General features: G+C 49.8%; 2 protein-coding genes across 3 annotated transcripts; both read right to left on the bottom strand.

The window, feature by feature from the left end:
• Positions 1-27200: 27200 nt before the first annotated feature.
• Positions 27201-27797, bottom strand: GP1BB (glycoprotein Ib platelet subunit beta; the record flags this gene model as incomplete). The annotated part of the gene is made up of 1 exon (XM_079543971.1): positions 27201-27797. One exon carries the CDS (start codon positions 27795-27797, stop codon positions 27201-27203), a length of 597 nt encoding a protein of 198 aa, XP_079400097.1.
• Positions 27798-34169: 6372 nt separating this feature from the next.
• On the bottom strand, positions 34170-66498 carry SEPTIN5 (septin 5; the record flags this gene model as incomplete). 2 transcript variants are annotated; one of them, XM_079543776.1, is made up of 11 exons in its annotated part: positions 34170-34226; positions 34376-34478; positions 35864-35999; positions 37254-37350; positions 37846-37947; positions 38274-38391; positions 39055-39189; positions 39341-39464; positions 40031-40117; positions 40471-40567; positions 66445-66498. In XM_079543776.1, the coding sequence occupies 11 exons, from the start codon at positions 66496-66498 to the stop codon at positions 34170-34172; spliced, it is 1110 nt and encodes a 369-aa protein (XP_079399902.1). The 2 variants fall into 2 exon arrangements, with proteins under 2 accessions (XP_079399902.1, XP_079399901.1); XM_079543775.1 differs by lacking the exon at positions 66445-66498 and adding an exon at positions 43588-43677.
• Between the last annotated feature and the right edge of the window lie 5051 nt (positions 66499-71549).

Below are 71549 nucleotides of genomic sequence, written 5' to 3'. Positions count from 1 at the left end.
TTTTCCACACTTAAAGCACAGTGGGCAGAAATACCCACTTGAGTGTTTGGTTTTTCTGATCTCTGTATTAGGGGAGGGACTTTATAAGGGCATGTAGCAACAAGGTGAAGGGAAGTGGCTTTAAGCTGGAAGAGGGGAGATTTAGACTAGATATTAGGAAGAAATTCTTTACTATGAGGGTGGTGAGACACTGCAACAGGTTGTCCAGAGAGGTTGTGGATGTGCCCTGCCTAGAAGCACTCAAGGCCATGCTGGATGGGGCTGTGAGCAACCTGGGCTGAAGGGAGGCATCCCTGCCTATAGCAGAGAGTTGGAACTGGATCATCTTGAAGGTCCCTTCCAACAAACCATTCTATGATAATATGATTCTATAACAGTTCAAGTAAAGCAGAAGAATCCTCAGTGTTCTAGTCTGCTTGACATTGTTCATGGTGAACACTTTCATGGCAAATCCTGCATACCTGAACTTCTCCAGACAGTGTGCATGCTCACACCTGACGGCAGTCCTGCTGTATTTGCTGCATTGAGGTTGCTTGGGAAACATCAGAGTTCCAGCAACAAACTGCGCTACCATCTTGTCACAAAGAATCTAAATTTGTAAGTTTTTCTTTAAGCTAACGTAAAAATTATTCAAGTGTTCATCCTTTCCCCATTCTGCTACTGATTAAAGGTTATTAAAAGCCTCACAATTTTCCCATTCCTTCCTTAGAGAAAAGCCAATTGTCCAGTGCAGTGGTGCAAGTGGTGCAGCCATTTGTGCCATCCTGAGGCACAGACAACAAATTTGTTTTGACATATAATGAAGGCCCTCTGAAGACCACATCAAAGCTAAGTACTGGTCCAAGCGCACTGCTGAACTGGTTGGACTGGTGGATCAAGATTTTCAGCTGCTAGGCTTTGAATGAAGATCTTGATGCAACAGACAAATCTGCCTCAGAGTTTGGTGACTGCTGTGCTTTGATCTACCGGTAACTCCTAGGGCTGGGCAGTACACTGAAAGCAGGCACTAGGGCAGAACAGTACTGATGAGCATAAAAGAGTAACATAAGCATTCAAGGATGAAACTCAGCAGTACTGAAGCCACGGCATGAGATGTACATAGCAAGAGATGTCACAGCCAACAGGAGATGTTTTGAAAGCTTGAGCATCAAGGCAGAGAGGAAAGAAAGTGCTGCTGGGCTGCTCACCTGGAAGCAGGGTTGTGATCTCTGGGCTCAGAAAGCAAGAAGTGATGTCAGCAGGGAATAACTGATCCAGGGCTCACATCCAGGTGAGACTGTCTTGTTCTCTCACAGGCAAGCTGGCATGGCACAAAGGTGCAGTGGAGTGCAATTTGGAGGCAGTGCTGCATTCACTGCCAGGGGTTTAGCCCATCACACAGGAGGGCTGTTCATATACTGTGCTGCCAACCAGGGAGCTCCGATTGCCCTGCCTGGGATTTGAACTGTGCAGTCTCTGGGACTCACATGTAATTCACTTTGTGTTCAGGAGGCAAATCTTAGGAAAGCATATATTTGCAAACATCCTTTTCAAGCAGCAAACAGAACAGGAAAGCAGACCTTCAACAGAGAGTAAAAAAACCTCCTGACCGTTAACCTGTGACTGAAGACAAAGCTATCTGTCATCCAAAACCAACCTAACTGTCCTTCATTTTGATATTTACCAGGAATTATTAGCACCTCTTCAGGAGAAAATCCACCTCCTGTATTCTGTTTCCATCTGGCTCCAACTCATTCATGTTCTAAATGTCCCACTGGATTCTTTTAACATTTTATAACATGGCAGCTTAAATCCCTGTGATCTGTGACCCCAACAATGGTTGTTGGAAGACAGTACGAAAAACAATATTTGGGGACAGTGGAGCCAAACTGTAAAAAGCAGCCTCTAAATATGACTGCAGCTTGAGAAATAAGTCTTCAAATGTCCAGGGATGGAGCTGCTCCCATGTAAACCAGGTTTCTTAGACACCAGGTCTCCAGGTCTGATCACATCTGCTGAAGCTTGAAACAGGCAGGGAGAAAGAAATATGCAAATTTTCCATTTGCAAAACTGGCAATGTACATTTATCTTGCAAATGTCTCAAATGGAAAACAGTCTGCAAAATGTTTGCCCCTATTTGCTCTGCTTGGGAAATAGTCAAAAGGGGAACAATTTCTCTGTGTAAATCCAGGCAAAGAAGGCTTTTGTCCCAGAAGAATGGAGAAATTCCTGCTGTCTCAATGCTGGTCTCTATTAGTAAGTGGTCAGCTAAAAGACAGGGGACGAATTGATGCAACAACCAATTGATGGCATCTATTGCACTTTTTTAGGCTGCAGGAGGGCACGATGGCCAGCTGACTGGTGACTTGCTTCTCTCCCTAAGCATCTTGACAAGGGGGGCTTTTAAACATCTCCAGGTTAGCAAGTGAACCAGAAACAAACACTGTCTCTATTGTCTCTACTGTCTCTACTGTCCCTTCTAGGCAGGGGGGTTGGAACTACATGATCCTTGAGGTCCCTTCTAACCCGAGTGATTCTGTGATTCTGTGATTCTATTAGTCTCTCCAAAACGGAGGGGAGGGAGTGGGAGAGGGGGAAAGCTAAACTCTGTATGAAGATCTGAGTGTTACATACTGAATGTAATTCACGGCTGAGTGAAGAACTAATAATGAACTAATGATTAATAATGAATCTGTCATATCCTAACCAACAACGTAACGTCTTCCAGCAACATGCCAGTTTTAAATGCCATTTATAAAAACTCCTGCAGCCTATTAGATTTTGATTTCTTCACTTACTGTCACATTGGAACAGAGTTGACCCTGGCACCATCTTTTCCCAACAGAACCCACAGTTTTAGAGTGCAAGCCATGAATATCCTTATGGATATAGTGATTCTCAGCAGCATGTGGCATTACATCCAAGGTCATTTTTTCTCTAGCTTGTAAGGGATCCTTAGTGACCTGCAAGTGCAAGTCTTTTAGAAACATGTAGGTCTTAAGGGAGCTAACAGCACGTACAGTGTCCAGCCATTTAGGGTAAGTGTGAAGATGCCTCTTAGATCAGATCCTAGAGATAGCCTACAGATACCAACACACTCAGCTGTGAAATTCATGTCGGGTGAAAATGCTGTGAAAAGTTCTGTCCCATAATATCTAGCTGAGAAATGAAAGTGCCAAAATCATCTGCGTTATTTTGCTAGAATCACAGCTTTTAGAAAGGCTTGTTTAAAGGGTGCATGTGGGATTCTTGTAAAGAAGTACTGTCAGTTATCAAACAGTAGAGAATTGGCAAGTGCTTCATGTAAGATGAACCTGAGCAGTGAGCATCTCTCTCTTTTTTTTTCTTTTTTTTTGTTGGCAGTAACATGACACAGAGGTCTTAAGGGACACATTTCCCATAAGAATCCTGGATTGCACCTTCATACTGTGGTGCATGGTGATTGCTTGAGCAGTATTGCATGTTTAGCTCTACCTGTCTGGGTGCAAAATCTGCACTTGCTATAAATGGAGGCAGAGTAGAAAGCCAGTTGGCATTTCCTCCTCTTCTACCTGCAAGATACCTCTTCATAAACAGCAGTCTCCAAATACTCCACCACACCGGTCACTCATCCTGACTCAAGTATTTGTAGGGTCCATTTTCTTGTGATTCACACCTCCAGCATTTGAGCACTCAATTCAACTGAACCGAGGAGGAGTTAAAGCGTTACAGATCAGCTCAGGCTACTTTATATTTAGAAATCAGCCTCGAGCTACAACAGTTCTTGAGACTTCTAGCTGCCTTCCAGCCCAAGGACATACTGTATTCCCTGCAAATCACTTCAATTACAAATTTATATTGCACAATCAAAAGTCACAGAGAAGAATGTGACTTCCACTGAGTCAGGAGAAATGCCAGGAGATGGAACACATGGCCCTGAGCACATATGAAATGTAATCCAAGCGTTTCTCTGGTCAGTGGAAATCTGTTTTTAGAAACAATTAGATCAGCCCCCTTAAGTTTTATAATTAGTTGCTTGCCTTTATTTCACAAATACTTTCCTCAAGCCGTGGCTGAAAGGTTACCTCACTCTGGTCCAGCATGAGCTGGCAAATGATAAACATGAGCTGCCTACAAGATAAATCCAAAGAGGCTTGCACTCCATAGCACAATTTTCCATTGCATCTGTTCACTTAATATGAACTGCTGTAATCTGGTGTTTCTGCTCCAACATATTAATGTGTTTCATACATCAGCAGTAAGCAATTAGGCAGAGCAGCCCTAGCCTGCACGCAGCTCACCAGCTGAATGGTATGTGTGGGACGATCAGCTGCCAGTGTGAACCCACATGGATTCAGTTACCTGTTGCTCCTGTGCAACACAATAATCAATACTGAGGGATTACACTCTAAGAACATAAGTGGGGTTCGGTTTTCTCTGAGTGACCCAAGCATATGCTCAATGTGTCTGCACGGGGAGATCAAGTGAAAGATCCATTAGACAATAAGGCAGCACAAGCCCACGTTCTCGTGGGCTGAAATCAAGGGCATATTTCCAAGCTCTGAGCAGGCTAAAGAAACCCGATGCCATCTGAAACAGCCCTCTTCCAGTAAGAAGTGGCTGGGTAGAAAATGCTCATTATCTGCTTATTTTGCTTTGTACCTTGAAGGGTTGCTGGAGTGTCTCAGTAATTGAAAAAAAAGAGCTAAGCAGCATCCCAGAAGGGGAAACTGAAGTGTCGCAGTGTTCTCTTGATGAAGTGGTGCATGTATTTGCCTGCAGTAACTTTCACGGAAGCTCAGGATAGTAACAGGGAGGAGGCACAGCAGAATCTGTGTGTGTGGAAAAGTTGCTCTGCTCCTCACTTGTTGTAACCTGAAGCCATTGATTTTTTTTTTTTTTTTTTTTTTGAATCTGATATATATTTGAGATCTGAGCCAAAATAATATCAGAAGGAATCCTTTGGCTTTGCTGGGTCTTTGAACAGGCTCACTGACAGCAATAAACACCCATGCTGATAGCAGAGCATAAGCCAGTTTCAAGTCAGGCCATAAAAGAGCAAAGCCAGACGAATGTTGAAAAAAAAAATTACTGGATTGCATTTGGTGATCTACTATTGCAGTGCAATGCCAGACACTCTGATCATTCCTGCTGGTCCAGGAGCTGAGTGCTTCAAAAATACTCATGAGCTAAACACCACAGCATCCCATGGCAGCAGGGAGGTACTCTGTGCTCCACGGCGCAGCCTGGCAGCTCTGATCCCAGCAGGACCTCAGCAAGGCCTGACAGCTCTGAACTCACCACTGCCAGCCTGCCTTCCCAGTGCTGTCCTTCCTCCAACAAGCAAGCACAAAATAGAAATCTTTGCTGATGGGCTGATCCTAGGACAAACACTGCCTCAGCAGGCAGTGGTGATAAAGCTAATAATTTGAATACTGAATGTTCAGGAAGCTTAATAGCTCTTGATTTCTGAGCCCTGAGTTCTGTTTTCCAGATCTTTTTTTTTCTTTCCTGAGATGAGAAGGGCTAGAAACTGCCTTGATTCTTGAAAGCCGATTTTCTCCCTTAATTACATGCATGGGTTTAGGAAATACACCACATAACTTGGCATTCCTACTGTGTTTCATGTCCAAAGCACTTTGCAAACCTCAGCTAACAAATCCTGCAAGCACTGATGCATTTGAAGGCAGTCGAAAGTGATTGCACAGGGCAGGACCTGGGACACAGGCAGGGCTCGCTGGAGGATCAGGCCCTAAGCAAGCTGTGTCAGGGTCAGAGGAGGATTCATGACTGGGATTACTGCTTTGGATTCCTCCTGTCCTGAAAGCACACTTCGCTCATTAAAGATATTAGCACTCAGCCAGAGCCTGATCCACTCTGGGGCACCTGTTTACATGGCCTAGTAATTTTTACTTTTTCATGTTACTGCCTATCCTTGTAGCCAACCCATAACAAAACATCATGCAAGAGCAATTAAAAAAATGGTACAAATTTTTTTTTAATTGAAATGCCACACACCTCTAAGACTTGGGCAGCAGCACAGCACAAAATGGCAGCTCATGTCCCCACACCTGCCTGTCTTCCTCATCCACCTCCCAAAATTTTAACAGGAGTATTTATTTGAAGAAAGACAAATTAAAAGCTAATGGATAAGAGATGCACACTGGGGATTCAGAGGGCCCTAGTCTAAAGACAGAGAAGGTCTCTTAGACCTGGAGTGCCCTTTTTCCTTTCACTGCTAAATCCCACTCTCGGGCAACCTTTCTGGAAGGCTTTCTGAGGTTGGCTGTGTTTGCGTTGCTTTGAAATGCAAGTCTCCCTCGCTTTGTTTGTTTTTGAAATGGTTTGAAAGGGAGGAACAGACATCCTTGGCTACTAAGGCTGAGCTTTCCCAAAACACAAGCTGCTGCTCTTTGTTTGCTTCTCGTTAATTAGCTGTGTGTCTAATTAGTGACAGGTTCCCTTTGGATTTCCTGAAACCAAAGCCGCTCCATGTCAGTGGAGGTCCATCAGGGGACTTGTCAGTGCCCGAATGGTTTCCAGCTGCTCTGCAGCCCTCCGCACAAGCACACGTGCACACAGAGACACATCGACTCAGCTGAGCCCCTGGCAATAGCCAGGCCAGCAGGGAAACAAGTTGCTGTGCCTGCACTCAGTTCAGTCAGATCTGCTCTGCTGTGTCCCATTTCATCCCATCACTTCCTAATTTACTGTAGATACAGATCCACGGCAGGAACAGAATCCAGGGTCTTGCTTTCTGGCCCTTTGCTTTAACTCGCTTTTATCCCCAGTGTTCTCCAACGCTCTGGTCCAGGTTCATCTCTCAGTTACTCCAGTCCAACAATACCCAAGGGTGAAAACAGCTTTCCAGCTGCACAGAGCATCGCTAAGTTTTCAGGGCACTCACCATAGGATACTGTTATTGAAGTTTATTTATTTAAGCAGAGGTGAGCTCGGCCTGTTACCAGCTTTAAATTCACCTTTTTGCGGAATCACTGAAAAATCCCTTTGGCTTGGTGTGAGAAAGAGGAAAGACCCGGACTTGCAGCATCCCAGGGGACCGCCGAGACTGTTCCTCCCCCATGCACACACTTCCTGCTCTCCTCTGCTCACTTCCCCCCTACAGGTTTCCATCAGCAGGTCCCTAAAGAGAGAAGAGTTTATTTAATTCCCCACTGATGTCAGATCCTGTTGGTGCCAGAATGATTGATGGGCAATCCCCATGACCGACGGGAAGATGCGCTTTCAATTAGCGGGCAGCTTCCTTCCCTCTCTCTGCCCTCACTCCGCAGTCTCTCTGGGGCACTGCCCTCATTGCAGGGCTTCTCTCTGGGCCGCTGTTCTGTATTCCCTACCCTCTGCTATATCAGCAGCAACATTTTAAACAAACATGGCTTGTTTTAAGCTGGGTAAAACAGAACCTAGAGTTCTCTGCCTCAGGCATAAAACAACTCCAAATTCATCAACCCTAGGTCTTCTCAGCTGGCCTTTCTCCCAATAAATACATTATTGGAAGCCACTGGGTTCTCAGCACGATTCAAAACATCTCTGAAGCCCTGAATCTGTAGTGGCTGGCAGATCACAACTCCAGGGAGTCAGACACAGAATCAGGAGAAGCAGCATAATCCTTACATAGTCTCAACTCCTCTTCCGCAATACCTGTAGGATTGCAGTGACCACACACACTGGAATTACTCCTAGGAAATTCTACCAAGTGCAAAGGAGATGAGAATTCACCCTTTCTGATGTCCTGTTTCTGCTGAACATATAATATCTGCTCTTGTTCTCACTCCTGTGTAACAAACCCATTCCCTAGCAGAGCCACTTGTGAAAACAGCACAGCATGAAGACGTCAAGAGAGCGTTTTCACTACCTCCCCATGGCATTCAGCTGAGGCTGCCAGACTAAAACACCTAAACCAAACTTCTGCAACTGTAATAAAATCAAGACAACGATCAGCATTTAAAATGATGATGGTTAAACCAAAGAATCCTTTGAGTTTTCAACATGGTCTTGCGTTAAACTGTGATTAAAAAATTTCACCCAAAGGATCCTGATGTACACAGCACAGAATCTTGTATTAATAAATCCAGGAAGCGTGTTTCACGGCAAGAAGCCAAAGAACCCAAAGGCTTTCACACTATCATGTCCTGGAAAGCATTTACCTTGCAAAAGGCACTTTATATCGTACAGCCTGACTCTCACTTGGGAGGCAAGCACAATTTTCACAGAGGTAATATGCTACCATTTCTTTCCAGGTTGCACTAGAAACAGTTTCCTGGAAATCTTTTCCTACATCAAGATTTTCCATGAAGAAGAAACAGAAAAGTCCAAACACTGACTCCAACCTAGAAGACTGAAACCACTTTCCTATGTCAGAGTTTTAGCAATAACCAGATGTGAATGAGTAGCAGGTGCCAACAGAAAATATCAGCTCTGAGCTCACATGCTTCTGCTGCCAAAGACAAAGAATAAAGCTAGATTATTTCACTTCCCACAGTACAGGCGATCTATTCAGCAACAACTGCATGGAGATCAAAGAAATCAGGGCAGCAATGAAGAAAGAACTTATGCTGTCCTCAGACAATGGATCCCAGAAACAAAACTGGCAAGTTAAGAGTTGAAGAGAGGTGTAGACATTTCGCTGGGGTCGTACTGAAGATATGAACGTCAGCCTTCTCACCTGATCAAACAAAGCTGTTCTGAGGAACTTACATGAAATTAAATCATGGCCAGAGAAACTTACCTTAACCAAAACCACCTGTGATTTGTTCTCTGTGTTCCATCCTGCCATCCACAAACACATTCCTGGTCAGATCTACATCCAGTTCATATCTACTGACCCCGTTACAAAGCTCTCTGCTCCCAGCCCACTGGCTCCACCATTTTCCAGAAGCACTCTTGTCTTCTGCAGCTTACAGAAGCATCTTTTATTCACTTCTGGAAAACCACATCTGGAAATATCCAGCATTTGTATCTAATCAATGAACTTGGGATAAGCAGCTCTATACTGGCTGGTACCAAGATTCCTTACTTATTCAAATTAAATAGCGTGACGGCGTCAATAGCAATTAAATACAGCTACAAACTTGTCTGCCTTTAGGAACACCGAGCCAGATTTTCCTTGTTTTATTCAGCCTCTCAGTCTCATGGCCAGTTACACTGTGTTTGCACTGCTTGAGGAAGAATTCTCCAGAAGACTGCAAGGAAATAACTTGTAACAAGGATCATTTTCCACATCTCCACATGGGAGAAGAAACCTCCAAGGAATGTCTTTATCGTAGTTTTCCAGCCTCTGTTCCTTTCCTAGTTCACGCTAGAAAATGCCATTTAACACACACATGAATGAAGAAGAAATCAAGCACCCGACAGATTTGATCTGGGATTTAGATGTCGTGCATGAACAGATGCATAAGAAACAGCAAGAGACTTTCCTGTTTGATTCATTGCTTATCCCTTATCAACTACAATTAGAAAAGCAATAAATGGAATTAAAATAGGGCAGAAAGGCACAAAGGAACAAAAGCTGAGACATCAGTCAGCCTGACCTCAACTTCAGCACAGAGACCTGGAATAAGGCTGATACAAACAGTGCTGGGCTTCTAGATTCACATACACGAACCGGAGATTAGGAGACCATTCTGACAATAAACCAGGAGGCAAGCAGCATCACCACTAGTTCCACTGCAGCTGGTATATGGAAACACGTGCCTCTCTGACAGGGAGATGCTCTTAACAACCCAAGCCCAACGATCAGAACTGGTTTAACTCTGAAGGCCACACTGCTTCATCTGGAGCACAGCACTGGGGGAAGGCAAGGATGTCTACACACAGTCAACTGTGCATTTCAAAATGAAAAGGGAATCTGGCTTTACCAGCTTTGTCTGTTGGAGAAGCAGTCGGTAGGAAAAAAAAAGAAAAAACAATTTCTTTTTTTAGCTATCAACTTCCCCCACAATTACACGTGGTTTACATTTAGTGCAAAGGAGGGACCAGGAGAAAGGTCTGTGCAGAAGCTTAATTATGTGTAGTGTAGCCAGATCCTACATTAATAAAAGCCTCACAAGGCATTTGCCAGGCCGTAAGGGAAATAAGAGTTTGAGATGTAACAAAACCAAGGAAAAAGAATTTTTTTTTCCTAAATACCACATGATTTCAAAACCAGGGCAGAAAGGCCAGAAGCAATGCCATTAGTTCCAGTCAATGCAGCACGCCTGGCTCCAAAGCCACCCTTGCAGCACAGTACGTATTTTTTCACCTGTGTTTGTAGGAAAGAGCAGTAACTAACGAATTTCTGATGGCCAAGTTTGAAAAAGCCAAGGGTAGTTTTAGCAAGAAACTAAAATATTCAGCGCCAACGCTTAAACTGCCTTTCTCTTGATCACACGGGATAGAATGCAGAAGAGCCACACACAGGTCCAGAGGTGCATTCGCTGGAAAACCTCTCTGACGACCTGAGCTGTGTAGCAAAGGCAGGGCAGACGGCGCAGTCTCTCTCCACGCACCTGTTGCATCTGATTCAGCCACTGACCGTGCCCACATTTGTTTCATCTTCTGGCAGCAGAGGAGCAGGGACAGCCGTCTGTGTGGATGAGCCAGGTGGGCAGGCAATGGGATCCTGTGGCTCTTTTTGCAGAACAGCCCATACCGCCACCATTCCCTCAGCCCAGCGGGAGAAAGCAACTCCCAGCCGGGAATTCTTCCCAGACGGCAGAGAAATTCACCCCAAAGCAGGAGTTCCGTCCCCTTTTCCGCCCCTGCTCGCTAGTGGAAACTGCAGAGCAAGTGCGAGCCCGGGACTCTGCAGGTTGTGGGTGCCCTCTGCCGATCAGAGGAGGAGGATGGGCCCGGGGGAGTAACGAGCAAGGAGACCCCAGGTCTCTGCCGGACTGCCGTGTCCAGCTCATCCCTCAGCAAAGGAAACTTCCTCCCATTCCCAACTTTGACCAGGTATCCCGTGCAGCAAAGCAACAACACGTGCTGTAAAATCATGCCTGAGAAATGACTGAGTGCCATCCTGAACTTCAGCATCCCTGCTACTCCCAGCCCCTCTCCAGTCAGCAAGGGAAGGGCTGAGCCAAAGTTACTTCACAAGTCCCTGACACCTGTGGGTTTGCTTTCAGGGAACAGTCTCCTCAGCAAATACTGAAGTGCCCCAACCTCCCTATGGCGGCACTACAACAGGACAAGGAGGAGCAGAGCGGCATGGGAGCAATCTATTTGTGCAGAGGGAAAGAGGGGATTATGTGACTGGGGCTAAAAAAGTGCCCTGAAAGTTCAAGCTATGTCCAGAAACAGATGAAAACAAGCTGTACTATGGCCATTCTGATGGCAAAGATAAAGGGGCTGATGGCTTAAAGAAAAAGGCTCATTGCACAAGAGAAATGAAGGGTAAATTGCTCTTTTTATTTCCTGTTCATGTCAGCTGGTGATGAATTAGAAACACAGATCCCTGCCGCAGAGCTCCAGTGAGCCGACTGAACGAGAATTTAGGAGGTTCAGCTCCGCAGGGACCCATCGACTGCCTTGCCCAGCAGCAGCCTCCTGCAGCTGCCTGTAAGCTCTGCTTTTCATTGCAAGCTGGGAGAAGCTGCCAGGAGGTGCCTGGGGACAGCTGCTGCTCCTGGAAGGGCACCTTCAGCTGTGGGACTGATGGAGGGGTTGAGGAGAGAAGAAGAGGAAGAGGAAGAGGGGTCTTTGTTACAGCTGTGCTAACCTTGGAGCTCTGGGGTAAGGAGAGGGCCAGTGCAGCAATATGCCGAGATCAACACGCTCTGCACGTGCTGACCTGGTTGATCTCGACATTTCTTTCCACCATTCAGACAAATTCTAAGTTACAAAATCCATTCTCATTTCCAGCAAGACTGCTTTCTAAGGGCACTCATTGGTAAAGCAACCTAAATGAGTTTAAAACAAACAGGCAGACAAACAAACAAGACACAACATTATCTAAGCTCTGCAGTGCAAATGCAACTACGGCCCAAAGAACACGGGGTGCTCACGAGATGCATCCTCCTTCAGGGAAGGAAAGGCTTCTTGAAGCAATGGGGATTTCATATGTGCAGAACAAAGAAAGCAATTCCCAAATTCTTCCTCCAAGGCCCAGAAATGAGATCACACATCCCACAGACGGAAAAGCTTACTGACATTGTGCTCAGATTTTAAGAAGGGTTCACGCATTCAAAGCTTTCCTGCTTTTTCTGTCTGTATCAGCCCATCAGAAAAAGGATACTGACTCTCCCCAGAAACTCTGCCTATCTTGCCAAGCTTTTAGGTAGCAGTATGTGGAAGGAGAGATGGGCTAGCTGATCCCTATTTTGCAAGGACACAGGGATATTCATCACTCAACAAGCTAACCTTTTCATTTCTGTAGCTTCAGCATACAGTTGCTCCATCACATTCACTTGGGATTTATAGAACAAGGAGTGACTGGGCAGCAGCAATGGCACCTGTCCACACAAGCCTGGAAAGGGTCGGGATCTGGCAGTATCTTTACGTCCTCCTTTTGCCCTCCCTGGCATAAGCCAGATCTGGATCTAGAAAGGGTCTCCTTAGGAAGGAAATAGTGGCTGCACAGTACTGTTCGTTACATAGACATGGTAGCAAATAGCTGAAAGGAAACAGAGGGGCATATACAATTGTGGCAGAGCCACCCTAGCAAGAGAAGCAGTTGGAATTTTCTTAGGGCTTTTTACAGAATACAAACACTCATCTTTTAGGGAAAGGTTATTTAACAAGAGGTCAGGCATGGAACAAACTCTCCAGGGCAGTAGCCATGGCACCAAGCCTGCCAGAGTACAAGAAACATTTGAACAGTGCACTCAGAATTATAGTTTGGTTTTTTTGGTTTAGTCTTGTGTGAAGCCAGGAGTTGGACTTGATGACAATTGTGAGTCTCCTCCAACTCAGGATGTTCTGTAATTCTCTTTAAGCACAGTTTTAGTGGGGACAGACACAGATTTCAGGCCCTACCAGCTTAGATGATAAACAGAATGTGGAAGCCTTCAGCTCCAGCCTGTCCTCACACCCAGGTGCTCAGGAGCAGCTACAGCTGATTCAGAGCACCTGAACAAGCAGTTCTGCAAAAGCCCTTTTCCAGATCTGTCTTGGAGCCAGCTGACATGGCTAGAAGCCCTGCTTCACCACACACTCTGCATATGAATATGCATCATCTGCACCTAAAGTGTGAGATGCAGCAAAAGGCAAGAGCTGGCCTTGGCATCTGCTCTGCAGGCGCAGGTGCTGGGTACTGAAAGGCAACTGTTTTCAGGCTATGGGAACGACTCTATCAAGTCTCCATTAAAGAAGGCGATGACAGTCCCACTTGTTCAGCTGACTAGGTTTCACCCATAAGAGGCAGGCAGAAGATGCTTTAATGAAGGGCACACCAAGAAAATCATCTTCTTTGGGGGGTTAACCTCTGCTCCCAGTCCTTGCCACCCACAGTGAACTAGGAATGTTCCCCGAGCCCAGATAGCCACTTCTGGTCCAAAATCAGGGCTTGCTGTCCCAGAGCAAGGGCCACAGCTCACAATAAATTGTGCTCTATAAAAGCATTTTCTTGTATGTTTGGTGGCACAAGCAGCACCTCCCCTTTCCAGGTGCCCTCTCCTGGACCAGACCTCAATTAACTCACAACCTCAGGCTATAAATCAAGTCAATAAAAGGGGCTGTAAAATAAACATGAACAGGTCTTCCTCTTTCCATTCAAATGTACTGAAGTGGCAAAGGCTTTTTCCAAGCAGAGCGTACATACCCTGTGCTTCACTGGCCTCACAAGAGGAAATCCAGTGTCCTCAGATATTAATACAGGTGACCTGGTCACTGAGATGCAGGTAACGCTAAGAAGTGCCCCGTGGCGTGGAGGTCAGCTTCAGGTCACTCCTCCAGAGTTTCCATGGGGTGGACAGGTCTAATTTACAGCTCACAAGAGCTGGAAATGAGGTTTTTAGAGATGGAGGTTAAATAAGCAACACTGTTGTTTTTTATTATAAGGTTTGGCCTAGCAGAATGTAAAGACATAAATTGCATCTAACAGACTTACCTGACACCTCAAATAAGGAAGAAAAGTAGATTTTCAGTCTCTGAGCCAAAACCTGCTCCAAGGGATGCCCACAGGGTCAGCAAAGTTGGCTGCATGACATCAACAACACAAAGGACTAAATTCTGTCAAAGCAGCAGCCATGAGAACTGTGATCTTTTCTAAAAATTTGCCGAGGAGGAGAAAAAATGATTTATAAACCATTATTATTTGTAGTGCTGTAGTGCCTAAAACTTCCAGCTCAAATACAGGGCCACAGCATGCCAAGTGCTGTAAGCCAAAGTGAGAGAAACACCCTGAGGAGCTGAAATCCCACATGCAGACCTGAGAGGAAGAATGGAAAAACAGAAAGGGCGGCATGAGCAGACTTTCTACACAGTTCTCTGACCCATGTCCCTCTATTCTCTCACTGGGCAATGGAACAGGATACCTTCTGCCATAGGCTGAGAGCCCGAAGTAGGTTGACTCGATTTAGGGAAGGTTTTGGTTAACCCTTTTGCCTTCACCTCCTGCACAGCTCAACCAACTCACCACAATGCCCAGCAGTCTCATTCACCTGCTTCACAGAAAAAACCAAGCTGCACTACCCCAAATCACTGTCAGCTCCCTCCTCGCTCCAAAGCCCACATCTAACTTTTTCCTAACCTTGAGAGCCATATGAAACCTCGAAACATGTTATCTGCCTTCCTGGGTCAATAACTCCAAAGCATCATTAACCCCCCCAGTCCTTGCATTGTCATAGAGTGGAAGTCTCTGCCTCTGAACTGAGCTGCTCCTAGCTTAGGGAAACGCGTTGATCACGCGCACACATCTGTAGCAGAGCAAGAGGAGTTAAAATCCTTGTGTCTGTTCTGTGGCTACTCCTGGGTTGACTGTAGGTTTGCAAATAAGTGCTCATTCAGATATGCAGGTGAGACATCCTGGGAGTCATGAGATGGATCAAAAGATAGAGAAAAAAAGATTTCAAGAGAGGAGGAAAAAAAGCTGAAAGGAACTGAAATCTTCCTTCAAGTCTTTGTCCCTTCTCTATAAATGCAGAGCTGTGACAATACTCCTGTAGTTTGTCCAGTTAATTATGGAACAATACGAAGAAGAGGGCTGTGATGGATTGGTGATTTACAAGATAGGGATGTGAGAGTCAGAGAATGATAATTACGCAAGTGCTTCCACACTGCCTATACAACCTGACTGTTTGACTAATGAAAAGAGCCCTTCCTATCTGCCTTCCCCTCCACGATAAGAGCTGAATGCCACACAGGCTCAGGTAAACAGCACAGCTTGGCTTCACTCAGTCTCAAGGGGATGCTCATTGCCCTTCCACCCAACCTGATCCTGGGGAGGCACCCAGGGAGAAGGCACAACACTGGCAAGCGCTCACCTCCTCTGCAGGGAGTGGATACCCAGGGCAGAGATAAGCATCAATGAAGCAAGGCCACAGGCGAGTGGACAATGGCGAGGCTTGGGCCACAAGGCCATCCATCACATGGGAAACAAAGGTGTTGTCAGCAGGGACAGACGCATCCTCCAGGCATGTCAGCTGCTGAGTGAGTTGGATGACAGGGCTGACAAGGCCTCCAGGGAGACTCCAAGCAAAGAAGAAAAGCCATACAGCAACCTGCGATTCCACAGTGGTGCCAGGAAAGGCCAGACAGCTCCACAGATTCCTCCCAGGTGAAGGCAGCTAACTGCTGTGGTACCAGGGTCAGTTTCTCTTAGCGGAGAGTCTTGGCCGGCAGCTGAGGATGCAGGACTTCTCCTTAGCACAAGGGATTATTTCAGCTACACAAATCACAAAGCCCTTTCCATATTCTAATCAAAAATCCAGGATCAAAATATTCAGGGAAGAACTAAATGGGATATTTTTCCCCCTCTTTTCTCAATAAGGTGAGCTTTTCCCTGCTTAGACCTTAAGTATACATATAAGAAACCCCATAGACCTTACAGCCTAGTTTGGATCCTAGAGCTCCATACCAGCAGCTAAGCAATGTAAGCTTTGCCCCAGTTACTTCAGGACACAGAAGGAACATGGTGGGGAGGTCCGCTCCAGTAGGAGACATGCAGTGGAAGGGAGCTGTAATGTGGAACACGCATCGGTCTTCACTTTCCTTCACAGGAACGGCTTTTGTGATGAGACCCTTCAGCTGGATGTTCTTATTTCACACTAACATAGGTCATTTCGACTTCGCAAAGCATTCAAGCCTAATCACACTGTGTAGACAAGCCCTCGCATGAGCTTCTTATATGCATAGTTACACCGAATCGTCCACCTTGAAGGAAAAAAAGCAAATTTCCAGCAGGTCTGGCCTCCACATGAAAGTAACACAAGAACAGCCTTTCCAAGCTCAGTACTGGCCAGAAAACAGGAACAAAACACATGTTTCTGATCATTTCAGAAGCTCCAAAAGATGTTTAATACAGAGAATGGGCAAGAGTTTGAAGGCAAAGAAGGACAACACATGTCCTGTTTGAAGTGTAAGGACTGGGTTTTTTTTAAGTCATTTTAGCCCTTCTTAACACGTGTGCTTGAAGTGTCAGCCCAGGGCAATGTGCAGAGTGGTTCACGATACAGATATTAGAAGTTCAGACACCCCCAGTCTGGGAATTGCTGAGTCCAGCAACACGTTCTGAGCTCATTTTAAAGAAAGGTTAATGTGGGGGTGAGGGTCTGAACTCAGACTCACAAATACCCAGGCTTACACTGAAGTACATCTTGAATTATAAGCAGTTCTCCCTCCTTTCTTTCTTCTTGTTGCAGCTCTTGGAACTTTCCTCCTCTGTGTCATGTTTGGTGACTTTTTGCTTATTTTTCTGCAGTCGGGAGAGATGCCACGAACCTGGAGCTGGGCCCTTCCACCCATTAATCAAAAGCTACAAGTGCTCTGTAGGGAGACAAAAACGCTGTGTGTTTTCTCTGATATTTCTGGAGCAAGGCATGGAGGACGAGGGGTGGGGGGGGCAAGGACCCCTAGTTAGATTAACATGTTATTCAGAGACCTATTAATCAAAGTCAGAAGTAGTGTGAAGCAGCACTAAGGGGAAAAAATGGCTGGACAACTAAGGTCCTTTCAAAAAAAAAAAAAGTACTAGCTGAGAGGGAGGGAGATTTGCAGCCTCTAATCAAACAAGAACAGACCCTGCAGGTAAATTCTGTTTTTTTCCCTCCCCACATTAAGCAAATAGCTCTGTATCCAGCCCCCATCACAAGTCAAAAAGGTCCCTATCTGTCTTTCTGCAGAGCACTATACGCTTTCATGCAAGCTTTTGATTTTTAATTATTATTTTTGGAAGACAGCGCTATTCAGCTCCCTTTTCTTAAAAGGAAAGATAGGCTCGGTTAACAGAAATGGGTCTGGCCAGCATCCTGCTTGATTCGGGCCTTTTGGAAGGAGCAGTTTGCCCCCCAGAGGAAGGTCAGTGGCCTCATGCAGCATGACACCAGCAGCAGTCAGGCACGGATGTGTCGGAAGACAGAACAATCTTGTGCTTGTTTCTTGTGGCCGCAGCGCTACCCCACTGTGAGACAAAGCACAGCAATGCAGGTGAGCCTGAAAACACACAAATGCTGGGCACAGTGGAAAAGGGCTGTTTTGTTTTAAGACAAAAGTCCACCAAGGAACTGCTGAGCACATCTCCACAGCTTGGGCTGGGCCTGCCTTAAGAGCACAGCGGGACCCAGCATATTTCAGCGCGAATTCCTGACCCCTGTTTCCATATGCCATTCAGAATATTTTATCTCAAGGTACAGAAGGGAACTGGGCTCTGTGGCCTGTAAGGGCAGTGATGTTAAGAACATTACTATCCAGAGGTCAAATGGATAAAAGAAATGGAGACGAGAAGAAAACCTTGCGTTGTTTTTTTTCCCCCTCAGAAAGCAGCGGAAGCCTGCTAGAAGAGAGGGGACAAGGGATAAACTGGAGAGCAGCGTTATGTCAACCACGCCAAGCAGTCCTAGGAAGCTATGGCAGCTGCCCTGTGCAAAGACAGCTCTGCTGCAAGGAAGGAAGACTTGCCTCCTCAGAGGAGGTGGGGAAAACTGCATGCGTGCATCCCCAGACAAAGCCTCTGTGCCCACCCAGGCACAGCCAAGCCATCTCCAGCAGCACGTGGTTGGTTTTTGCCTATGGTGAGCTCCTGGCAGCTGCTGACAGGAGGGAGACTTGGGGAACTTGATCTCTTCTCTTTTCCCCAAGCGCCTGCCCTCTCCAATCCCAAAACACAAGTATATGGACTTTTCCCGTACAGATATGCAAGACGCCAGGGAAAGAGAGGCCTGTGGAATGCACAGCCCAGTGGATCTGGTTTCCCAGAAAGACTGGCCTGGCCTTAGCAGAAGATTAATTAAATCTGGCAGCTCAGGGCTGGAAAACGTTCCCTCCATGCACTGGAGTGCCTATCCATGGATGGAGAGGGGGCTATGCAAACCAGAGGGGCAAAAGTCCATCTGCAAACATGTACAAAAAGCTTGGCTGGGTTCATGCTTGGGTCCTGTGGGGGAATGCAAGATTTAGCCAATCAATATGGCCATAGAGAGGTGCAAGGGGAGGACAAGAGAACCACAAAAGAGCTAGAAAAACACAGCTATGCCAGGCGTGGGTGGAGAAGCATTATTTATGGGGTGGGCGCGTACTCTGCCCTCCCTTCTCTGAGCACCACAAGCGCCTTTGCATCCAAGCCTCTAGGAGAAGTGGCTGAGAGGAGCCACAAACACAGAGGCTTGAAGACACCCTTCACAGGTTCTGTAGTTTAGCAGTAGAGCTGAGTGCACTGTTGACACACAGCAGAGAGAAATGAAACAAATGCATGGCCAAACAGATGTGCAGGGAAAAGAATTTGGCTTTCCTCGCACACTGAAAAAGGACACTGTCCCATCTCTGCTCCTCTGCCAGTTCTGCACCTTGCCAGACCGCAGCATACATTTCATGCTCAACAAGACCCAAGTCACAGAGATCTCGCCCCAGTGCAGCAGCTCCCAGCTGCACCGCATGTTGAAAGACTGCCTCTGTCCCCATCATTCCTGTAACATCCAGGGTATGAATATTTTGAGAAGACTCACGGCAGCACTTTGTGAAACCTCCGTGAGGTGGCAGCTGCTACTCATCCGAGCCCTGAACTTAATCAGGCAGTGCCCCCCGAGACTCAGGTGTCAGCCAGCAGCACCAGCTCATTTAGTTCAAGTTGTGCTGAAACCTGGAGGTAGCTGACTTAACCTCAGGTGCTGAGGTCTGGAGAAGAGAAAACCTATCAAAAAACAGGGAGATGTGGTTGATCTTCTGCAGCACGCAAGATATTGAGAAGAAATCAAGGAAGAGCACCCAGGGCAACCACGCAGGGCTGCACATCCTTCCCTCCTGCTTCCCAGGAAGTGAGTGTGAGATGCTGTGCTGTTCAAGCCCAGCTGTGCTGCTGAGGCACTCAGTGAGGACGGGCACATCCTCACTCCCCCTGCTTCAGTTTCTTTTTCTTTGTAACAGCTGTGATGACCGGTGTCCCACTGGGCAAAGTCCTCTGAGATCAGCTGATGAGAAGGATCTTTATTTTTATTTTAATAAGCTTGTTCCACACACTCCCAAGACTGTGTTCATCACAAGGCGGATGAATGGATGAACAGTGCCTGTGCTATTTTGAAGTGTCCCAGCACCCAAAAGATAACCCAGAATAACTCCTTTATGCTGAGTCAGGATGCAATAAGCAGCAGCTGGGGAGCTTACAGATCTGCTTAGGGAAGCCTTTGTGCAGCAAAAGAAGGGTGAGACATCAACAGAATTTCTGTGATTCCTTGGCTCGCTGCTCGAGATAAGTATCAGTCTTAAATATTTGAGGGAAATATTAAACCTAAACAAAGTAAAGCAAGGTTCAAATTGAATTATTTGCAAAGAATAAGGGAAGGAAGAGAGGCCAGGAGACACTGGACAAGCCAAGGAAAACATTTGGAGAACACTGTGCCACTTAGAGCAGTCAGATGTATTTTAAAAGCAACGAAATAGTTTTTCTGAAGTTCCCGCACAGCCGGGCTGTGGACAGGACGTACACCCTTGTTCCTGCTTTGAACCACAGATACACCCTCTCCCTCTGCTCAGCATTTTTCACTCACCAATCTCAAAGCGCTTACAGATGTTAAAATTTAGCGTACTTATGAGATTGATTTTCTTGATAACTCTACTCAGTAAAACAGAATTCAGCTTTCTCATTTTGCTCACAAAGTCCCCACAAAAACTGCTTTGCTGTGAAGCTGTAGCACACCTTGTGGCAGCCCACAAGTTCAAGTGCTTTTCTCTGTTTTAGATGCAGCAACTCCAATATAGTTTATGTTTTATTTTATGCACAACTTGACATAAAGTGACATAAACTGACATAAACCCCAACAGAAGAGCCTCCTTTTCCCTCTGTGCTAGATTCAACCAGGGCTGAATTAACCAGAAAGGTGAAGCAGCATCCAGAGGCCAAGAAATTCTGGCATTCCTCTGCAAGCGTGTAACCAGATCCTCCCTTCTCTGTTTTTCTTGCCACTCATTCTCCATCTGTAGAAACTGCAGAGGATACAGCAAGGCCAACTCAGTAGGCAAAAGCTGCTTCAGCCTTTATAAACACTCAGTAATCAGCCCAGATCAAGCTCTCCATTGCCAGAAAACCGTCCTTCTGTTCTGCTCTTCTGGTGGTTTTACCAATAGTGTCCATGTGCACACACTTCATTCTACGGACTACTTGCTGTCAGTCTGCTCTGAGCATGGGTAGCTCTGAAGCTGGACTCTCCGGTGAAGTCCTTGCTCCCCATCTGAATGAGGGGACCTTCTGCAGGCAGCTCACACAGCAAATGGACAGCAGTGAATGTTCCCACTTGCTGCCAGAAACCTCTTCATACTCACAAGCTCTCTAGACCTCCTCCTTCAGGAAGCCTCAGGGCCCAAGGATGGGTTGGTGCTGGTCACCTGTCATCATAGCTGCTGAGCTATGATGCTTCCAGCAGCCTGGCAGACTCCCTCAGCCTCAGTCCCACCCTGCAGCTGCCAGGCAGAGTACAGCCCGTCCCACTGCATGCAGGGAACACCGGTAGCCCAGTCTTGGACTGAGGATTCAGAAGTAGTGCTACAGAGAGGGACACAGGATGGTGCCCTGCACTCCAACAAGAGTAGTCTCTTCTAGTCCATTAAGAACACAGCACAGTTTGGATGAGGCTCCTGCTAGCTCTTACAACAAGGAGAGCAATCCCACCCAACAATCCAGCTTTCCATGCTTCTCGTCCTTTGCGTTTGCGAGGCAGCCTGCCTTAGCACCAAGTGCCAGAGCAGCAGGCTGCAGGGAGCAGGTAAATGGCTCGTGCCTGAGGTCCAGCATCACATCCCACCCACTTCTCCTGCCAGCCACCACGCTGTGGCCAGGGCAGCCTTCACCAGCAGCCCTAGGGCCACACAGATGGGAGGGAGCTCCAGGTCCCTGGCTGTGCTCACACCAGGCCACCGCTGTGGCTGGGCCAGCCACCAGCACCAGGCCTGCTCCCCTCCCTCCTGTGCAAGACGCTGCCTGCTCACCTGCTCTCTTACCCCATCCAAAGCTCCTGTTGGTATGTACTACAGCTGCTTCCCAACAGGGGAGATGTTCCCTCCCTGACTGATATTTCCTTTGCAACGGGAGGAATGCAGCAGGAACTGGACTCTCTGTGTGTCAACACCAGCAGCTCAGCACCTCCAGGGGTGCTGGGACTCCTTCCAAGATCTGCGGATCGCTGCTGTTATCCCAGAGTGTGAATGTCACTACAAATTTCAAACTGCGCTGCACTTAGTGCAGAGCCTTCTGTCAGATCCACACTCGTGTTATTTTCAAGTTACAGATAACAGATAAATACAAAAAGTCTTCCTGAAGCACTGCTGGACATCACAGGGGGGTTGCACACTGAAGTTCAGATGCAGCACTTGGAGGGAGTTTCCCTTCACTTAGGGGTAGGGAACGCAGAAATTACAATATTGTTTCTACTACATTTAGAAGTCTAAGGCAAAGAGGAAAGGAACCAAACCAGCCATTAAAATGGCGTTCTTGACAGACAGTGGCAGAAGGGATGAGAGGAGAGGTAGTGAACAAGCTCACCAGTGTCTTGCATTCAAAGCCTTCTGCACTGGATCATCAAATTAATTGGTTTGATGTGTTCAGTGCAGTTCGGCCACCAAAGAACCAAACACAGGAAAGTAGCAAGCTGTAGTTTGTGTACAACTTGAGAAATGTTGGCAGCACTTGGAAGGGTGGGGGGAGCAGGTATGGATGGACCAAAGAGGCAGCAGCTCACAGCAGAGCTGAGGGTGAGGCAAGAAGGATGGCAGCTTGGCACAGGGTGGAGGCTTTGGGGTGAACTTGAAGGGAGGGCTTAAAAGGCAGAAAACCACATACAGCTGCACAGGGAAACTGCCCTCTACTTCAGAGGTTTTAATGCAGATGGTCTTGCTGCAGCATTTGGTGATTTATGGAAACTAAATATGATGCCTAAGTCTCAGTAACTGCCACGTTGTCTCATGCTCCCTAGAATATAAAGACTCCATGCTTTATCTCTTTCTCTGCAGGAATCCATGCCGCTGATCAAATATGAAGATTCACCATAGAAAGATACAAAACAGCCTGGGGAAAAGACTTCCTTTCACCAGCAGATTCATTCACAGAGATCTGCCACGGCACATAAGGAAGCCATTGTTTCTGGAATAAAATCTCCATTTGAGCTCTCTACTTTGGCCATGATCAATGGGAGGGAATTAAAGTCCCATCCCAGGAAAAAAATTAGTTTGCTGACACCGTGTTGAAAGATGGGGTAATGGAGACACAGACAAGCATGGGCACCCGCAGCACCTCTTGGGGAGCTGGAGAGTGATGGAGTTAAAAGCCTGCGGACAAAGCTCCCCAAAGTCCAGCAGAGCTTATCCCAGGAGAGACAGCCAAACCAAGGGCTAAGGTTTGCAACAGGAACATCAGCACTGAATGGAACTTCAGCCCCAGTAACTTTGCATGGTTCTGCACTTCTGCCCTACAGAGACCACGGGAACACTCACAGCTCCTGCCTTCCATTCGTCCTCTGCACACCTTCCCACCTCCAACACGCACGCCAGAGGAAAACTCAAATTCCCTGCTCTCACTGCTCAGTGACATTAAAAGGTTTTTTCCCCCCATCCACCATGGGAGGGATTTAAGCCCTCCAAACCGAGTCCGTTTCCATCACAGCCATCACAACACAATGCCTACTTTTCCCTGCCAACAAGAGACAAACTAAATGCCACAGGCTGAAAACGCAGCGTTTGCTGCTTGGACTCTGCATCGGTCCGAGGCCCCGGCCTCGCATCCGTTTCACCAGTAAGAGCAAACAGGAGATTAAAAGCTATTTGCTGCCCTCTTCTGAGCAAACCCAAAGTGCGTGTCAGTATGGGAAACGGCTCCAGAACGATCACTGAGGCAGAGAGAGCTCTCTCTCCCTGCAAAACGAGCGACAGCGTACGGCATCAAGCAGCTGTGGCGGCGGAGCTTAGGAGTAATCATCAGCTGTGACAGACGGGGACGGCAGATCAATCCATGAGGTCTGAGCCGTGTGTTATCCACAGGGCATTCTTGGCATTGGGTTTCATAACTCTCGGGCTAATCCCTTGTGTGGAAATAAAAAGAAATTCCTCCCGGTATATTCTGTTCCCTGCCGTCACAAACAATTCAGAATAGGAGTAAACCAGGAGACATGCAAAGAAATGGGAAAAAATGGCTTTTGGATTTAAAGGGAGCGATTTCATGGTTGTTTTGTTGTTGTTGTTTGTTTGGATTAAAACCACTCAAATCTCTCACATCTTACAGCAAAGCTTTGCCCTGCTCTTCCAAGGAATATTTCTCTTTATCCAGATATACAGTACGTATATACCTACTGCCTTCAAAACAAACCTTAAACAAAACCTTCAAAGCATTTATTCAAGATAACTAATTATTCATAGAAACTTATTAAATTAGACACTGTGCTCTACTCTACAGACTTACAATACAAACACCTGTGAGCCTGAGGGAGCCTCAGTTTTCATATGCAAATGTACAATAAAAGTAAAAATAATTTCCAAACACTTCTGAAATAGCTCTCCTCCCATGTACCCTGGGACAGGCAAGATGCTCCATGATGCTGAATCATCACTGCTTTTCTTGGCACTCCCTGGGATGCCCTGCATATGTAAACACTGAAGGGAAATCAGGACTTTGAAGCCCAGGTAACCCCAAATTAATGACCATGAAAAATGTATTTCATAATTTGTAAGCAGTGCAACGAATCCCAGACCAGGCTGCCATCAAGGTGACTACTGAGTGTTCCACTTGGGCACACAGAGCGCACACAGCTGTGACAATGTGAGACTGGAACATGCCATTCTTCTCCAGGACTTGGTTCCACAGGATCTCCAAGCACTGCTTCGTTTCTGACTGCTGCACAGAACAGGTCTATTTATTTCAGTGACCAAGCCACGCAGTGGAAGGTAACAAACTGTTCTTTGTGTGTGCATTTTATCCCACAGATGAGGGTGAAACATCAAAGTCTGTTTAAATCAACAGGGATAAGGTCGCAGATGTCATGTGAACCCAATCAAATTGTGAGCAAACACCTGCAGCAACCCTGAGGCAAAACATAACCACTATCACCACAAGGAGCAGGGACTGAAGACGTGGTTCTCTGTGGGAAATGGGGCTAAAATTCTCCAGGTTCAAAAATCAGCTTGCTGCTTTCATGACTTGTTTGCTCTACAACATATGCATGAATCACCATGCAGACACCTAAATCCCAGCATGCTGGAAACAGGGAAGAGCCACCATGTCTTCCCCAGTGTCACCTACCTGCCGCTGGCTCCTTTCCTCAGGTGGTGCTAACCTGCCTCAGACACCTCAGGTTTGGAGCTCTGCATCATGCAGACTGCAAATACATTTTGGTTTAGTTTTCTGGTTTCTGTTGTTGTTTTCTTTGTTTCTTCCTGTCAGTGTCTCTCAAAGAAAGAAGCTGCTTGGAAGCACCCGATCTCTGACGGTGCAGCAGCCCATCCAGCAGGCCTGGCAGCTGTTAGCATGCTCGGGTGTTCGATTGGCATTGATACCATGAAGGGATTTGCAAAGAAGCTTAAATAGCCTCCACCCACCTTTGTCCTATTTCACCAGTTTCTCTTAGAGATCACTGTGCAGCCTTGGACAGCCCCTCCATTTAGAAAGAAAGCCAGAGCTCCTTTCAGCAGCAGCACAGCAGATCCTTCTCAGGCCAGCAGGGCAGGAAAGCATCTGTGACGTGCAGCTTTCCTAGCCAGGAGAAGCCAAGGCATGCAGCCTCCAGATTTATGGATTATAATGCTGCCACGGCCTACAAATCACTCTGCATTCAGTGTAACTCATTATCACACTGCTATGGTTGGTCACATTCTTTGCAGGTGTAAAAGATGCCAAAATGGCTTTTTACCTTTCTTGTGCCAGAATTTAATGATATACAGTCAGGACACCGGGAAGCAAAACTGAAGGCAACGGTTGTTCTGTCCCTGTGGGCACATCAAGTCCTGAGGGCTCCCCAGCGCCCCAGAGCACCTCCCATAGCTGCTCCCAGCCCAGCCCTGCTGCCAGCGCCCGCCCAGGTGCCGGTAACGACATCCTCTGACCCAGGGGAATTCAGCTAAAAATCTGCAGGCAAACCCGGGGATTCGTTCCGGCACATGAGCACAGTCTGCAGCGGTACTGGGAAACCAGGCCGTTTGTCCCAGACTTTGCGTGGGACTTCAAGGCGGACGGCACAGCTCCAGGAGCAGCACGGCCGACCCAAGAGGGTTGTGGTATTTCTTTGTACAGCTGAGCCTTGATTACGGAAAAGGACACCTGGGAGGAACCAGCCGCCAACGCAGCCTTTTTGTTCCTATGGAAAGTTAATTCCTCAGAAGCCTTAATAATAAAAGTAACGCAAGCGTACTTAACAAGCAGAGATCTGTCAGGGCCTCACCTTCTCTCCACGGCAGCGGCCGCCACGGCCGAGCTCCGCCCGGGGGCGCTCACCTCACGCCGAGCTCTCCTCCTCCTCCTCCTCCTCCTCCTCCTCCTCCTCCTCCTCCTCCTCCGGCCGCTCCGCGCCGCTCCCCGCTCGGGGCTCCACGGCGCTGCGCTTCGTCCCGGGGCTTCGTCCCGGGGCCGGGCACGGACCGCCGCGGCGGAGCCGCTCCTCTCCTCGGCCGCATCGCAGCGGGCGGCCCGGCTCCTTTCCTCCGCCTCGCCGTTCTCCTGCAGCGGCCCGAAGGCGTGACGAGGCTGCGGGCGGCCCCGCTCAGGACAGCCGTTAGCAGCCGTTAGCGGCCGTTAGGGCTGGGCGCGTGCCGGCGCCTCGTGCCCCTTCGGCAGCGCGAGCAGCCGGAGCAGCGCCCGGCACGGCGCCTCCGCCCGGCTGCAGCTGCCTTGGAGCGAGGCGCGAGCGGGAGGCCGAGAAGATGCCGAGAAACGCCACTCACAGCGCAGTTCACCTTTATTTTATTCCATTTTCGCTACAAAAACGATTCGGAGGCCGGTGAGCAGCAGCGGGCAGGTGCACGGCAGCGCAGCGGAGGCTCAAAGCCGGCTCCGCGCGGCGCCGGGAGCTCCGTGGGAACGCGGGGCGCGTTGAAGTCAGTACTAAAAACCAGCAGGAGGCTAAAAACGCTGCCCGAGGAGAAGGTTACAAAATACGCGGGCAGGAAGAAACACCCGTTCTGTTCTGCTCTGCTGACGGAGGCAGCGGAACCCTGCTGTCGCTCAGCCAGGGCGAGCGAGGCGGTCCTGCACCGCGAGATGCGTTCCTCCATCATCCCGCTCGCTGCTCACCTCTGCCCCGACCTCACACAGAGCGACCACGAGCACAGGGAAAGCACGGCTGAAATACCCAGCGCGGATGGATGGAGCACTGCACCCCAGCAGCTCGAGCGCTGCCGCGGTCATTCTGCTTGCTGCAGTTTATGGGTTCCTTGGGCAGAAACAGAACTGCTTTCAGCAATTGAGCAAAAGCAAAGCAATGAAGACCACGCTGAAGCGTTCAAAGCAGTAAGAAGCATAAGATCTGCTCCCTGGAAACAGAACAAGTGTCTGATCAGTTCCAGGTCCTGCTGCGGGCTGCAGTCAGGGTCAGACGCTGCACTGAATGTCCCCTCTGGGTCTCGTACACCACCCGATTTCAGCACAGCAACACCCGGAGCAGAGGGGACCCTCACTCTTACAACTCTTATTGCTCCTGTAGGGACTGGGTATCTGCATGCTGATACAGATCCCAGGTGGTGCTCCGGGCTTCAGCAGTCATTCTCCGAAATCTCTGCAGGTAGATAATGATGAATATGACCAAGATAGCCTGGAGGAAAAGGAGGATGATGAGAATGAGTTGAGAGAAGAAAGCCAGGGTGCAGTACCAGTACTGGCACGTGGAGATGATCTCATCTTCTGCCAGATAAGCGATGACCCGGTCCTGAAGGTGAGCTGGGGAGGCACATCTCACATCCCTGTAAAAGGTCCGGTTCTGCTGCCACTGCAGCCAGGAGCGCAAGTAGAGGATGTCACAGTTGCATTCCCAAGGGTTGCCCTGCAAGTGCACTGTTTGGAGGCTCTTCAGATTATCAAAGAGCCCGCTGGGAATAGAGGTGAGCCTGTTGTAACTGAGGTTGATAATTTCAGCCGACGGCCGGAAAGCCGCTGGTAGTTTTGTTACAGTTAGGCCTTTGGACATACAGTCAATAATGTTGGTGGCACACTTGCATGGTGGAGGGCACGTAGGTATCACAGATGGGAGGAAGCCAAGGAGGGACAAGAAGAGAATCCTACTGTTCATCTTCACCTGCAAACACTCCCCCAGTGAGAGTGGGTGAGGTGGAAGTCAGGCAAGCAGACTGTAAGACTATAGAGATCTGAAAAGAACAGAGTTAAAAAAGGTGTTGTGAGAACTCTTGGTCTCTCATTACAGGAGCAGGAATACTCTTGGTCTTTCCAGCCCTGAGGGGGTTATGAGCTGATTGATGCTGGATTTAGCTGCTGCCACTGAATTAATTTCCACTCATCTTCAGAAGCATTTAAGAGTTGCTGATAACTTTCAGCATTACTGCAGAAGCATTACTAGGTTCTGAAAACTGATGACAGGAAGTCATCAGAATATGAAACTTATCATAGCTCTGAGATACATCTGTAAGCAAAGCTTTATTCATGCAAACTGCAAGAGAAGATTCAGAAATAAATGTACTATTACCACAAGTTTAAAATAGTCTTCGCAGTTTTGAATAGACACGATAAAATAGTCCTTAGTAAACACAGGGTGCTGAGCTCTGAGGGAGGAAATCCCCAGAATTTTCTATACTAGACACTGTTCCAGCAAACACATAATCTGGAGCTGTGTCCCTTCTGAGGGGCGAGGGCCAGTGATACAAAAGAGGTATTGCAGCCTCACGCCACCTCTGAACACAAACTTTTTTAAGAGAACTACTGCACATGCCTGCAACAAGGCACTGTTTTTCCATGCAGTCAGCTGAACGAAAGGGGGGGGAAAGAAAGAACGAGCAGAAGGTAGTTTGGTTGACTTACCGAGGTAGATCAATCCTTGCTTGCTTTCTGCCTTTACAGTACATACAACAGAAAGGTCTTAAGGCAGTGCAGTTTTTGCAGCTGCATAGCTGAGCTCCCAGATAATCCCCTTGCAGCTGGCTCACAAGATAAGGGTCAGGCTCATCCCAGGGACACCTCCCATATGAGGCCTTCCTGCAAGTCTGCTGCATGCCGCTGGAAGCAGAGTCTTCATTAGGCAAGTCTTCCAAGAAGCGGGAGCTGGCCTGGCTACAAAAAATGCTTTTGCTGGCAGAGATGCTGACAGCAGCAATAACTGCGATGCTGCTCTGGGTAACAAGTAGCCAAACGGAGCACTGAATTCAGGTATGGCAGCAAACTACAGCGCCTGGATGCTTCCTTATTGTACAGACAAAATATCTGCAGGGTGAAGACTGCCTCTCACTACTGTAAGTGGCTGAGAAGGGCTTCCTCCACGTTTTCTCAGTTTGGAGCCTTTGGCTCTTGGTAATACAAAAGAAAAAAAAAAGCACAGCTGTTAGCCCGTGCCCAGTTAACAGCCAGCTAATGCATTCACATGCACCCTTTGAGGAATCCAGTGCTTCCAAGTGCCCTGCTTTATCCTCTGGCCCTTTGGAACAAGCTAATAGAACCATGCAGACCAAACAAGGAGGTAAAAGAGGACACCATTCCAACAGAAACAACACAAAGTCTCAAGAGAAAAGTAGTAATTCCAAATGCACTTAAAACTGGAAGCTGATGTTACCAAATTGTATGCAGTCCCTGAGCTTTATGGTCTTTGGTTTCTATTTTATCACAAAGGCTACGTTTGCAGAGTGGGATCCCTAGCACTTATCAGTGTGTTGTCCCTGACGTTTCTCTTCAGTGACACAGGTCTACTCCTAATAAGCAGTGGGACATCAGCTGAAAGAAACTGTTCTCCAGTGATCCTGCTGGTGTTGGTAATTGAGCCAAGGAGAAAGTCCTCCGAGTTCTTCCATCCTCTCTTGACTGCTAGAGGTAACACACAGCTCATCATTTCACTGTCTGCACCAAAATAAAGCTGACTGGCTCCACAGGAAGGATGACAGGCTGGGGAAGATAGTGCTCCAAGGGTCTGCTCTTTTGATAGGCTAAGTGAGTTGTCAGCACTCAGCAAGCATTACTGAGAAAAACTGACCACATCCTTCGTTCAGAAGTTGCGTTATTTAAATACTTGAACAATTATTTGTTCAACTTATGTACAAGGGTCAAAAATATACTCAGGACATTTCAGCAGCATCTTGTCTTGTCAAGGTTCTTACACTTTCACAGACATTTTTCTCCCATAGGCCAGACTCTAAGCATTGGCTATGCAAGAGGCTAAGGCCACCAGAATTACTTTCTTGTTTCTGCTCAGCTTCGGAATGTGAAACACTCAGAATGAACACTGATATTAGGACAGTTTGGGCTGCAAACAAAAGTAGAATTTGGCCCTAACCAAGGCATAGTATATTTGTGATGCTCTAAACAAAATAATTAACCTTTAGATTTCTAGTAGGTTGGAGCAGATCATTCCAGTTGTTTCACTGTGGCAGGCAGACAGAGTAGGAAAGGGATCCAGCTAACAAATGAACCCACTTTTTCCTGCATTCTACCTGGAAGAAGCTCAGTTACAACAGAGAAAGTTTGCTCAGCACGTCCACACCTCACGCATTTGAGTGCTACTTTCTCTCACAAGCAGCTCTCAGGCCAGGTGTGGCACGGAGCCGATCCAGAGCGGGGCTGGCTCTGCACACAGCACGGACACAGCAGCGCTCCTTCGGTTACTTACTTTCCTGGGATTGGATCCCACCAAGCCACCCACTGCCAATTTACACAGCTTCTGAGGGGAAGTTTAAAAGTAGGAGAACTTCGGGATCAGCTTGTCTAGCCTCTGACATAAGCACAGTCCAGAAATCACGTGCCTGCCTGCAGCCTGCTCCGACGGAACGGAATAAAAGGACAAACAGTCCTTCTGTCCTCTCCTGTCCATAATGCATCATCCATGCTGCTGAACAAGACTGAAAGTCAAAAATAGGTTGTTTTTTTGAATGTATTTATTTCACTGATCAGTTCAGGTAGTAAACATTATTAATAATAACAATGATCATTTAATAAAATGGATATGTTTTAAAAGGTTTCTTTTTTTTTTTTTTTTCCTCCACGATGACAAAATGTTCAAACAGAAATTTACAAAAAATATATTATAATAACCTAACATGACAGACGGGAAACAAAGAGCTTAGGAGTGGAGCAAAGGGTGAGGAAGTCATATGGTAGAAGCAAGCCAGTGTTACAGCAAGCACGGCTGGGTTTGTGAGAAGGAGCAGGGAATGCCATTGCACAGCACAAGAAGTGAGAGCCCCTCCTTCTCTAGCAGGAGGCATGCGGGGAGGCAGCAGGAAGGACCGCACAGGCAGGGCCAGCACAGCAGCAGCACACAAGGAGTTCATGCCACGGCTCCCTCCCCAGTCAGGCAGATGGGCCGAGATGGTGTTACCAACAGGACAGACCGCTCTGCTGAGCAGGATGCAGCCCCTGCTGTGTCTAGCTTGGCTGGGCAAAGCTTGGCAGAAGTGTGAGAACGTACCTGGGGGTGCAGGGGTTGCATTGGAGACTATGGAAGCTGTGTGCAGGGGGAGGTGTTAGATTGCCTTCCTATCCACACTTCTCACTGCCAAAATCAAACGGCTGAGCTGCACTTATTCTGGTCTATCTTCTCAGCTTATTGTGCAGCTCAGTGCAACAGTACAAAACAGCCCTCGTTTATAAACAGGTGTCACCTTCTAAGCCAGTCCAGAACCCTGATGCCCTCCAAAATCAATCTAATCCACTTCCAGGCAGCCCCCCAACTCTGATGCTCTGGGCAGGGAACCTTCTATACAGGACATAGATCTCAGTACCTCTGCCCATCTGTAGAAGCTGTAGAGCCTCACTCCTATGTGTTTTGAATAAGAGCAGTTCAAACCGTCTTTGCCAGCTGGTAGCTGAAGAGTTCAGCGCTGTAGAGAACACAGCTGCCACTATTAACTTGATCTAGGAGCCATGTGCACTGAGCTGATGGAGACTTCCCTCACCAGGAGGGACAAGGCAGATGCACACTCAGGCAGTCCTGTCTGCCTGTGACCAGACAGTGTGCTCTCACCAGCACGCATGCTAATGCATGCACATGCTAAAGAGTAAAGGTCTGGAGTTTTGTTGTTATTGTTGTTTTTTTCCCTGGGAATCGATCTATTTTAAAGAGCACTATCTCTAGCTAAACAGGGCTCAAACGTAACAGAACATCCTAACAGGCAAGACTCGTGAGAAAAGAGAGGGGACAGGTACTGCAAAGTGCTTCCAGTTACACTAGCATGGATAAAGCTGAGAACTCAGCATTCCCCCTGCTTCCAGCAGCTGCAAACCAACCCCAGAAAACCTCTAGAAAGCTCCTACCTCAGACTACTCCATTGCTCAAGCAAACGCACTGCAGGAAAAAGGCTGTATTTCCTCCTTAAGCATCTGTTACTGGGCATGTTACTGAAGACAAGCTGAACCCATTTCCTCTCCTAGGCTGGCACTTCCACTGTCCCTTATAAGCTTGACACAGAGGAGAAGGAAAGAAAAAAACACTGAGCCAGAAGAGCTGCCTGCACCCCTGTCCTGCTGAGCTTATCCTCACTTCCTGACTCCCAAGGCTGCAGAAGGCTGCTCAGGAGAGACTTGCCTTGGACATGGCTCTTACTCAGCTTGCACGTTCCTGCCAGTGGGCTTCCACTCCTGCTCTGTCCTTCCACAGTGTCAGGATCTCTTTCCTTCCTCTGCAGCCCATGCTCTGGTTGATCAGAGGCTCCATACAGGGAATAACTGGAACCTGCCTCTGCATCTCCTGGAAAAGCCCTGATCAGAGCTCTAAAGCCCAACAGGGAGAATCAGAGAAACACAGCACCAATAAACAGAATTTAGGGTTTGTGTATTCCTGGACAATACTGTGCTTTGTGCACAGGGAGATCTACTGTAAAAAGCCAGAGATGTGGGAACTGACACAAATGGAGAAAGGGAACAGAGAAATTAGGCTGGCAGCCAAAGGAGCAGAAGGGCCCATCCCATGGTATCACTCCCTGGACTGGAGGTAAGAGCCAAACGCCTCTCCTTCCAGCAGCCCCTGATTCCCTGTGAGCACGGCAGTGTTGCTGGTCAGTCCTGCCCTGTTAGGCACATCACACTCTGGAGCTCTCCTCTGGCTGTGCTAAGAGTTAAAAATACTGCAAGAAACAGAAAGAGGACAGAAGTTGCTGCCCAAAGAGCGCTCTTATCTCTGCCCAGCAGATCCATCGCTTTTCCCAGCACTGAGACAGAAAAGAGCCAGGGAGAGGAAGAAAGGTTGTGTCCCAGGGGAAGGGGAAGTGCCAAGTCTGCTGGGATGCACTCAGCCATGTACAGCAACATTCCTGTCACCTGCCACACTGACCTACACAGCCCCCGTGCCACCTCCTGCTCTCTGCAGCAGCCTGTCTGGCCAGGCAGATCTCTGGTACAGGCATTAGAAACTGCTCCTTTCCTTAGGAGAAGCTCAGAAATGCGGGCTGCTACCAGGCTTTCAGCCCCGAGTGCTTCTCTCCAAAGCAGGCCCAGCCAGGAACTGCAGCTGCTACGGTGCTCCTCATTGCAGGCACTGGAGATTGAACAGCTGGACGGTCAGAGCCACGCCATGAATACCGTCACCCAGCTACTGCTGGTGCTGTGCTTCCAGCTACAGTGCTCCTGTCAACCCCAACCCCATAGGCTGAGAGCAGGGCAGGCAGGCTGGGCAGGTGTCCACTCCCATCATCTCTCCTCCTCACAGGCAGTCCTCAACAACTCATGCTCTCTGCCAGAAAGACACAACTGAAGGCAGTGGAAGCTGTTTCTTTTAACAAACCTTGAGAGACTCAGTTCCCTGCCACTCAGTGTAAAGATCTGGAGTTTCTTGGTAGGAATAACAAACCTAATCAACCAATTGGAAAAAAGCAAAATAACCTGGGCAGACAACCAGCAGAACCCCTGAGCAGCTCAGTGCACACAGAGCCCCCCAGCCCTGCACTCTGGGCAGCACAGCTTGAACTCCCAGGAGGGAATGGCTGCCTTGACCACAACTGTGCTGGCCCCAGACAAGGGGAGCAGGGGAGGGGGCACAGCACCCTCAGTCAGGAGTAAACATTTACGTGCATTGACACAGATATTCTTCAAGTTCGTACACCAGAGAAACCAGGACTTTAAATACTAGAGCATTCCCGAACAAGAGATTAGTACACGGAAAAGGGAAACCTGTTTCTTCTTTTTCTTTCTTTCTTTTTTTAGGATGCCTTAGAGACTCCCTAGTCTATTTTCCCTTAAAAAATATATATAAAATAAAATAAAAAAGGAAAAAAAAAGAAAGAATTATTAAAAAAAGAAATACACATCAGTAAACAGTTAGGTGAACAGCCTTCTCCACAAACCAGCTGGCTGCAAAGCCAGCCTTGCTGCTTTTAAATAAATTAGAGGATGCGAATGCAGCTCTTGCCCACAAGTCTCTATACAATGGGAAACCTCTTTTCAAACATCCACAGCTCTTGGCAGGCCTCAGATGGTCGCTGGGGGTTCCCTTTGCCCTCCAAGTACCTGCATCTCACTGATCCTGCATCTGCTGCTGCATCTTCTGCAGCATCTCTTGCATCCGCCGCAGCTGCGTGAGACAGAGAAGAGACAATCAACCAGGAGCCCGTGGTGGTGGGAGGCAGGAGTGGGAAGCCCCAGGAGAGCCTGTGTGGGGCAATCCTGGGGAAACATGTCAGATTCCAGCACTAAGAAGGCCCAGGCAGAAATGGTTCTCACCTCCTCATCCTTCATCTTGATCAGTTTCTCCGTCTCAGTGTCTGGTGTTGGGAGAGGCAGGATAGGAATGGGGCTTTCTATCCTATTGTCCTGAGTCAGTTTGCTAGAGACAGAGAGGGACAAAATGCAGTCAGTTATAGCTCAGGATGGCTGGGCCACACACAGAACCTGTGGGGGAGTCCAGCAAAGATGTGTAGGGTGCATCCAGGTGCAAAATGAGAGTACAGCCAACAAAAGTTCTCAGAATAGAAGTTCGTGGGTAACTACCAGAGAAAACTCAGTCCAGGCTAACACTGAGGGAAAACACATACACAGGGGGAAAAAGGAAGATGATTTCTGAAAGTCAGAGGAGCCTTTGCAGAAAAGCTGGAAGTTCAAATTAGCACTTTCGGGCTTTCACCGCTCGGAGTCGCTGTTTGCTCCTTATTGAATCAATTCCAGCTCTGCAGTTTGGTACATCCCCCCCCAGAGTTTCTCTTACGAAACCTTATCCCACTGACAGAAATGGCCACAGTGTTTTTCCAAGACTTCACTGGTAAGGGACCGGCCACTGCGTGAGAAATAGCATCGAAGTTGTAAGCATCTCTTTAGCTAAGCTACTGCTTTTTTATCACACTGTTCTTTTAATAGATACATAGCCTGTCTAAATAGCAACTGTGACACTTCTCACAGACCTCTAGCATTTCAGATACTTATTTTGGGACTCCATGTTATCAATGTTGAAAAAAACAGGCTCTTCTGCGATGCAAAAGCACAGGGACACACTGTGTGGGAACAGAACATGCCAACTGCACACCTGCACACACACAGGGTGCTCCCTGCTGAGGTGCAGCTATTCCCACTCTGCCATGCAGCAGCACAGAGTCACCCAGCCACTTCAGGCAGCAAGTGAAAGGAATGATTCAAAACAGAGGAGCCCAAATCCACTTAAAACTTGTCATGAATGTTTCAGTCTTTCTAGTGAAAAGCCCATGAGTTTTTTCTGATCTCCATGATTAAAATCAGAGAGAATGAAATGCAAAGCAAGTCAAAAGCAAAGAAATTTTTGGAGATGCGTAAGGCACTTGCTAATTGCTTGGGCTCTGTTGTCTGAGAAATGGCAGCACCCCAAGGGTCACACTGTCTTCTGGATGGAACCACAGTTGGAAAATACCTCCCTCTTTGGCAGCGCACACAGTTTTCATCTCCACCAGGGAGACAGTTTAGCCCACGTTTCATTAGGCTGGATGTGTTTCAGCCAGCGATAGGAACAGCTCTTCTAAAGAGCATTTTTCTCCAGGCCTATTTCCCAAGATCCATGCAGGACTCATTGAACAGGAACAAGGACTCTCAGCAACATCCCTGCCGTAATCTCAGGCTGTGGGCGACAAGCTTGGATTTGCTATTTTACTTTCCAGTGCCATTTCCCATACAAGCTCTGAGAGTAAGCCCAGCTCCACAGAGAACAGGATTCCTCTGCCACTCCTAAGCAAAGCAGTAGGGACCCACCTGGTCATTTGCTGGATGCACTGAGCTCGGTAGTTCTCATAGTGGACATCACAAGTGACATCCTTCAGGTCATGCATGTGTGTCCGGATCAGCATATTCCGCAGCTTCACAAAGTCACAGTGTGCCTGATTTTCCACTACAGAAGCAAGAACAGATGAGCACCTGGACATCACACCTCACCAGCTCCATTCAGGGAGTCCCTTCTCACCTCCCAGAACCCAGGCCTGAAACAAAATTTACCCGGGACCCTTTCCCCATCCTGCCCCCCTCTCCCACTCCCTGTGCCAAAGACTCTCCCCTAGCCGTGGCACAGGCCTCAGTGATGCTCTGTGCCTGTCAGCCTTGAGGCCAGGCTGCTGAGGTCATTGTGTTCCCAGGACTTTTTCTGGGTAAGAGGATTAATTAAACACATATAGTAGAGCCTTGAGAGAGGATGCTGCTCCCAGATACATAGGATGTCATTATTACACATTATTGCATTATTATTATGGGCAGCAACTGCTAGAGACAAATTGGTCATTCGTTCAGAATTTCAGACTGATTGTAAGGCCACTATAGGCAGGGTGGTTTCCAGTAGGAAACTTGAGTCAGCCCCTGAGGAGCAAAGCTACCAGCAGGCAACAGTCTGGAGAGCTGAAAGATTGCTGTTACCAAGGACGGCCAGGCCCCAGGGAGCCCTGGGGACTCTGGGGGGAAGTGCTGCACTTGGTAGCTGTGTGCTTGATTTGGCAATCTCTGTTTACCTCTCTGAAGGACTGGGGGAAGCTCTGACAAAACTCATTTCTGCCAATTACCAGCATTCAGACATGTACAGCCCACTCCAGAGCCAGAAAGAGAAAAGAGCCAGCAGCTGGGCATCCCAAGCAGCTGGCACCAACCCACAAGCAAACACACAGGGTTTTGGGACTGAAAATTGCAAGACCATAGAGCAATGTGCCAGCACAGGGGTGTCAGCAATAGCAGCAAGAGCCATTCCAAGGTTATTAGGGACTTTGTGAAATTTCTGCCTTTAGAAGAGGACACAGTTAGAGACAAATGCATTATGTGGCAGTACAGCCTCCAGTCCTCCCTCCAGGACTCACTGCTGCTTGAAAGGACCCACACACAGTGCTCCAGCCCCACAGCAGGGCTCCACCCAGCTCATGTGTTGCAACAGCGCACCATAGCTTTGAAGGCACGGCGATTGCTGTGTGCTCAACACACCAGGCAGGTCACAGTACCTACTCTACCCTACTTTGTACCCTCCTATGTGCCAGAAGCAGTACAGTTGGTCAAGGCCAAGCAAAAGTGAATTCCCCACTGCAGTTTCTGCTCTACAGGCCCACCTGTGTCCTTCCCCATCCCTCCCTGCCCCATGCTCACAGTGCCAGCTTCCAGGCACTGCGCTTACCTTCCACAATGCCCCATGGGTACAGACGTCCACGGACTCGCTGGCCTTTAGCTTCTACCACTGTGTTGCTGCCAATGACAGCAAAAGGAGCACTTTCCTGGAAAGAGAGGTGATGCTGAGCTTGTGGTTGTCAACGGATTCCTCCTCCAAGGGCCAAGCTCAGGCAGAGAACAGGAGAGGAAGGGAAAGACACAGTGACATCCACGCATGCATGGGACACCACAACACAATTACAGAGAAAAGCCTCAGGCACTGGGATCTGCAGGTGGCTCGATTCCCAGCCTGACCTTCTCATGCCATACAACTCAGCCTTCTTCTCAAACATACACCCAGGGAACACCAGGGAAAGGCTGACACCACCTAGTGGGACACCCGAAGTCCCGTGTCTTTATTCCACACTTCATGGCACCAGCAAGGACATCAAGCTCCCTTCTCCAGTCTGTCTACTATGTGAACCAATACAGGCTGCCTCTGGGGTACAAGCATCACCGTACAGGACTTTGGCACAGAAAGGACAGCTCTGGATCCTTCCAGAGCAACCACCATACCCAAGAGCCAGACTTCCCAGTCCCTCACTGAACTGGTTCCTTACCTTCAACTCTCTATCTTGCTGCTTGAACTCCTCATCTTCATCAGAGTCGCACTCAGGAAACTGGTACACTTTAATGCCAAATTTGTCAATCTCTTCCCGGATCTGAGTCCATGCAAAACAAGAACAAAAAGATGCCCCACTGAACAATACAGAAACGATGGGTTTAATATCATGGATTTGCTGTTGCCTACAGATGGGGAAGGGATTTGATGCTTCCTGTAGAGCTGGCCTCTCCGAAGACACCACTTCCCTTCTCACGTTTCACATGCTGCAATTAGATCTGCAGATACTGTACACACACACACACACACACACACACACACACACACACACACACACACACACTATCTGTCTTTACATATTTACTACTCTCCCTCTTCAGCACATCCCTGCCACCACATCAGGTATGTGGAAGAAGCACATCTCACCCTTTCTTTTAGCTTCCGGATCTCTGAGGGGATCAGGCAGTCAGCTTTGGCAATCAGGGGTACAATGTTAACCTTCTCATGAAGAGCCTTCATGAACTCAACATCCACAGGCCTCAGCCTGCAACAGGGATGAGGAGAGACATGATTGGCAAGGACATGACAAGCAGCTCCCCCCTCCAGCCTCTTCCACTTCACCCACCATCCCCAAAAAGAAGGGAAAAGGACAGTACTGTCACGAGAGTGTGGGGCAGCCTTCAGCTAGGGCTGCATTTGCAGGGAAGCTGTCTCAGACTTCAGATGCTGACACTTGTTGTGCAGACAGAGGCTGAGTATTCCCCTTACAGACTAAATATTGCCCAGATCACAGCCCTGGCCTCCCACCAGCTGTCCTCTGTTGAAGGCAGCCAGCACATCTCCTGCAGCTGTTCTGGACTAGGCTGGCATGCAGGCCAGCAAGGCCTGGCAGGGATTGAAGGCAACTTAAAATTCTCTTTCCTACCCCTTGTTCAGGCTCAGGTAGATAGGAAGACGCTGCGTGGCATTATTTCTCCTGATTTCAAAACCAGACTGCAGACCTGAGGGAGATCAGCTCTGTCTGCTTATGGGCAGTCTGCCTTGTCAGAGAGGAGGAAGGAGGCTATGCTTGTCAAGGGGCAGCAGCTGGGTGGTTCTCCATCTGCACCAACAGCCAGACAGCAAATGAACAACGGAAGGGCAACCCAGGGGCACAAAGGTCTTCCCTCCAGCCTGAGTCATGCCCCATCCCCGGAGCAGCTCTCACCCATGCCCAAAGGGCGAGATGAAGTAGAGACAGCAGTGCACTCGGTTATCCTGGATGTTCTTTCGGTTCAGGCCGCTCTCATCACGGAAGTACTGCTCAAACTGCTGGTCGATGTAGTCAGTGATGGGCTTCCAGCTGAGAAGGACAGTTCAATCAAAACCAAACCATGTGTGCAACAGCATGCTGTCCCTAGGGACTATGGTGCATCATCCCATCCCCACTGTCAGAGCCCCTTTCTGTGAATCATCCACAGAAAACAGATGTGGTCAAGTTGCAGCCTGCTCACCATTCAGTGTTATTAACAGCATCTCCAAAGCCCGGTGTGTCCACTATGGTCAGCTTCAGCTTGACACCCTTCTCCTCAATGTCCACTGTGTGTTTGACAATCTCGACCGTCTGGTTGATTCTCTCTTTGAACAGGAGCACATGAGTTAAAGCCCTGCAGTAATGGTGGGGGTTCCAACTCACACCCACAACAGGCTGGCTCCCCTTATCACTGAGCACAGGGAGTAACAGGAGTTTCAAAAAGCCCTGATCGTACTCAAAGGAGCCTCAGGGAAGGTGTAGCAGGGGAGGCTGGCAGCAGGCAGAGCTCTGACAAGACACAAAAACTGTCATGCTGCTTGCAGCCCAGGTGTTCCAAACATTTTGTCCAATCACTTCAAAAGGGAAATCTCTACTGCACTCCAACACCCAAGAACAAAAGACAAAACTCAGCGTTTCATCCCAAAGGGATGGTGCTGCTTTGCAGCCTTATCTTGCCTTCATGGAATTGAAGAACCCTGCAGCCAAACCATTTTTGCTGAAATACTAGTAGTGCCTCGACAGCCAGCAAAGGAGACCACAGCAACACAGCCAGGGCTGTGATCAGGCCATACCTGTAGCTGCTGTTGAAGCAAGGAGCCAGGCCCTAGGACAGGGTGGACCTGTGGATACAAGGACCTGTTTACTCCCCCCCCCTTTGTCCCCAACTTACCCTCTGCATTGAGGAGCTTTCTGTCTTTGTACAGATCTGTCAGGAACAGGCTATTCACGAGCGTGGATTTGCCCAGACCCGACTCTCCTAATTGACAAAGTGCAAAGGGAAGGAGGGAAAAGCAAGCAACGTGACCCACTAATTGACTTACAAATAAAATTCTGAGGCAGAGGAAGTGAGAGAGATGAGCTGTCAAGAGCTGTTTATGGGCATTACATTTTTCCAGCAGTGGGAGGACTTTTGCTGCAAGATGTCTCAATCCTCGTATAAACGTGCTCTTGCAGTTCCTCCATCCTCCCTTCTCTTCCTCTCTCTCCCTCAGTCCCCATCTGGCCCTACCTTCACCACCCAAACCAACCCCACTGGGGGAGAAGCCACGCTCAGTGCCCACACTGTGTGCCCACCATAGGGCCCAGCTGTCCCACCACGGGCAGCCTCACCTGCAACCATCAGGGTGAAGTCGAAACCCTTCTTCACAGATTTCCGGTGGACCTGGTTCGGCAGAGTGGCAAAGCCCACGTACTGCTTCTCATGGTCCTGCAGGGCAGAGGCGGACAGAAGCAGGTCAGGGTGTGCCACCGCTCCTGCTCAAGCAACAGGGAGTTGGATTCAGAAGAGCTGAAAAGCCCCGAGACAGAGCCAAGGGGTGGAGGAGAGGTGGGTCCCTGCCTTGGCAGCGGTGTGAGGCATGGCACACACATCCTCAGGACTCAGGGACCTCTCCCAGCTCACAGCCACTTCCCAGGGAAGAGGTGGACTCACCATCCCTGGAGGCGTTCAAGAAACATGGAGATGTGGCACTTAAGGACACAGTTTAGTGAGCATGGTGGGGATGGGCTGTCAGTTGGACCTGATGATCCTAGAGGTCTTTTCCAACCTGAAAGGCTCTAGGATTGTATGATTTGTGCATCTCTCCCCACAGAGAGCTGTGCAGCTGGACTCTGTGATTAGCGCCCCTGGGCTGCTGAGCAGCCGAAGGCGGGTGGTTCGGCTTCTGCTTGAGCCGAGAGGGGCTTATTTCTTGCTCTGCCACAGCCACTCCTGGCTGAGTAAGAGGTAATCCTGAATAATCTCCAGTGTTATTTCTGAGGAGATGGAAGCTCAAGGAGCACAGAAAGTGAGGTGATGCAAAATTATTCAGTACACTGGCAAGGTGCCTTTGGGGAGGGTATTACATATGGTATTGCCACAGAATGAGTTCTTGCCCCACAGTCCCCACTCCCTGAGCACACAAAAGCTGCAGCCACCCCACAGAAACACTATGCTTTGCACAAGGGCACTGAAGGCACACAAGGAGCAACACAGACCCTGACAAACTCTTCCTTTCTTGCATAGTTTTGAAGCCAGACCCACAGCCCAGAAAGGCCAGAAGGAATGGAGCAAATGAACTTAGGAAGAAATGGGGACAAACAGAAGCTCTCACACAGCCAAGCTCTTGTTTGGGCACAGGGAATGGACCTGTGCTGACTTTTAGCAGCCTTGGAAGAAAAACTGCCTGCTCTGTTCAGAGACTTTACACATGAAGCAGCACTGAGCACAGACCAATAACACCACGGCAGAGGCTTGGGGTGTGTTGCTGTTCTTCTCTTTGTTTTTTTCAACTAAAAAATGACTAAATGCTGACTAAAGGCTGACAGCGGAGATCTCTGGTGCAACACTGCTTACTTCAGCCAGGTGTAACTGGCTGAACCTGATCTCTTGTTTCTGTTCAGCCCAACCAAGAAAGCGTGGATTTACTGTACTGCTGGTGCTTCCCCATAGCTGTGTAGAATCAGGATGCTTCATGATAAATGCAAATCCCAGCTGGCGCAGGATGCTGCCCTTTTCCTGTGGCTCAGGTGACCATTTCCTCTGCAACAAAGCAGGGCAGCGCTGAGCACAAGCTCAAGGGTAGAGCTTCCCTCCCATGACAGGAGGCAGCTGGAGCTGCGGGGGAAAATCCATCCCCAGCTCTGTCTCCCCCACCCAACCAATGACCATCACGTGCACAGAGCAAAAGGTGAGAAATGCAGGAGAAACAGTGCAGAGTGGTCAACTCTATTAACAGCCCTCCCCTGGGAAAGAACACCTTGGCCCCTGCACCACAGCCAGAGCATCCCACGGTTCACGCACCTCAGCTTTGAGACACAATGCATGCTCCATCCAGGCAAGGCATCTCAGCCAAAATCAGTGTGGCATGTAAGAAGCCCCAGTAACCTCCTGAGCCTGGTGCTAGCCTTGCTCAAAGCCCCACGTGGCTCAATCTTTGTTAGTACTCAACATGGATGCTGTCTGCAGAGCCACCATGCACATGATGGAGAGCATCGATGGGAGCTGTGCTGCCGGCAGCCCTCCTCGCACTGCCTTTGTCCCATGCCTGGGGACACACTGCATGCAGCACAGCAGAGCCCACCAAAAGATACTGCTGATGTTTGGGAGCTTGCTGTAAACAGAAACTCCCCACGCCAAGCAAAACATGTCTGCACCCTCCTTCAGCACACTGCGTCCCTGCATCCTCCATCACCCAGGCAGCCGCTCAGCTCCTGGCAGGCCATGCTCTCCCTGTTGGTTCGAGCCAAGGAACCAGAAGGTTTGAGCCCTGATCCTGCCTACGGCAGAGATCCCCATTACCAAGGTATTTGCTGTCCTACAGCCACGGAGAGAGGCAGGTATGAGAGAAGTCTCCATCACCCCTGAGTCTTTCCTCATCTCCTTTATGGCTGTGCTATTCAGAGAAGCAGACATCATGCAACTTCACCATTTATCCTGGAGATAAATGAGGCTTGCTGAGTGCATCCCAAAGTGCTAAAATTAAACACCACAGGACCACAGAAAATTTGAAGAATGGCCCCCACTCTATTTCTGGAGCTAAGCCTGCAAATGAGGAAGGCTGTGCTGGGATCCTGACGATGCCCCCGGCCCAGCCAGGCCCTGAACGCCCAGCTCACGCCCACTGCACCGCGTCACCGCGCTGCCAGCTGCAGGGCGGCGGCTCCCGGCTCAGGGAAGCGGGGAAAGCAGAAGCCGCCCGGTTCCTCTCGGCGGTCCTTCCTCCGCACGGCCACCACATCCGCATCTGCACACGCCAGCACGGCCCTTCCCCTCAGCACAGAGTGCCCTTCGCTTCCTTTCATTGCCAGAAAGCCGATAAATTCCCAGCCCCAACAGCCCCGTGTACATCTGCCTCCTCCGGCCCGCTGCTACGTACGGGAGACCAGCAGAGCCGCTCGCCCACCAGCGTTTGCCGCAGAAAACGGGCTTGCAAAGCGCAGCCCGAACGCGGCCACGCAAAGCACGCACACCGCTCGTGCCCCGCGCTGCCCAGGCGCGCACGCCATTCCGAAGAGAGGATCGCCGCACGAGATAACGGCACGGAAACGGCATCCCCAGCCGTCCGCCCGCCCTGCCCGAGGGCTCCTCCGCTCTCCCCTCCCCTCCCTCCGCCGCCCCCGGCCATCTCCTCCTCGCCTCCTTCCTTCCGCTCCGTCGCTTCTCGCAGGGCTCCCGTCGCACAGCGGCCGGCCGCTCGGGCACCGCGCTCCCCCCGCCCGCGTGCCGCTATAAATACATGCCCGTACCTTCAGCTTGGCCGGGTGGCTTCGCTGTGCCTGCGTCCGCGGGGAAAGCAGCCTCTCCACTAACCGCTCCTGGATAATGAGCGAATCCATAACCGCGGCCGGCGGCACAGCCAGCCACTGCGGGCCGAGAAGAAAAACACCCAACCCATGCGTTCCCTCCCAGCCCTCGCTAAACCCATGCGGCAGCCCCCCGCCCACGGCCGCACACACGCGCAGGGCGGCTCGGCGAGGAGCGGCGACGTTTGCGGGCTCCCACGGCAGCGCCCCGGGACTTGCCGTCCCTCCGTGCCGCGGGAGGTGCCGCCTGCGGGGCCGGCACTGCACGCACCGCCCGCTGTCGTTCCGTCCCCGTCCCGCAGTTCCGCGCACGACGGCTGCCGCCCCTCTCCCGGCTCCGCTCATCCGGCCGGAGCGGCCCTCGGATATCCCGACGCGTGCAGAAGCGTTGGGCTCCGAACGATCAAGAAATACCTGTGCGTTTGATAAGCACGCGGATCCAGCAACGGCTCAGCGCAGAAAAATTGTGCAACCTTCAAGTCTGGGAGCCTGCAATATCAGATCTGCAATTCATCTTTTCTGTGCAGCCACAGAAGCTGCAAAGGAATTTATCTGAAACAAACAAAAGCTTATAACCTCATATAACAACACGACTCCAGGAACTGGGCAGTAAATTTGCTGGCACGTAGAATGAAGTCACACAAGACGGCGGTGCTGGATGAACCTGCAGCTTGCCACACATGTTCCTGAGCAGCTCCTGCCCGTGAGCAAGGAAGAACAAAGGCTCTGCTTTACACCACTGCCCATCTCCTACCTGCAGTCTCTGCTGCCTCACTGAGAGCCACGGCCTTCTGGCAGCCACTGCCCAGAGCGCAGCATCCACCAGGGCCCACCCCCCATGCAGCTGTCACAAGACTCTGCCACAAAGTACTGAGATACCTGGGAGCTGCTGCAAGAGCAGGAAGGTCTCAGAACCTGGGTTTCTACAATACTGTCTTACAGGGAGGGGAGGAAAATGGGGAGAAAAGAAAATGGACAAAGTGTGTTATCTCCACTGCCATTCTGCAAGCTGAGGAAAGGTGACCTCAGAAGTTGCAGTAAAAGGTCCTAAAGGCTGGGAAATGTAAGACAAAAACATGCCAAACATCAAAGAATGCCATCAGCATCCTTAAATTCCACTTGCTGGATTTTGTTCCCAGTCATTTCTGAGTGTAACACTACTCAGGAAACCTGGATGGAGATCTGTGTGAGGCAAAAGTTGCCACTTCTCAGAACAGGCACCTGATCCACCTCACGCGACAGCTCTTCCCTGCTGTGAGGTGGGGATGTTTTTAGGGAGCAGATAACACCTACAGCAAGCAGTGCTGTACTGCTCCCAGCTCAGCAGTAGGTCAGGCCATGCTCATGACACCTTTTTCCTCTCTTAGATTCCCAGTATCTGATTCTGCTTCCCTGCCTGGAGTGCTCCGTCACCACGGCCGGCAGCTCATGCACAGCTGAGGAGCAGCAGAGATTCCATGCTCTGTGCCAGGCAGGAGGAGCGATGGCTCGGGGACGCAGAGACACATTCAAACTCACTCTGACAACACAGAGGTGTCACATGGCCTTCCACACTGTAAACCACAATAGCTGTAACCAAACCCTTTCCAACCTCCATGAGTTCTCATGCTTTGAAACATGCTTTCCTGAAGACCGCAGGCCACACGGCCACCAACCACAGGCATCTGTCAGCCTGGGCACAGGGAGAACGCTGCGTCCTTGCGAGCCTCCCGCACCCAACAGGAGCATTCTTCTATGGTGGGATCATGGATGAAGTCAACATTGATTTGGTTGAGACAAAACCACAGGGCCCTAGGAACCATGCTGACAGTGCAGACAGGAACAAGGAGCTGCTGTCTCCCACAGCACACGCGGCTCTCAGGACCAGCAGCCAGGGAGGAATTCCAGCTAGGATGCCAAGCCTGGGAATGCAGAAAGCACACTGAGAAAAGGAACCCAGGAAGGTAGCTCTTGGCTAATGAGGGCTTTCAAAATGCTCAAGGAGGGCTGTCTGGTCTGACTCGGCCTCCTCCACCTTTCCAAGAGATGAAGAGCCAAGGAAAGAACACATTTCTATCACACTGATGAACTGCAGGGCACACCCACAGCCACAGGCTCAGGTTGGTCCACCTCCCAAAGACAGCCGAGCCAAGCCTTGTTTTGCCTCTGCTCCTTCTGATAACCCCTACCTCCCCACACAGACAGCTCAGCAGGGAATCTAGAGCAAAAACAAGCGCTTTCTTCCTTTGGCTCCCAGAAGACAGCTTGGTGAGAGCCCCTCCGAGCAGGGGACACGGTGTGAGGGAAGAGCTGCAGCTGGGCACCAGCATCACTGTCCTACGTTCTTCTTTGTTACAGGGGATTTCTAGCCTGCAGGGCTGCAGATGGGCCCAGAGAAGAGGAGAGAAAATACGTTAGTTCACAGCATTAGATGTCAACTCACAGAAGGCAGAATTCACCACTGGGCAGCATAGAAATGCTCCTGGAGAGCAGCACATCGGCGGGGCACAGCCCACCATCAGCCCAGGAACAAAGGGCAAGGAGCTGTGCTCCGCCAGCAGCACTGAGCCATGGCTGACGCAGGGCTGTGCTGTCACACCGTCAGCGGGGCTGGGAGCGAAGGAAGGTTTCCTGGCCGCTGCAGGAAACACGCAGCACAGCCCAGGGGAGGCAATGGAGGGACGGCGGCACGCAGCGCAGCGCTTTGTGCAGGCGGCTGCAAACGTGACGAGCGAGGAGCAGAAACAACGCGATGATGGGCAAGGAGAGAACAGCACAGATCAGAGATGGGGCGGGGAGAGGAAATTCTGTCCTTGACTAAATACATATACGGTGCTGGCTGGGCTCCACCCACAGTGACAGCCTTGCTCTCGGGGCAGGGAGGCCTGCTCTCTGCGTGGCTTTTCCAATGAGTTGGCCTCAGGACTGCTGTGCTCCAGCTCTGCTCTCAGTGAGCAGACACAATTGCACTGGGGAACAGGTACCTTCAGCCCACAGAGGGCTGTACAGAAGGCTGGTGAAGCTCTGCATATCCACACCTCCACAAGGTCAGCATGGTCGCATCGTGACATTTATAGTTCTTCCTTTGAAGCAAAGCTATTTGCAGAACTCCCCACAAAGGGAAAATTCAGTTCCTGGCTTCTTTCTACCAAAACAGGACAGGTAGTGCCAGAGAAGCAGTTTGTTTGTGGCAGGAGGATGCTCCCCACTCTGATTGCTGCAGTAGAGGCAGAAGAACTGCAGATGCCACCCCTGCAGGCAGGGCTGAGTCCAGCTGCGGTCCTGCTGCCTCCTCCCGTGCCTCTGTCTGGCTGTGCAGAAAGTCAGTGCTGGCCGTGGGCAGGTAAATCTCACGGGGTTCAGACTGCTGCTCCATCACCTGCATAGCACTCAGGCTCGCCTGAGTGAGAAAATGCCTTGCTGATCTAACCTCTGATGATTAAACCTTGAACTTACAAGCAAAACTCTAGGTATGTGGTCACGGAGAGCATCAGAGCCCTGACGCTCCAGCCAGGCTTTATCGTTTTATGCTCAGAAAAAAGCAGGCCAGCATTGCAAAGTTCCCAACGCGCGGGCTTAATCTCCTGCACACAGTGCCATGAGCACAATCAGCACAGCAACCAGATTTCCTTTATTTTGCCAGCCTCTCAGGTCAAACTTCACTTTTTACTCAAGGAGCGCAGCTGTTTTGTCACGTAATCCCTCCAGAAATCTATCAAATTGCATTTTAAAGGTATTTGTGCTCCTGCTTCCACCTGAATTGCCCCAAGCTTCCCAGGAGGCACTGTGTGACTCCTCCACTTCCAGCTCTGAAAAGGACCGCGGTCCAACAATTCCCACTTGTTTAAACTTCTGACTCCCTCTGGAGCAATTTCACAGCTTCTGTCACACCCAGCACCTCTGATCACCGTTCAGGATCATCTGAAATACAACTAATTGGACAGAGGTGGAGGAGGCGCAGCCACTTGCAGGCAGAGCTCCCTGCTGCTGTACACGTTCCTGGCAGGGAGAAGTAAGCCTGCAGACAGTGGGTCCCACAGAGGCCGCCTGGGGTCACCACCAGCCGCTGCCCTGCCCACGGCCAACTCGCTATCAGTGTTTGGATCAGGCTTGCAATTGGTTCTGCTTCACGTAGGGTCACAGGCACCTTCCACTGCAAACACAACAAAGACCTTAGCAAAGGATGGGGGTGACAAATTTGACCCATTCAGACAGAAGGAGAAAAGAAGCAGCGCAGAAGGGCTGCAGCACTCCCTCAGCACTGCTGCTGTTTTTCTTTCCTTCTGTTTCCACCAAATCTGCCACATGAATCAGGCTGACATAGATTCCCTCCCTCTCATCTCAAAGCCACAGCTGGGAAAAGCAGAGGCAGTGCTGGGCCCCGCCTGCCCCAGGGAAGCCAGAACAGGAACACTTGGGAGAAAAACAGGTACATCATGTCCCATGGCCTAGGAATGGCTGGGCTGGGAGCCCTGTGGAGAGAGAGAACAGAAACTAGTGGTGACATCCTCAGAAACAGAAGGGCACTGCTTCTCCAGCTCTCAAGTTATCCATCCAAATGCCAAAAACATCAGCAGTTTGGAAAGCTCGCGATTCACATTTACATGCACAGACAGCAAAAATTTCAGGACAGGATCCTACAGAAGGTCCACTTCAGAGTTATAGGTAGTGGTCCCAATCCTGCTATCCTTACTCACCGAGTAGTCCCATTGAAATAGAGACGACTACTCATGTGAGTAAGGGATGCAGGATCAGGCCTGTCTACCAAAGAGGCTGAATCCTGAACCAGAGAGGACATCACGGCCTCCAAACATCATCAGACACTCACCAGCAGGGCTGGTCTGAGGGCATGGCTGGGGAAGGCAGTCTGAGCACACCGAGCGGGGCCCTGCAGAACAAGCAGTGGGTATCAAAGGGAATCAGGCAGGAATGCTGCTGGTTCATCCACAATACACCCATCTCACCGATGCTCCCAGCCCTGCAAGAAGGTGTTTTAATCATGCTGACCTCCCAGAAGGCTCCCAAAATAATACTGGGAGAAAACAAGCCAACTGCCTTGGGACAGTTCCCAACTTCTTGGTCTCCCAACTACAACTAATGTAACTTTAGGAGTAGTAGGAGATGCTCACAAGAAAAGAGAATGAGCCCACTCTTAGCTCACCAAATCATTTTTAATTCCATTAATTAAGGGAAAAAAGGCAGTGCTCAAGAGTAAACTTCAATCTTGGGAGGCATCCAGCAAGAGGAACACCAGCCCGAGGTCCTGAGAGCCACAGCCCTCCAAGCAGGGGGCTCCTGCAGCCCTCAGACCCCCAGGCTCTCCCACCCTCCCTCTGCTGACCCACATGGTCTCACCTGGCTCCCCACGACCCCAGACTCCCTCTGACTGATCTGCACAAACTTCAGCCTGCCCCGGGCTGGGCCCTGCCTCAGGGTAACGTCTGTCTTTGCAGATGGATAATTAGATTCCCTTTTCCATTTCCTTTTCCTCCTGATGGTTTCTCTGCCTGGCAATTCCCCCGCAGCCCTGCACAATCCAGCAGCATTAGTCAGAGGGAAATTCTGCTCCCTTTCTCCCCTGGTTGTTTCTCTTAGTTCAATATAAACAGCAGAGTGAACTGCGCAACAGTTTGAGTATTTCATTGCAGAAGCATTTGTCCTTTTCAGCCTGGCAAACAGTTTTCCTCCCACACCTGCACCCTGCTCCTTCTCCTGACTGACAAAGGAAATGAGCATGATTAAAATAAATGTGATGGCGTTGGCAATTGGAAGCAATAAGCTAATCAGCAGGAAGATGCAATCAGCGATGCTACGGCTGCAGCACAGCGCAGTTTATGAGCAGCAGCACAAAGCATTCAGTCGGGGCAGGGCTGGGAGAAGCACACATGGCTGTCAGCAGGAGGCGAGGTGCTCTCAGAGAATGATCATAGCACATTTCTCCTGCAGGAAACAAAACCCCAGCAAGAGAGAGAGAGAGCAACCATGAAATAAGGGTAACCCAACCCAAGGCTCTCTTCCAGAGGTCCCTGATGAAGCATACACAGGCCCTGAGTGTGTAGGACATCAGTCCTTCAGTCCTGCCATCAGGCAGCTGCTCTCTGGGAAGCAGTGCTGGTCCCACAGGCCTTGGTGTTTGCTATACAGCCCCAAGGCCTGCAGGGATGCACAGACACATCTCCACCTGACAGAAGACAACGGAGAGCTGTCCTGCCGCGATTTACTGCTCTCCCTTCACCAGCGAGGTACAGGCTGAGCTTTGCAGAGGTGATTTGTCAGTTCTGGCCTCACGCACTCTGCAGCACACTGTGTTCTCCATGGGCAATGTCCCGAGCCCACACAGAGCCTGCAGGTCTCACAGCCCACTGGTGCACAACACAGAGACTTCCAGCTGCTCCACATCACGCCTGGGGAAGCAGGAGATGCTGTCCAATGCTTTCCTGTCCCTTTCTCCCCCATCTCCTTGCTCCAGCAAACACTAAGCTTGGTTACACCTCTGCTGCGCAAATTGCTGCTTGCCCTGCAGCCTGACTGGAGATTTACATTTTGTTAAATGCTGTGATGATGGAAGAAAACTTCAGGTCACTGAAAATCTAAGTCAAACCGTGCCATCTGTCAAAGAGAATTTAAACAGTGTTTCTATCAGCCTTAAGAGTAGTAGTCAGAAACTGCTGAGTGTTGCTTCTCCTCATCAGAGATGCTGACCAGGATGGAAAAGATACAGATATTGAGGCCGAGTTTGCAGTAAAACAGAGCAAATACCTTCTTGAATCAGATGGATACCTTTGACTTCCATAACAGAGATGCACCTTCACCCGGACCCTTCCCAGGAGAATGTCCCTATGGACTATTGACCAAGATGCTGGCAGGGCCCTGATGGCCCTGTGGTACTGTGACCCTGCTCTGGGCTGCTCCAGGAAGCAGCACAGCTGCCTGGCAGGGAGCGTGGCTCAGCCCTCGCGCTGCTCTGTGCAGAGCTGCAGCAGTGAGGTTCCTACCAACCGCTGAGATGACGCCATCTGTTTCCACTTATGTGCTGGCTCACAGGAGCAGCTGCAAAGGGCTCCAGAGAGACATTGCTCTCCTGAGTGGACAGGGACTGCACTCTGTCTCCCAGAGCAATGTAGTACTTCCTTTCCATGCAAAAGACAGCTGGAAGGCAGCAGCCCCCGGCTTGGTTTTGCTTAGGCTCTGACGCACACACCCACAGGCCACAGCCCTGCAGGAACAGAACTGCTCCCAGCAGTCACACAACTGCACTGAATTAATCCCTGCTCTGCATGGCACTGCAGCAGACGAGGGATTGACTGAGCCACACCCACATCTCTTGGTCTGTCCTCTACAAAAAGAATCTGCTGCTGATGAACCAAGATCCCAAAATTAACAGCTACCAAAGCCTCTTTCTTTCTGTATCAGAACTCACACTGTACAAATCAATCTCTATCTAGACGCCTTTTTCATGTATTCATTTCTCTGTACACTTGGTGCAAACGGGCATCCACCCCAAAAAGGAGCAAAACAGCAGCGTGTGGCAAAGGAATGTTCAGGCTGCTCGTGAGAACAGCATCAGGAGGGAAGGGATCAAAACAGGACACTGTGTGTGGGACTAAGGGCAGTATTGGCACTGCCTGGCCCTCAGTCTGCAGGGCTCTGCCTCATCCTTTCCACCTGCTTCAGGAGGGAAAGAGCTCTCTTGCTCAATTTCATGCTTTGAAATATATTGCTTAATTCTTAGCAAATTGGGTTCAGCAACTACCCTTTTCCTGTGGTTGCTGCTTCCTCTCTGGGCACACACAGTGTTCTTTGGAGCCAGAAGAGACCTCGTGTTCCTCCCAGCCTGCCCTCTCGAGCCCTGCAGCTGCCTTTCCTCTGGAAGGGTCGGTGTCAGTGTGGATGGGCAGACCACATGCTAAGCTCTCCTTTTCTCTCCCCAAAGTCCTCACTGTCCTGCTCTGTTGGTGGCAACCAAACAGAGTTTTCCTGGAGAACAGTGCTCTTTGGCCAGAAGGGACAACATACCAGGTCTCGACATAACCACCACGTGGCAGCAGGAGCACCCCAGGACACCAGCCACCAGTTGGATAAAACTGCCATAGAATCAAAATTGCTGAGCATCCTGCACAGCTTCACAGAGGGAATTCTTTCCACTACGATCTTGTCCTACTGCTTCAACCCACTGCCAGCTCCTCAGCCCACCCTCGATCTCACACCCCAGCCACCACCAGCTGTGCTGCAGGGGTGGCTCTCAGTGCCCTGGCAGCAGCTCCTGAGGACACGGCTCTGCTGAGCTGTGCAGTGCAGCACCAGCACCGCAGCCAGAGATGGGACAGCAGCTGGAGAGAGGAGCCCAGGTGACAGCCCCAGATGCACCTGCATCAGCTGGAAAAGACGGTTGTTCTTCAAAGTGTATCTCTTATTAGCGCGTGTAGTGCAGCAGCCCAAGCTAAGGAGTTTCCCTCACTTCTTTGCCAACCTATCACACACCGTTAAGCAATCCCGTTCAGCCTGCTCTGCCAAACTCTGCAAGAAATAACTCCCTTAAAAGCCGCAGGTAGAGCATCGTCGTCACCTTGGTCTGCGCCAGCCCTGCCCCCGTGCTCGCGGTGCCGCTCCCGGACGTGGCGCAGCGCAGGGAACGCACGCAGCCTCACGTCGCAGCTCCGGGCCACACACGCAGCCAGGCTGCGAGCGCAGGATGGAGGTGCAGGAGTGCCTCCCGCAGCCACCGGGCAGGGCCGTGCTCGGGCACGCACGACCCCAGCGCAGACCTCCCATAGCGAAGGGCGAGCTGGAGCCCCTGGCACCGGGCTGCCGCTCAGCGCCGAGCCGGGGGAGCGCGGCTGGGCACGGAGAGCCGCGTTAGCGCAGAGCTGACAAACCTCCCGCAGGCGGCAGGGCCTGCTACAAAGGCTCCTTTGTTCCAGACACACGAGCCCATTTCATGCTGCCGCCCGGACACATTAGCGTTATTGTACCCCACAGACACGGCGAGTGGCAACGGCTCGGGGCTCAGCGGCCCCTTTGGGGAGGGCACGCAGGAGGCGCAGATGGCCGGAGCCCCACCAAGCAGCGAGCGCTGCAAGTCCTCCATCACCAGCGTGTCTTCCTCGGGGCTCCGACGGCACAGAGCCCTTCTCACAGAGCTGGCAGAGCTGCTCTGTCACGCAGCCAGCCACACTTACCCACCCTCTGCACTCCATCGCCATCAGTGAGAGCTGGGGATGCTGAGCAGAGAGGAGAAAAAGGCGGCATTTTAACACAAAACCCCTGCTTATTCACCTACTTACATCATATACAGGTGAGAAGACAGCTCTGCAACAGGAAGGAGGAAAACGGGACTGTAAACTGACACAAATGGCAGGATCTGCCTCCAGTGCAAGAGGGAAGAGGGGCAGCGGGGCAGGGGAAGTCTCGTTTGATCCAAAGAAGAGTCAAATTCTCTGTTCAGCAACAGTGGGGTGGAATTTACATCTGGGCAGCAGTCTTGGTACCACCTGGGATGAGGCCAAGAGAAAAGCAAATTCCTCTTACCCCCCTTCAGTACTGCCTACCCAGAGTCAGGGAGGTTCCTCTACGGTCACACAGATGAAACAGAAGACTGCTTTTATTTTCCCAGCCGTAGCCTGCCAAAGCTCAGCATCTCTTCAGCCTGAGTTTGTGCCAGAAGAAATTCAGGCTTAAGGGGAAGTGGCTGGACTCCCCCGCATGACTTGCGAGACAGCGCTCAGGCTGTGCTCACTACAGTTCGCTCGTATGCCAAAGTCCAGGGCTGCGCTCGGCAGGGCAGCCTCAGCAGACAGGAGGCACTGCGCTCAGTGGACATCAGCACAGTCCAAGAATTCTGGACTAAGATGTGCTAGAGAAAATCTTAGTGACCTCAACAGGAACAGAAAGAAGGGTCTTTTACCATGGCAGGAAGAATTCTCCGCTAGTTTCTGCATGCACTCTCCTCAGCTCCCCAGCACAGCTCAGCACCCTACAAGACAGGGCCTGACTTCTCACCAGGAACTGCTCTGGTATCTGGTGCTTCCAGCAAGGCCTCTTGCCCAGCTACACTCTTTGGACTCTGTTCTGTCTTCTTTTCCTTGCTACTCCCTCCCCTTCCACCAGCATTTAGAAAGATGAGAACAGAAAGAAAATACTCCACAGCCATCCCCGCCTCCCACCACACACACACATCCTGCAGGCAGCAGGCATCCTGTGCCACTGCCCAGCTGCACCCCTTCCCCAAGCAGCACGGCAGCCAACAGCCCTAAACCCTGGCAAATAGCAAGATGTCAGGAGCTAGCAGGAAGGTCCTCAGGAGAGAGAAGGGGCACTATGGGCTGGGAGATCCCACCCACACACAGCAAGGGCACGAAGGGATTGGGAAGCACCAGGCTCTCCCCACAGCATCAGCCTCTTGCCTGCAGTGTTGAAACAGCAACAGCAACATAAGTTGTGGTTATAGCTCCAAACACTGCTCCACCTCAGAGCTGGAGATGGATGAGGTCACCGGCAGTCTGAAATCACTTGTTCTCAAGCTGCTCTCAAGACTGTGCCACAGAATAGAAAGAGTGGGTGGGGATGGGTGGGGAGGGAAACCCAAATCAGTGGAGCACATTCCCCATTAAAAGCTCAACACTTCATTAATCTCTGGCTCCCAGTCAGCTGCCACCAGAACCATCCACCCTCCTCTCTGTCCTTCCCCTGCAAGAGGGAACCTGGCAGGAACACCAGGCTGTGACACGTGCTGCATGGGACTGTGCTCGACCCCTAGCTTCCCAAACCCAAGCCAAGCAGAGCTCTGGGGAGAAATCACAGCCCAGTGCTGCCCAATAAGTTCGGCCATACTGCTCCACCTTGTGCCCAGCTCCAGCTGCTGACCCTCAGATGCCTGTGCTGCAGCAGTCCATCTCTTTCTCCCTGTGCACGTGCAGTTTGCAGTGATTTGTACTGGTCACTGATCCCACCCAGGCAGCACTAAATGTGAGCCAGGCCACCACACCGATCACAGCGACAGCATATCCAGATCAGGTAGGCCTTAACCCACACCTCAAGGAACCAGGCTGAGCAAGGAGGATGGAAATGGAAGTCAGCAGCACAGGAAAAGATCTTTGCCCCAGCCAAGCTTGACAAGCAGCAACCAGGCCAGTTGTTCAGTGGCATCATTTAAAAAAAAAAAGCAAAAAAAAAACAAACAACACAACACACATTGACCACAGATGAATCAGTATCTCATTCTTGGAAGCACTGAACTGACCACAGTGCCCAACAGGGCCTCAAGCAGTAACAGCCAAGATATATCATGGTCACACTGTTCCCTCCTCTGGGGCCGTGATTTTGTTCCTTCACACCAGATTTTGTTCTAACAGAGGGAAGCACTGAGGTTTTACAAGCCCCTTCCAGAATTCCCTGTCTCTCCTTACAATGTGCTCGGGGCCATTTTGTGAGTAAAAACAACTGCTGCAACCCACGTGCTGTTTGACCAGCTCCAACCCATGCATGAAATGCATGTGGCCTTGGCCTTCAGCATGTGCCCCAGCAGTGGCTGGCCAAAGCAACCCTGAGTGCGGTAACTTCTTTTTACCATGGAATAATGGGAGCCGCTGTAAATGCAGTGGATAGAGAAGCAATGGAGATGCCTGTTGTGTGCACAAACTGTTGTGTGCACATGCCACATATTTCTAGAATTTCCTGCAACCAGATAAAAGACTGAAACTCCAGAGCACCTGCACTGTCAATTCTATGCTAGTTTCTCTAGATCACACAGCACTCCTGGGGCTCAACAGCACGACTGCTGCTCCTCGGGTGTTCCCCAGTTGTTTCCCAGCCTCATTCCATGGGCCAACCTGAGATATCAACCAGACAAGAACACAATGAAAGCAAGAGCTTTCTCCCCTGTGGGTTTCAGTCCTTCTTCTGTCACCTCTAAAACCATAGCGAAGTTCTCTCCACTGCTAACACCAAGCCTACCCTGCTGGGCCCTTGAGGATGCTCCGAGACATTCCAGAGGGGCTGTGCTCTTCACTGCACCCAGGCACGCTGGAGAACTGAACCATGCTCTGTAGCAGAAAGAACCCACAGCACTGCTTGTAGATCTCCCACTTTCTGTAACCTTCACGCTCTTCCAGCACTCAGCTGCTCTGTGTGTGCAGGAACAGGCAGCCATTTTATGTTCAAAGCACTGCACATGAATAACACTGCACGCACTAATGCTCTGCAAAGATCTCATGTATATTCCTTCTGTTCATTTGAGTGGGTTTTTAGGACACTCACCCAAAACACCAGTAAAAGCCATTCAGATTGAAAGCTGCGCTTAGTCCTAGCAACAAGAACATCAGAGCTGCTGTTATGCTCCTCCCATGAAAGCATGGCTTTAGAGCTCAATTCTGCCATTTTGGCAAATTGCACTGGTGCTAACTCGGCAGAAAAAAATGGCAACCAGTTTGAGTAGGAATACTGTTACTGTTCCAACCAAATCCCAGGGATGGTGCTTTCTACCAGATTTGAGAAGCATCTTCCCTCTCTCATTACCAAAAATCACAGCCTTAGGAAGAAACCTTAGCACAGAGCTCCTTCAATCCAACTTAGTCCTAAATCTTCTCACTCCTGTGCATTTTGTTCCATGATATTGTTGACTCATCCATTATTTTTTTTTTCTGGGCTCCACCCAAAAATAACAAGAATGGTAAAGGAGGTGCAAAATAGGAGATAAGGAACAGGCATTGGAAAAGCAGAGTTCCTGGAAATGTCACCTTTGAAGTGATTATACTGGATTTCTGGAAGCCAGAGAAACGAAACCAGCCTAACGAAGATATTAGACACGACAACATAATTTGGCTGTAAATGCTGTGCTTGTTGGACACACAGAGCACAGCAGTACTCAATGTTAGAGAGAACTCAGAAGCAACGAGGTAGAAAAATTGCATTTGCTAAACTACGCTTTCCTGTGAAGCAATCCAAGAGAAACGTAAGCAGCTACACGGGCAGGGACACAGCTCCATCCCCTGCAGCCTCGTGCCCTCAGGCTGCACAGAGTGAGCAAATCCCGAGATGAGAAGGGGTACAAAATCTGGAATGCAAGGAGCACTGGCACCAGCACTGCTGAGGGACAGGTGAGGATGCAGGGGCTGTGGTGCTAAGTGCACACAGGTAACACCCCCTTACCTGCACATCCCATCAGTGGGATATTCACAGTAAAATCAGTTGTGTCAGGCTTAATTCATGGCCCAGGTTTGTGAAATTTTGATAGGACTCTTCTCTGATGCAATTTTGCCCTATGCGAGGAAATCAAATTCTCCTTTCAGGCTCATTTATAAACCACTGCTTTAAGAACACGAAGTGAGATCTGTCTTCTCCACCGGAGGAAAGGACACTGGCCCACTGGTGCAGCATGGTAGCCGAAAGGTGGGCGCCTCGAGTTTTTTGAAAAATAATAAGGAAAGAAAAATAGGTTATTTTTCATTAAAGGAAGCCATAAACCCCCAAGAAACAGGCTCTGAGCACCAGATATGCACAGGCCCCCACAAATTACCTCAACCCTTGGGCGTACGTGAAAAAGGATGTCTGATGAGGCAAGAGCAGGGCCTCACCCAGGCGTTTCCTGGACATGCATTGCTGGTAATGTCACAGCAGAGCCTTTGAAATGCCCACCACTGTGCTGTAACACACTTCAGTACCAAACATGACCAAGAGGAGGATGCAGGGGAGGAACAGCAAATGTGAATGAACATCTACACACTTTGCAGGGAAAAATAAGATGGTTCATGAAGCTTTCAGACCAACAAGTCTCGTGATATCCCTCGTTAGCAATCCCACGCACGCCCTGCACTGTGCTACATGAAGGACAACTCCAGTAACACCATCACTTGTTTACCAGAAGAACAATTCCACTATTGACCAACACCTGCCCATGACACTGGGATCGCAGGAGGAGCAGGGGGACGTTCCAATGACACTGGCCATTCAAAGCAGGCAGCGGAATGCCTGGCACTGGCTGGAGCCTCTGAGCAGCTGCTGTGGAGTGACCCTACCAGCTCAAACAGAAAAGCTTTCACTGACATTAATGAGGGCTGCTGAAAATAACGCCACCACACAGCTATGAGATGGCCTTGCTGCATGAGGACCAGCAGGACAAATAGAGCAGGCACTGAGGAGGAGGAACCTCAAGCTTCATCCAGTTGGTTTGGCTTCTATTTAAACTCCCATGAAGTCAAATGGCGTGAGCTGATGTGGAGGGGTGGGCCAGGCAACACTTCTCTGAGTGGCAAGAGGACACACTCCTGCTCCCCAAAAACATCCTGCCCGCAGGAGTAATGCTTCAGAGGACCACCGTCACAGTGTGACAGTACTGAGGTGTATGTGCAAAACATACCTCTGGCTTTCTTACCTCTACAGGTCTGTCTGAGCTTCTGAAGTGTCAGCCCCAGGGTTGACAGCCTGGAGCAGAGGCAGAGCATTCAGCTGCTCCATGGACCTGGAGTCCTTCCCAAGCATGTGCCAGGATTAACTGCCCAGAAGCACCGAGTCCTGCTAAATAACTGTCTGCTCTAATTCCTGCTTCCCTCATAAATACACACTTTGCCAAGGGTTCCTTTCATGGGGAGGAGAGTTCTTGAAAGTAAGCAGACGAACAGCAAAGTATTAAACTCAGGAGCAAGGCACGAGCAGCTTCCCTTCTGTGTGCTACAGCTAAAGGAGCCAGAGCACTGCCCCAGGCACAGCACAGGAGCCATCAAAGCAGGGATGCACAAGCAGCCTCTGGGAAAGAAGAGATGCTCTCAGACAGCATCCCCCCCTCTCTGCTGTGCACACACACTTGCTTATCTCAGTACTGTGCCATCACAGCAGCAGGATTTTGCTACAAGCCATTCCCCAGGAACCAGGGCAAATACCAGCAACCTGAGGCTGTGATGCTCCTTCCATTGCTGCCTGACCACCTCTTCTGAGCAGTTCAGAAACTCTATAGCATCCTAAGGGCCATAAACATCTTTTTTATGGCAGGCCGTGGGTAAAGGGAAGTTACTCTTGATCCAGATGGGCATCTCCAATTCTATATTCACAGCACTGAACACTGAATGCAGAGATTCAGAAGAGCTTCAAAATACGCAGAGCAACAGGACAACATGAGCAGGGCAGGCTGCCAGCAGATGCTCAGCTTTGTAACTCAAGTTTCACCTGGATATGTAATTTAGGTAGCAGTTAATTTATTTTAAAAGTGGATGTAAGACTCCACGTGTGTGTCACAGCAAGAATGAGCTGAGCACAGCAGGCAGGATTCAAACAGTTCCCAGGCTGACCGAATAGCCAAGAGACATTACAGATTGCTGAAAGTGAAGCAATTTGTCTGGGAAGTGATCTTAAAAATAACAGGAATGCAAACTAAAGCAGTGAAAGACCTGTTCCTTGCGTGCTCACATAGCTCAGGGGTCTGCAAGGCAAAACGGAGCAGTCACAGGAGCGCAGATCACAGCTGTATCTGTGGGCTTTGCCTCACAGAAAGCAGAAGGAAGACGTCAAACTCTTGAAGCCTCTTTTCCCACAAGCCGAGTGGATCTTTTCTTCCTCTCCCTCGTTTCTGCACCGAGAACGTCCAGAGGTCAGCGGGCTGAGCTGGTCCCCATGGCCTGGCTCCAGCAGCCAGCACTCATGCTCCTGCGGTTTATTTGTTAAGACTGCATTCCCAGCTCCTGGTTCCTGGGCCAGAAGTCATTCCAGAGGAATGGCACCGGCTGCCCCGGGTGGGTCAGGCCGAGGCAGGCCATCCCAGCGCCCCACACAAACCCTGGACACTCTCGATAATGAACTTCAAAACAAACAGGGCACTCCCAAAGTTCCCAGGAAGAGCAAAGATCTGAGCTGAATAAAGCTGGCATGCAAAGGAGCCCAACTCTCCAGCTCTGAACAGACACACAGTACAGCACTGGTGGACAGGGATGGGCCAGCCACCAGCAGTTAACCTCAGGGTGAGAGCAGCTGTACAGAGCAGCAGCCCAACAGATGTGAGCTAAACTCTAATCAAGGGCTTCCCACCTCTGACTGACATCTCGCTCACACCTTGCAGACCCCACATTGAGTGTGAAGCACAATATGAGATCCCCAGCACACCACGCTCACCTCAGCCCTCCCTCAGCCTGTGCTGCCATGGCACAGCACCTGAGGGCTGCCCAGCTGCATCCAGCAGTGTCTGCCATCTCAAGCATCTCTGAACTGTGGCTACACCTTCTTCCAGAAACGAGCTCCAGACTTCTCTTAAAAAAAAAAAAAAAAAAAAAAAAAAAAAAAAAAAAAAAAAAAAAAAAAAAAAAAAAAAAAAGAACTTTTTTTTTTTTGGACTTCAGGAGCAGACAGTTGTACTAAAGCTAAACAATTCACCTCCCCCTCTTGGCATTACAGCCTTGCAGATGCTCGTACAGGGTTTCACTTCCTCTTCAGCTCCTCTTGGCCAACACTGAGCCAAGCTTTGCTGCAGCCCTGGGCACGCTCTCCTCCACAGGTAAAGGCTGGGAGCGACAGCCCAGAGCGGTGCTGCAGCCTAAAGCTAAGCGTTAGCAAATTGCAACATTTTAATTAACACACTGGAAACGCACCCATACAAAAGAGGGGGAATTAAGAGTACTAATCCATTCAGCCCCTCAAGATATAGAAGACTCTTCACTTGAGTTGGGACTAACAAAAGATCTCCTTTGCTTTCCTCAGTCCAGCCGCTCCAGGCAGCACTGCAGACACAAATCCTTCCTCCCAGCACTCAGCACCACCTTCCACCACTCATTTTAAACAGTATTTATGGGATACCAAGTTGTGGATGAACAGCAGCACACATGCTGACAACAAGCACATGTTCTGGGATCTGATCCCAGCTCTTCTGACGCACCACACACAAATCCAGCTTCTGAACATCACTGTGGGAACACACTGACTGCAAACTTCTTCACAGCTCCAGGAATGATTCTTTGGGACAAAAGGAACACATAACAGCAGACAAACATTCTTTCTGAGCTTCCAGGCTGACCGCACTGCAGACATACACACACACACAGTCCAGCCCGCATGGAGTTATTTCAGCATGCTACAAGACAACTTGCATAAGCTTGACAGAACTCTGAAGTCACACAATGTATCTGTCTGAGATGCCATACATTCCCTTCTTGAGAACTGGAGGATTATTCTGTGAGATGTCACTGCCCAAGGAAATCAGTCTGGGGCAAGAAGGGGACAAAGACCACTGTTGCTCAGGAAAGAACCTGTGAAGGTGAGCAAGGAAGGTGCCTGTCACTTCATCCACAGCTATGCAGAAAAAAAAAAAGTAGCCCAGGAATCACTTAAAGTGGAAGAGAAATGAGATAAACCCTTTTGGCTGAGTCAACAGCTGTCTCAGCAAGAAGTGCTTGAAGTACCAAAGATGGAGCACAGCTCTCCAGGCTTGGATTCAGCGCACACGGCTGCCAGCAGCAGCACAGTGACAGCAGTACCACTGCAGTGCGGGGTGACCCAAAGCTGCTAGGGGAGCCCCTTGGGTTGAACATTCGTAACTCCTTTAGCAAAGCTCCAAAGACCTCAGCAGGGACCCAACGTGGGACAGCACAGCTGGCTGAATGCACAGCCCCCACTGTACGGGGTATTTAATAACCAGCGACTTAGACCCAAACTGAGGATGCTCCAGAAGACACCGAACTCAAAGCTTGTCTCCCTGCTCAAAGGCTGGGACAGGACTGTCATGACACATTAAGTCTATTTCCTGCTACTATAGCCAATCAGAGAACAGTATCCACATGAAGCTAGTATCATTTTTGAGAGCATTAGAAGCTTGTAAGAGGCTCCTAGACTCTGGAGGCCTGAAAGTATCCAGGGAATGGGTTTCTCTGTATTCAGATGGCAACAACACTTTCACCTCTGCAATTGCAAACCACCTTTCGCAATGTCCCAGCACGCTGCAACCCAGCAGCTGAGCAACAGTGTCACAGGCGTCCCTTGGGGTTTTTGCCCTTCGCTAACATCAGGCACAGCACCTGCCACACTCACATTGCTAACGTGCCCAAAGGGGCTCTGCACAATTCACACAAGAACAGCAGAATTCTGGATTTGCATGTAAGTAGCAAAACAGTTCATGGAAATTCAAGGGATAAAAATCCCCACATGGGGACACCTCCTTTTCATAAACTGCATATTGCTAGTAGCTCTGGGCAGGCTGAACCTCTCCCCTGCCCTGTGCTGATGACCGTTTTACCCATTTGGAGCATAAATAATTGAAGAGCAGGAGGCAGGCTGTGCCCAGCTCTCCAGCCACTCCAGTCACTACGTAGCCACGCACTGACCTGCTTTTACGGCCCTTTTCCAAGAAGTGAAGCAGGAAAAAAAAAAAAAAAAAAAAAAAAAAAAGAAAAAAATATTTAAAAGAAGCCTAAGGATGGAGCTCACCTCCTGAGCTCAGAATAACCCACCTGTGAGACACAGGGCCGCCTGCAGCAGGGCTGTTCAGACAGGGGTCGGCAAGAAGTCAGAACCTGAATGCCAGGACCTGCTGCAGTCCCACCCGGCTCTGGACACACTGTGCTGAGCACTGAGCCCTGGCCCAGTTTGGAAGGGAAGGAACCAACATTGCCTTTTGAATTTGGCTTTAAAAAAAAAAAAAAAAAAAAAAAAAAAAAAAAAAAAAAAAAAAAAAAAAAAAAGAATAAGACACTCAAGGCTTTATACAGAGAAGTAAAAGCTCCCACCCCAATACTGTCTGGCCAAGATACACTGGGACAACAGAAAAACAAGCAGAGATGTGCTGCTTTAAGTGCTTCCAGTATCCACCTCTAGAGCCTGTGACTAATGCACGGCTCCCCTTCTGGCAGGCATTTCTCAGGAGCCAGGATGTAAGACTGAGGCTGGAAAACACATCGGTTGAAGAGACTTCAACACAGAGAGTCAAAGTGAAACAGCCTCACCCAGTGCAACCCGCAGCTGTGCTGAAATATTCCCCTCGCCAGCTGCAAACACAAAACCTTGCTTTCTGCTAGCAAAAAAACCCTCACCACAACCCACTCCGTTTGAATGGATACAGATTGTGTCAGACTTGTGCACAGGAACAGATCCCTACTGCTCCTCCCAGTGACTCAAAGAGTCACGACTATAAAATCACAGCGTTAACCCTGAGAAAAAGTGCACTCTGCCTGCCAGGTTCCACGCAGTTCTGTAGGAGCACCAGTAAGCAGAACCTTCCCCAGGTCACAAGATCACAAGAGCAGCTCTTTTAAGGAAAACAGATGGAAGATAAAAATGCCGCAGACATCTAACACAGGTAGGTAGGAGTCCTCCATGCTGCTCCAGCACAGACTTGGTTGCAATTCCACACAGAGCAGGAGCAAGCTGCTGTACATCAGAACCTTGCACACAAACAGCACTTATCGCCTATTTCACAACTCAGCTAATCAATTTTCATCACATACACGCCTACACAGAAATCAAGGGTGACATTAAGGTCATCCTCACCAAGCTCAGGACACGGGAATCGCTGCTCCTCCTTCTCTGCTCTTTGCCACAACCCCCTGCCCACAGTGGAGCACTGTAGGATCATCACACAGCACCCAGGAACACCTCAGGTACCTCTGCACCACGCGGAGCACAGCCTTCAGAGCAGCTCACGCAGTTCTTATAAGCCCCTCTGGGTTCTTCTCATCACAAAAGGCGAAGGCTGTGGCTCAGAACAAACTAAGGGGAAGGAGGGGATTTCCACCTACCAGGGCTATCTGATAAGGCCACCAGAAGGACTGAGGTGAAGGCTGGCCTGAAATTGATGCTCTATTTTGGCACAGTTGCCATTTTAGATGGGAGACATCTTTGCTTTTGTAATACCTATCGTACCACAAACAGAAATCTCTGCTTTTTGTTGCTGTTTTTCCCTAAGTAATAACAAAAGCTATAGATTTTGAATACATAAAATTCCAAATTTCAAAAACAAATAAAAATGCAACAAACTCAGGAGTTCTCAATGTTTGGGTTTACAGTAACAGCATTCTTACAGCCAAACAACCGTTTGCACAGCATCTTTCTTAAACACGATACCCCCACGTATATGTTTAACTGAGAAGCAGACTACTTCAAAATATGTTTAAGCAGAAAAAAAGGACCAAGCTGAACACAAGAGGCACAGCCCTGTAATTCCAAACCCACTAAGAGAACTGGATCCACCAGACCGCTTCTGCTCCCACACCCAAACAACTTTGCAACTCGATGGGGTGGAGAGATCAACTTGGGAAGGTGTTCCCATCCCGCTGACCTAACGAGGAACAAAGACTTCAGAGAACATCAGAGACACGAGCCTGAGTGAGCAGGAGCCAGTTCCAGCGACGGGACAAGGTCACACCCCAAACAAACACACACCAACAGCATGAAATAGGAGGCATGTTCTGCAGGAGCGTGCCAGGAGACTCCAGTCTGACGACGCACTTAGGAGGTTTCACCTGTACTCCCACAGCAACGCCTTGGGCTTCAGTGGTGTCAATCAGCTGCACTTGCCCTTATAGGTTCCTGAGTCAAAACAGTCTTTCAACAAATTGCTCCATTTCCATATTTCCATTTCCACTGCTTGTCCTTCGGTACCCGCTGTTAATGGCTGCTCATCTGCCTCCCCCGCCCCTCCAGGAGAATCCCCCATTAGAGGCTCCAGTTGAATTCCTAGGAGAGAAAGCAACTCAACTGCAGCAGTGCTGAAGTGAGGAGCTTGGCCTCACCAAGCAACCTGCTGTACAGCTTCAGAGCAGAAACTGGTTTTCCTGGTCCAGGGTCCTAAACCACAACCCTTCCCCCTTGGAAAGGTGGATGGAGACCAGTACCAAAACTCCACTGACTTCACTGGCAAGTGAGATCGGTGTCAAACAAGAGCTGACATCAGAAACAGAGAGCGTGGAAAAACTGGGAATCAGGGAGATGGAGAATCTCCTGCAGTTTTCTCTTCATAAAAGCTAGCATTTGTGAGTCAGACCCACAAATCAGAGTCCTCTGGCCCCAGACAACGCATCAGCCACAATCACACTGTAAGGAAGATGAACACAGATTCTCTGACACCACATTGTTCCTTTATGTGTACTCAGCAAGTCATTAACATTATCAAGATGTCACCAAAAGCTACATTACTTACATGCAATTTATTGTTCTGCCTTACTTAGCTCTCATATCATATTTAATTTTTTTTTTTTTTTTTTTTTTAACTGCTTCTGGCAAGAATTTCAGCTTCAGCAAACGTTTTAAATTGGTACCTGCTACTAGATGCACATGGATTGGCACCAAGTAGCACAGAAAGAAAAGCCCTGCTCTCAAACAATAAAGATATCATTTGTGCTTCCATACGTTTGCTCACGTTTCAGCAGATTGCTTTGTATTCACAGCTTCATTTCCCTCCACCATCCACAAGGAACGCAGCCGGCACAGGCACACAGCCCAGCTGCCTTTGTCCTACAAGCCCTGCTCTGTGCTCAGCACCTTTGTGCACACACACACACAGCAGCACACCTGAGAAGCACACCTGAGCACCTTTGTGCACACACACGCACACACAGCAGCACACCTGAGCACCTTTGTGCACACACACGCACACACAGCAGCACACCTGAGCAGAGGCCGCTCCGGCCCCAGCAGAGCTCAGCTGCTGTGCACACACTGACACAGTGGGGCAGGGCCGTCACCCAGATGTGACAAAGGCCTGCAGGAATTATGATAGCATCTAGAACAAAGTACTCTGTCTTCCTTGCTTCTCAGCCTGGGGAGCAGCAGAAAGGAGCTGTACACATCTCCTGCTTCGCTCTTTGTCTCAAAACAAGCTAAAGAACAGCATGGTGCTTTGGGTCACAGATCTCGCTTTCGGTTCACAGCTTACACTGACTTTTTTTCCCCACAATTTCAGAACACAGCCTGGCTTATTTCCCCATAGAAACACAAGAATCGAAATAATAACAATATACTAACAGCTAACTGTATAACAGTAGCAAAAAATGCAGCAGATTAGGGGAAAAAAATCACCCACTAAGTCCCCACCGTCCTACTGCCACCAGATTTACTTTGTTCTCTCACTGCAGTCAGCAGCTCCCAAAAACACACAGCTACCTTCTCAGCGTCCACGCCCGCACTGTGGGGAAGCACCATTCCCAGTAGGGCCGGGCGGCCGCCCGCCGCCGCACAATGAGTTCGCAGCTGCAGCTCGGGAAGGCTGCGCCGCAGCACCGCCCGGCTCGGGAAGGCGTTCGCTCGGCGAGGAAGCGGACCCCGAAGCGGGCGCGAGCCGGGAGGGGCGGGGCGGGGGTTCCTCCGTGCCGCACCTCCAACCCCACCCCGCGGGGCCGCAGCTCCGAGCCCGGGGACGGCGGGCAGCCCGCATCGGGGCGACGGACCGCACGGCGCTCCGCTGCTTCCCCCTTACGCAGACGTTCGATCTCCGCAGAGAAATTCACCTTCCTGTAAAACACCCCGAACGCCTCCGAATGCCGAACGGAGAGCCAAAAAACCTGCCGATGTCACCCGATTGCATCACCACACCCCACGTCGCGGCTCTGCCGCGGGCAGCGGCCGATGCTGAAACGGCTCCTGCAGCCCCCGGGCCGCCTTCCTCCGCCCGACGCACCCGGGAAATAAAGAAAGCGAATCGCGGGGAGACGGAGGGAGCGCGACGGCCGTTTCCCGGATGCACGCGGCCGGCGCGGAGCCCACCTACCTGCTTCTCTTCTGCGGGGCGGACGGGCGGCAGCGGGGCGGCGAGGGCGGGATGCCCGCGGCGGGAGCCGGCGGAGAGGAGAGAAAAAGAAAAGAGAACGAGGCGTGAGGGCCGCGGCGGGCCGCGGGGCGGAGATACCGCACGCACCGGACCGCCGCCTCACCTGGGTTGAGCGGCTTGCTCTTGTAGCGCGTGCCGGTGCTCATGGTGCCGGCCCTGCCCGGCCGGGAGCGCGGCGCCCGCCGACGGCAGCGCGGGGTGCGCCCGGGGACCGCCTCGGCGTCCCGCCCCGCCCCGCCCCGCCCGCCAATCCCGCCGCGCGCCCCGCCCGCAGCCCGGCCCGGGGACACCGCGCCGCACCGCAGCACCGCACCGCAGCACCACAGCACAGCACCGCACCAGACCACCACACCACAGCACCGCAGCACCGCAGCACCGCAGCACCACAGCACAGCACCGCACCACAGCACCACAGCACAGCACCGCACCAGACCACCACACCACAGCACCGCAGCACCGTAGCACCGCAGCACCACAGCACAGCACCGCACCAGACCACCACACCACAGCACCGCAGCACCGCAGCACCGCAGCACCACAGCACCGCAGCACCACAGCACCGCACCGCACCGCACCGCAGCACCACAACACAGCACCGCAGCACCACAACACAGCACCGCACCGCACCGCCGGGCCTGCAGGGGGAGCGCCGCGGCTCAGGAGAGCGCTGTGCGCTCGAACGACGGACCGCTAAAAACGTCAAAAGCCAAGGGAATAAACAGGGAACGCGCTTCCAGATTTAGCAGCCCGAAATGTCGGGGGAGGCACTGAATCACGCTGCAAACTTACTCCGCGAAGCGGGAACGGGCTCCTCTGCCAGCGTGCCATTTTAAGAGCAACACTGAGTTATTCTAGGTAAAGCTGCCGGAATAACGGGAGGAGGGGGCAGGAGAGCTCCAACAGATTTAGAACGCTCCCAAGGAGGCGCGAGCCCACGACTTCAGAACAGCCGAGGGACCTGAGCTGAACTGCCACCATAGGAGCCGTGCGGCAGCCCCGAGCCCACGGCCGCAGGGAGGGAACGCTTCTCCCCCTGCCGGGACCGGGCCGTAAGCCAGGAGCGCAGAACGGAGCGGCCGGGCCCGCTGCTGGCCGCACAAGTGCGAGGACAGCCTCCTCTCCACGGAACAAAACCGTCGCTGATACCAACATCTCCGATCCTTGTGGTCATCATCCCTCGTCATTTCTTCCACCTACTCATTGAAAACATCCCTCGTACTCAAACAAGGAGACGCTTCCAAAACCAGCAGCTGGCAGTCCCAGGCATGTGAGATTTCAAAACCCATTAACTTGCTCCCAGATTGCTTTTAGCCATCGATTCAAAACATCAAAGACAGTATTTCATCAATCGTTAGCATACTCATTTTTATAGACCAGACAACTACAGACCATCAAACTCCACACCGCAATTAAAGGCACCAATGACCCCACCGGCAATTCAGAAGCTGCCATTAGTCTGCCACAGTGCTTCAAATCTGATGAAGACCAGAAGGACCTCGGGCACCTGCTCCCTGATCCTGCCAAACAGGAGATGGCCGGGCAGAGCGGGGCTCCGGGGCACTGCTGGCACTGCGGGGCAACGCAGGAAAGCTCTGCAGAGATCTCACAGCAGCAGCTTGGCTTAAGGAACACACGTCCCCCATTGAGCGTGAGAAAATGAGTTCAAAAGCAGCTGAAGATTAACAGCAATCACTAAGAAGTGAGGTACAGATCAAGCCCGTTTTGAAAGGAAAGCACACAGAATAGTGAGTGCCAGGGACTGGGCCAAGAGTTGCAGATGCAATTCACAAGCCAGGAGGAAGCGAAGACCAGATCAGTAATCACTATCTGCTCCCGGTCAGTAAGAGCTCCCACCCAGGAACTGTGACAGTGACTTTCGATGCCTTGCTTTGGAAAGACGGGGAAAAAAGCCCTAATTTTACTAAATAAAAAAAAAGAGATACTTTTAGAAGCCTACTTCCCTACTGTCCTCATTTCTTTTGCAAGATGAACCTTTCATGTTACCTTGGCTCAGAAAGCTAACACAGTACACAACAGAATGCCCTGGTTTTGGTGAAGGGTGTGGCTGTTCTTTCACATGCACAAAGGCACAGAGCATCATTTGGAGAAGGTTGCAAAACATGCTGCAGAATTCTGGAAGGAACACAAAGGCACACATAAGGGCACGCAACCCATGTGAAACAGGATGTTTGCAGTTACAGCTCTCACCTTGGCTCTTGACAGACATGTTTAACATCCAAATCTCCATAAAACCTGAAGTGGCTCTGCAACTGAAAACAAATCTGTCATTTCATTTCTTCTTTCAAGTTCATCAGAGCAGCCAAGATAACAAATGTCCACTTGATGCAGTTTAAGTCCACAGGCCAAATACGCACCCTGGTGATGCAAGCCTTTTGTGAACTCTGTCCTGATTAAACACTCTTTGCTAGACAGCGCAATTAGGGCTAACAGCAACACGACAGACACTCCAAAGCAGTACAGAATACAAAGCACCTCAATTCCATATTTGCAAGACAATTTACACTTACATGCATATAACACACACAGGACTACATAAGCATGCATGAGAGCCACGCACGCGTAACGGCACGAAGGGAACAGCAACAGCCACGATTCACAAACCGAGGCGTGTGATCCCATTTCCCAATTTACAGACACAGACAGTGTCAGCAGATGCATCCTGAGTTTTGCAGAAACAACAGCAAAAGCAGATGTGAAGATGTGCTGCCTAACTTCCAGTGAAAACATTTGGAAAGGTGCTTTGAAATGAAATCACAGCAGTAAATTCTAGAAGAGCCTTCCATTCTTCAGGCCAAGTACCACGACTCCTTTGAAGACACTCTGCATGTCACCAATGCAACAATTCACAAATCATCAAAAAAACAGAATAATGCAAATAAAATAGAGAGAGAAAGGCAGGAAACAAAAATCACCCCAGAATTCATCTTTTTCCACATTGATACAATTTATTACAAAACCTCCATGAAAATTAGTGTTATGGTATATAAAAGGTTCAGTACGTGCCACCACTCAGCTGGGAACGCTGCCATAGGAATATCTGCAAGCAATACTGGGACCTGAAGACAACTCTCCAGAGGCATCCACATAAGTTTCTGGCATGCATAGTGTTCATGGTATTTTAAGGCACAATGATTCAGAAAAGTCAGCTTCTTTACATCGCCGGCGAATCACCAGTGGTTTGTATGTTTTCTCATACATCACACAAATACAAATCACCAGAGAAGCTTGAAAAAGAACCGAAGCACAGAAAGTTATGAAAAACTGACATGGTATAGAATGGCTTAAAATAGCAATAGAAAGTCACGATACATGAGAGCACATTTACTGCCAACAGGCCACAGAGGCTTTTAGCACTAATCACAAAATGGTTCAGAACAATCTAGATACACAATTAACTCCTTGCCCCAGCACAAGGCCTAGTCCAAACAGCATGCTTATCCATTTCTGTACCAAAAGGCATAGGAAGGAGAATATAAACACATTTATAAGTATGAAGACAGTGTTAACAAAAAAATCAAAAAAGATACAGGATAACTTGATTAACTTTGAATATATAAAACAAGCAGTTTTACAACACAATCTTCAGACTCTGTGTTTTAATGCAGGTCTTGATCTGCAGAATCCGGCTTTTGCATGTGAGCGTTACACTTGGCCAAAGAAAACAGAGCACCCGTCCACCTAGAGGACTGAACGCTGCTGTGAACAAAAGTGGAAAACAAACAGCATTAGAAAAGACAAATTCTCAGCACTACTGGCATGCTTCTGGCATCCCGATCCTGACCCCCTCCTAGCAAAGCAGCATAAGCCAGGGAACAGAGCACTCACAGGGACCTGCACTACAGCTGCATCAGCTGAGTTGGACGACCTGCACGCAGTCTGGCCACAGATATCTGTATCTGTCTCAAACGTCTAACGAGAGCACATGCAGAGAATCCATTTTTAGGTGCATCCTCCCTTCAGCACCCACACTCCCCTTCGTCTGCAAGAACTGCGCTGCGGCTCAGCTGAACAGAACTGCACAGGGGAAGCAACCTCTGTCCGCCTGCAGCGTGCAGCATTACTTCTGACACTGAAAACTGCATTTAAGACCACTTACCATCTAACCAGGGCTAAAATAAGCAGCCAGCTTGATGTTACGCACAAACACAACATCATGGTCTTATGACACTGCTTCAGTAAAAAAGGAAAGCAAATGGATTTTTCCAAGCATTCACAAAGCAGTACTCATACGGCTGAAAGAAGGAGCACTGACCTATCACTTCAGAAACAACTCCCAGTTTTGCATGTGTCGTTAGTTACTTGCCAACTGAAGAAAGCACAATTCCAGCTTTCCCTGAAAATCAGGTCCTGCTTACAAAAGCTGTGACAGATTTGGAACTTGGGAGGCACCTGCAGCTCTCCAGTCTCCAAAGGTACTCCTTCCCAAGTAGGAAAAGTAGCTCAGCTTAAGCACCAAGCTGGATGGCAAAAAAGAAATATGCAGTGTCAGTACAGCACCTATGCAGACTGCAGCTGCAGAATACAGCTGGGATGAGGCTGAGGGAAAGCTGGCCGGGGGTCCTTCACTCTTCATGTCCTGAACAGAACCATCACTGTTAGGGAACAGCAGTTCCCTATGATTCCCTATGACTGTCAGCAGGGCAGGGCCTTCACCTCACACAATCCAGTCCAACAAGCAGCATTACGGTGTTGAAGCTGGAGACCACGCACTGCTAACCACCTTTAATATTCAAAGGCAAAATTAACTTCTTGTGCTACACTGTTACTTCAAATACAGAAGAGAAACTAATTTTCTGCCATCGCCTGCATAGCTCTGATCTGTTACAAAACACATCAGAAAGAAATGGTAACCAGCGTCTGTGACAGTGCTTCCAATAAACACCAAGGCTCTGGTTGTAAGCACCAGCGTGCACTGATGTTAGTAACATAGCAACACGACGTCCACTTGTTATGCTCATAAAACATAACTGAGCACAGTATGTTTCAGGCATTTCCAGCGTGCATTTGTTTCACTGCTTTCCTCCCCGTCTCCTGATGAGACAGTATTTTATGATGCATTAGGTTACTACAGCTCTCTACAGATTTTTATATCCATTTTTATACACTAATATGTGAGAGATTCCCCCATACTTTCTGAGTGTGTATTCATTAAATGCCTCTACCTGCAGCCATTCCC

The sequence above is a fragment of the Tetrao urogallus genome (genome assembly GCF_951394365.1).
Source record: "Tetrao urogallus genome assembly, chromosome: 17".
Taxonomy (NCBI): domain Eukaryota; kingdom Metazoa; phylum Chordata; class Aves; order Galliformes; family Phasianidae; genus Tetrao; species Tetrao urogallus.
Note: the sequence above shows the minus strand (reverse complement) of the source record. Positions and strands in the feature narration are given on the sequence as shown.